This window comes from Bos indicus, chromosome 3 (genome assembly GCF_029378745.1).
Source record: "Bos indicus isolate NIAB-ARS_2022 breed Sahiwal x Tharparkar chromosome 3, NIAB-ARS_B.indTharparkar_mat_pri_1.0, whole genome shotgun sequence".
Taxonomy (NCBI): domain Eukaryota; kingdom Metazoa; phylum Chordata; class Mammalia; order Artiodactyla; family Bovidae; genus Bos; species Bos indicus.
Window position 1 is genome coordinate 6,955,672 of NC_091762.1, and position 72,089 is coordinate 7,027,760.

Below are 72,089 nucleotides of genomic sequence, written 5' to 3' on the forward strand. Positions count from 1 at the left end.
TCAGTCGCTCGCTCAGTCGTGTCCGACTCTTTGCGACCCCATGAATTGCAGTACACCAGGCCTCCCTGTCCATCACCGACTTCCGGAGTTCACTCAAACTCATGTCCATAGAGTCGGTGATGCCATCCAGCCATCTCATCCTCGGTCATCCCCTTCTCCTCCTGCCCCCAATCCCTCCCAGCAGCAGAGTCTTTTCCAATGAGTCAACTCTTCGCATGAGGTGGCCAAAGTACTGGACTTTCAGCTTTAGCATCATTCCTTCCAAAGAAATCCCAGGGTTTATCTCCTTCAGAATGGACTGGTTGGATCTCCTTGCAGTCCAAGGGACTCTCAAGAGTCTTCTCCAACACCACAGTTCAAAAGCATCAATTCTTCAGCGCTCAGCTTTCTTCACAGTCCAACTCTCACACCCGTACATGACCATTGGAAAAACCATAGCCTTGACTAGGCGGACCTTTATTGACAAAGTAATGTCTCTGCTTTTCAATATGCTATCTAGGTTGGTCATAACTTTTCTCTCAAGGAGTAAGCGTCTTTTAATTTCATGGCTGCAGTCACCATCTTAGTCTTTAATACAAAAGTTAAGAGAAGAAAATATTAAAGTCTATTTTTAAGTCATATTTACACACATATTTACCATTTCTGATACTCTTCATTTCTTTGCATGTATTCAAATTGCCTTCTGGCATCACAATGTCCTTTCAGCCTGTAGTATATCTTTTAGCATTTCTTAGAGGCAAGCCTACTAGGAATAAATTTCCTAACATTTTTTAAAATCTGGGAATATTTGTAATTTGCCTTCATTTTCCTTTGCCCTCATTTTGAAGGATAGTTTTCTAGAACATGAGATTCACTCATTTCTTTCTCATAAAATCTGCTGTTTTTACTGACAATGCCAGTGAATATGGATTTCTCACTTTCCAGCCCCTTCTTGCAGTGAAGCTGCTGGTTTTTACAGCCAGCCCCACCTTGGTAATACTATCAAGCTTGGGGAAGAGGAAACATTCCGAGGCAAGATTACCACAGACTCCCACTGCTTGTTCAGAAGTTCAGCAGTTCCTCACAAGTAAATACTTCCTGATTTGTTGTCTTTGGTCTTTTCCCAGACTCCTGAAACAATTATTTTTTGAAAATTTTGTCTAGTTTTACACTTGTTTCTTAAGAACATTTTCTGCTAGAAATACTGCTCTCTGGTTCTATATAGATTAGATATTCTCATAGAATTAACTCATAGAACAGCCATTGACTTAAGAATACTTTATAATTTGGGCTGCTCAGGGTAGTAGAGGTGATTTTCTGTACTATCATAGAAATTTATTGCTTTAGAATATCACATTATAACTTTTTTCTGCTGGAAGTACAGTTAGTTCCTTTTCATCAAAGAGACTTACATTCACTGAGCATATATACCAGGCCAATGGCATGATACATTCTCTAATGCTCTAGTTCTTTTCAAAATAATGATTGTGGGCTTTTTGTAATTGTAAATGTAACATACCCTTGTTTTTGAAAAATTGAACAGAAAAGAGTCCTCTCCCCAGAAATATTTTGTAATGATACCAACTAGAGAAAGACATATTTAATATCATCCCCTCTCCCCTTCTCTCCTTTCAATCTGTGTGTGTGTTTGTGTGTCTGTATTAACATTAGCTTCAGGAGATGGAAATAAATCTCCTATTGCTCTGAAGATCATAGCCCTCTTCCAAGGTTCTAAGATTTGTAAAAAGTCTTTTTTCTCATACCAGCTACTGGGGTAGAAGAGAAAGCTATAGCCCTCTGAATCTGAAGAGTGCCTAAGACATACATTTTGGTTATACAAAGATCAACAAAGATTCTGTTCTTTAAGGAGAAAACAGATGTTTAGCTCAAAAAAAAAAAAAAAAAACCTATGTTGCTCTTGATATGCAAAACTTTTCTTCCTTGTGGGTGCATATTTCATCCTTTAAGAATTTTTAAAATATAACATGGACTGACACCGATTTGCTCTCAAAAGCTATCATTGACAGTAGGATGGACGACCATCACGAGAAAACTTGGACTAGCAAAGAAAAGAATCTTAATTTGAGTCAGCGCCACCCTCCCTTTTTATAGGAAACAAAAAGTATTTATAGCCAGGCCTGCTAAGTCGCTTCAGTCGTGTCCAACTCTCTGTGACCCCATAGACGGCAGCCCACCAGGCTCCCACATCCCTGAGATTCTCCAGGTAAGAACACTGGAGTGGGTTGCCATTTCCTTCTCCAGTGCATTAAAGTGAAAAGTGAAAGTGAAGTCGCTCAGTCGTGTCCGACTCTTAGTGACCCCATGGACTACAGCCCACCAGGCTCCTCCATCCATGGGATTTTCCAGGCAAGAGTACTGGAGTGGGGTGCCATTGCCTTCTCCGATAGCCAGGCCTAGGAAAAAGCAAATCTTCAATAACTAAGGGGATGTTGGTTGAAAGGAGCAGCCAAGTCATCTTTAATGTTTTATCATGTTTCTTAAAGGGAAAAAATAAATGCTCTTGGTTAGTTTGAGCCTTACTCATTCATTCAGTTCAGTTCAGTTCAGTCGCTCAGTAGTGTCTGACTCTTTGCGACCCCATGAATCGCAGCACGCAAGGCCTCCCTGTCCATCAGCAACTCCTGAGTTCACTCAAGCTTGCATCCATCTAGTCTTTAAGTGAAGTCAATAGGAAATCATTGGTTACTCTCATTGATAGGGAAACAATTGGAACTGGAGCGTCCTCTTCACGCTCAGTCCAGAAAGAACAGCTGGTTCCTCTTATCCCAGGAGCTGACACAGTCTGAGTGGGAAGGAGTCATCATCACCATTTAACCAAAGCTGGGAGCATTTCCCTGAAATGCTAAGGAAGAGTCAGAGAAGAAAAAGTTCCTTCTTTGTTGAGGTCCTTTAATGGACCAGAACCTGGTGGTCTGAAGTCAAGGATAAGAAAGTAAAAGAGAGGGAGAAACAGGCTGATGATATTCCTTGGTTTACACAGAAAACCAATAAAGCTCTTGGCACAGAGCTTGCACTGCTTCATGTAGGCACTGGGCGCCCTCTCAAGGGGGTGAAGGCACAGTGCGCCTTCTCGAGAAGGTCTTAGAAGCCTGGGCAAGAAAGCTCAGTGGGCTTCTGCGCTCCAAAGAATTAGCCCAGGGGCGGGGGGGGGGGGGGGGGGGTGCGGAGAGAGACAGAGAGAGAAAGAGAGAGAAAGAGAAAGAAAGACAGACACGGGGACCTACGCTCTGATGGAGGAAAGGTGTTTTATTCAACATAGTGTGGGTATATATACTGTCTTACAAGGTAGCTATTTTCAGCAAAGATAAAAATCAAAAGTCCAGACTTACAAATTATCATAAGGCAATCCATATCAAAGAGAGATGTTTGTAAATAACCACTTTTACCGTATGGTTCATAAAAAGGAAGAGGGTCGTAAATAGTTACTTATCACCGTATGGAAAAACTAACGAAGGAAATGCATGCATTCCTTAGCCCCGGGAGCAGTTTGCCAACTCCTCTTAATTCCTGAATATTCAGGAATTAATAAGGGACAGAGGATTCATGACAGATCCAAAACAGGACACAAGAAGCCTCCTGTTAAATGCTTCCTGACACTTCTTCAGTAGGTGGGACTAGAATTCCCCAAGAGAATAGTAGCTGTGGGGTGATTCAATTGAGGGAGTTTGATGGCAGAGGATGAGAGAGAACAGAGAACTGAGGGAAGAAGGGGTGTGGAAGAAGACTGATCAGTCAGTGGGCATTCTGAAAACCCATTTGGTAGCCATGATGAGGATCTGCTCTTGACTCAGTTCTAAGGAAGCTGTTAGTCTAAGATACACGTTGTCACTGCACCAGAGTTCCTAACTATCTCAGTGGACCCAATATGTACAGCACCTGTACTGTAGGTTTTTAGCTTCCTGAGAGCAACGTATTTTTGATATCCAAACAAAATAATCCCAATTTCTTGTGTTTGGCTTCCCCACTGGCAGAAAATCAGGTGACCACTCAACTTTCTCTGTAGCTAAGGAGCCCAGTCCTGGCTATTCAAAGCAGTTTGGCTCCTTATTTCCACACACTAGTCTGTGAGTACTACCTTTACGCAGCCCAAATGCCCATAAGTTGCTCCCCCAAAGAAAAGCTGAATTCTCCCTGGAGCTATGAATTGCAACTTGTAAAATCATAATAGTTTTGCAATCTGTGATGGTCACCTCAAAACTCTGTTAAAATGATCAGGGATTCCCTGGTTTCTTGTTCAGAGCTTATATATAGTATCTTAATTATTCCATCTAATTTTTTTTTTAACATGGTAACTGTTTTATTACAAATAATATCTTTGGGTGGGAGAAATGCAACTTCATATATCATAGAACGGTTCTGTTATCCTGCAGGCTTGGCTGCTAACTCAGCATGGTCAGGCAGACCTGCCCTCTTCTGTAGATGGGCTATGAGCATTTGCTGGGCTGTTTTAACAAAGATCAGTTATCATACTTACCTTGATTAAGAACTTTGTTTTTCCATAAACAAGTTTCAAGTCTCTATGTTGCTGAGGAACTTTAGAAGGGCTGAATGGCAGTGTGGTGCAAGAATAATGAAAGGCCTGTGAAGTCGGGCAACCAGAAGGCTGAGACATGTTGTGGTCAGAGTCCATTTACATTCTCTGAGGTCACTCATTACTAGTGTGTGTGATTTTTGTTTTCTCTCAAAAAACTAGAAAATTAGTGTCCCAGATCATGTTTCTCAAAGAAATATCATAAGCAATGAATAAAGTATGGATTTTATCCAAGCACTGTAGTCTGCCTACACAGAGTGTAGGGATGTGGAGCATAGCTACAAAACTGTTCAGCCAACTGTGAAAAGCATAACTAAGGAGGGACTTAAGGCTGGAAATTCTGGCTACACTGGGGATAGACTGAATTAGGTCACAAAACTTTACTCTTGACACATCAAACCAACAGCTTAAGAAAAAAATTAGCCCATGCAGGGTTGCACCTACATTAACAGAAAAATATCTTTTGTAAATTATCAGGCAACCTACTACGTTTTTCATCCTGAAATAATAATCCTCTTTCAGCTAATCACACAGCTATAAGCAAAGTGAAATGCTCAAGATCTTTGGAAGGAAAAGAGAATACTAAAATCCAAAACAAAAATCTTGCTCCAATCTTCATTTTGACCTGCCTGACAGCAAGACTGTATTAATGAGGTTAACTTGATAATAATTTTATATGAAATAAAAATTTGATGGTTGCAGTATTTATTTTTTGCCCACAACATCAAAGAGTAAAGAATATATAGTTTATACTTACTTGTTTCCTAGGAAGGCTTAAGAACTTACAATAATAATAACAGTGATAACAGGGAAGAATGAAAAGGCCTTAATAATTATACTCTGGATCCATCATAGTTGACACATTTTCCAACAGTTTCAAGTAGAAATAAGTTTTCCAACTCCAAACTTGTTAGAAATAAAAAAGGATGGATTTGCAAAAAAAAAAAAAAAAAACAAACCTTCTATTTGGGATGTTTCTTACATCAAATGTGGTCAGGATTAACTGTGTACTAAACCAACAGGGTTGGAAAAATGGAGATAATACTGAAAGGAGAAAGCTGTGAGAAGTTCAACATGTTGCCTGATACGATTTGAGTAATTAGGATGATGATGAAAACAAAGCAAAAGGAAAGAAGAAACTCTTACTAGGGCATTGCATGTGAATTAGTTCATTTAGTCATCATAACAATTTTATGATGTAATTACAACCATTATCTGTTATAATGAGTTAACCAAGGCTTGGAGAGTTTAAGGACCTGCTTGTGTGCATGTCTGACTCTTTGGGACTCTATGGACTGTAGCCTCCCAGGCTCCTCTGTCATGGGTTTCTCCAGGCAAGGACACTGGAGTGGGTTGCCACTTCTTTTCCAGGGGATCTTCCTGACCCAGGGATCCAACTTGGGTCTTCTGCATTGCAGGCAGATTCTTTACCATCTGAGCTACCAGGGAAGCCCTAAGCAGCTGCTTAAGTCATAGTATTAATGTGTGATGGTCTCTCCAAGTCTAAAACTGTGATGGTGAATCATACAGTCCCTTATCACTGAAACTTACCAGTCTGTCTTCATTTCCAAGACACTTCCTTTGTCTGGTCTTTAAATGTCTAATTCCATCTCTGTGTGTCTTTCTCTCTGTCTCTCTCTCATACACTCACATGTATGGCATCAGATTATCTCTGTCTTTTATTGTAGTAATTTGGTCTTTGTAAGCAGACAAGTAGCCCTGATGTTCTATCCAAAAAGATACTGGGGAAAATATAGCATTGAAAAGAGCAGATACTAAAAAGAAAAAGAACCTTCTGTTCCTTTAACCCTTGGCCATTATGTCCAACTGCTAATACCAACCAGTGTTGCACCATCAATAGGCCTTGCCAGATAGATCTTCCCTATTCCTAAAGGTTAGCCAATTAGTTGATTTTCCTTTGGATTGGAAGAAAAAAAAATGATTATGTGCATAAATAGGTATATGAATAAGTTTATGGAAGCCATTTTGAGTGACAGAATTCCAATCTGCCCAAACCTTGAAAATGACACCAACTCACTACTTTGAAGCAGCCTAGGTCAGAGGCTACAGCTCCATGTTACCTATCATCAGAGCACCAACCTCCAAGTTCTCTTGGCTACAATCTAAACGTCAGATGCTGAGGTCCTTGATGACTATGCAGCAATGACAAGAAGAGACGATAAGCTGGGAACCATCTCTGAATCAAAGTGCTGGCCCCACTGCAGCTGTTCCATGTAGAAGGAACACATTTACAGTTTCACCCTTGCCATCATTCCATGTTCTTACCTGCTCATTTCTACAGGACCGTGAGTGAACCAAAGGGTAAATTTGGGAATAGGAAGGGGGGCATTCATAACTCATCTTTCCTTTGGCTCTGCACAAAGCACAGGTTTTCTGCAAATGTCAGCCATTTGGTAAGCTTAGTAGCAAATCCTCTGCACTTTCTGGGAGAGGCTGTCCCCGGATGCTAAGTCTAATTCAATCATATGGTATTAGAAGCTTGTTATAGTCATGCACCTGAACTGCATAAAGGTCAAGGAATGAATTTTAAATGACACTTAAGGTGTAGGATGGGCAGGACTTAACTGACTGCATATTGACAATGAGGGAGAAACTGGGTGGCTCCTGTTCCCGACATAGGTAACTGGGTGGATAGGCTATTACCAGGAAAGAGGACAATCAAGGCAGGTTTCCCCCCCCCCCCACCCCACCCCGCCACACAGCATGCAGGATTTTAGTTCCCTGACCAGGGATCAGACCCACGCCCCCTGCATGGAGTGCCAACCACGGGACCACCAGGGAAGTCCGTTTTTTATTTTTTTCCAAGTTAAGTTTTGAGATACCTCCTCGGCTAATGAGCAACTGTCCCTTTTACAAAGGCTGCTCCCTGCCAAAGGAAGAGTCACAACAGTCTGCACAGTGGAGGCCAGCCATCTGGTCATATCTTGTTGGTCTAGAATGGACACTTAAAAATACTGTGCCAAACAGATCATCTTTCTGATGGCTTGGGATCAGATCTATAGAAGGACAAAGTTTTCAAATCGTGGCTGGAATTTTAATTGTGCTGTGGGCAACCATATCCAGAGAGAAAACAGCAGTAGTAGTAGCAGGAAGAAGAGGAAGAGAGACACGACCAAGGCAGGCACACCCCCAAACTAGCAGAGAGTAAGAAAATAACCTGAGAGAGTACTGGCAGCGTCCCATTTTTGGTCCTTGTGTCTAAGACCTGGCTATATTGCTACCCATGTATTTCATAACCTCAGCTGTGTCCTTACATTTTTTGTCTCTTCTCTATTCAATTCAGCTCTATTTTATGCATCATGTAGGGATAAAGATCACATACTGGGTTTTGGACATACAAAATCTGAAGTATCCAAGTGCAAACATCTGTAGGATATTTGATGTATTAGTCTGGTGTGCAATAAAGGAGGGAAATGGCTGGGATGAAATACGTATTTAATAAATACATGTTTGGCATATAGGTTGAGGTTGAGTGAGAATGGCTATGGTCACTTAGATCATGGGAAAGGAGCTAAATACAATCATCTTAAAAGAGGATTAAAGCGCTATTAAAGTGCTGCACTCAATATGCCAGAAAATTTGGAAAACTCAGCAGTGGCCACAAGACTGGAAAAGGTCAGTTTTTATCCCAATGAAAGGCAATGCCAAAGAATATTCAAACTACCAGACAATAGTGCTCATTTAACACACTAGCAAGGTAATGCTCAAAATCCTTCAAGCTAGACGGAGGAGCCTGGTGGGCTGCAGTCCATGGGGTCATTAAGAGTCGGACACGACTGAGCGACTGAGCGACTTCACTTTTCACTTTCATGCATTGGAGAAGGAAATGGCAACCCACTCCAGTGTTCTTGCCTGGAGAATCCCAGAGATGGGGAAGCCCGGTGGGCTGCTGTCTCTGGGGTCGCACAGAGTCGGACACGACTGAAGCGACTTAGCAGCAACAGCAGCAGGCTGCAACAGTACATGAATCAAGAACTTTCAGATGTATGAACTGGATTTAGAAAAGGCAGAGGAATCAGAGATCAAATTGCCAACATCCACTGGATCACAGAAAAAGCAAGGGAATTCCAAAGAAACATCTGCTTCATTGACTATGCTAAAGCCTTTGACTGTGTAGATCACAACAAATTGGAAAATTCTTAAAAGAGATGGGCAGAGAAATCTTCTTTAAACAGGTTGAATAAATTGACTAGAAAAATTTAAAAAAAGAGAGAGAGAGAGATGGAACACCAGACTACCTTACCTGTCTCCTGAGAAACCTGTATGCAGATCAAGAAGCAACAGTTAGAACTAGACATGGAACAACAGACTGGTTCAAAAATGGGAAAGGAGTATGTCAAGGCTGTATACTGTCACCCTGCTTGTAACTTATCATGATGCGAAATGCTGGGTGGGAAGATTCACAAGCTGGAATCAAGGTTGCCAGGAGAACTATCAACCTCAGGTATGCAGATGATACCACTCTAATGGCAGAAAGTGAAGAGAAACTAAAGAGCCTCTTGATGAAAGAGGAGAGTGAAAAAGTTGGCTTAAAATCCAACATTCAAAAAACAAAGATCATGGCATCCATGATCTTCAAAAAACGAAGATCATGGCATCCAGTCACATCACTTCATGGTAAACAGATGGGGAAAAACTGGAAATAGTGACAGATTTTATTTTCTGTGGATGTTGACTACAGCCAGAAAATTAAAAACTCTTGCTTTCTGAAGAAAAGCTATGACATACCTAGACAGTATATTGAAAAAGAGAGACATCACTTTGCTGACAAAGTTCTGTATCGTCAAAGCTATGTTTTTTCCAGTAGTCATGTATGGATGTGAGAGTTGGACCATAAAGGCTGAGCACCAAAGAAATTGATGCTTTTGAACTGTGGTGCTGGAGAAGACTCTTGAGAGTCTCTTGGACAGCAAGGAGATCAAATCAGTCAATCCTAAAGGAAATCAACCCTGAATATTCACTGGAAGGACTGATGCTGAAGCTGAAGCTCCAATACTTTGGCCACCTGATGCAAGACCCAACTCATTGGAAAAGACCCTGATGCTGGAAAAGATTGAGGGCGAGAGGTGAAAGCGGCAACAGAGGATGAGATGGTGGATGGTATCACCAACTCAACGGACAGGAGTCTGAGCAAACTCCGGGAGACAAGTGAAGGACAGGGAAGCCTGGCGTGCTGCAGTCCATGGGGTCACAAAGAGCTGGACACGACTGAGCAACTGAACAACAGGAACTGAACACAAGACACCGATTCTGGAGGAAAGTCAAAGACCTGCGATTTCTGAGGGCGTGAAAAACATCCTTTGGTTTCTGTGGTTAAAAACAGAATCTTCCCTAACTTTTCAAATTATTAAGTATGATTAAAGTCTAGAAACATAATTAATCTAATAATATTGTAAATGATGAGTAATGGCATACAGTGTTAGAAAGAAACTTCTACATGCAAAATTGACATAGTAGCATTTATTTCAGACGAGCAAGAATGTTCATGCAATTTTCCATCTTCTTTCAGGAAAACCCAGCTACTAGTGGACAACTTTGATCCCCTGTCACCTAATTCACAGAATACAAAAGTCAGGATGCAGTACAACTGATTTCACTAAAGAGTTTGGGAAGGATTTCTCCAGTTAGCTACAAATGATGACCAGAATGCCTCATGGAGTCAAAACTTTACCACACCTAGTAAATTAGCAGGGCCTCTGGGATATTGTCTGGTATGATTCCCAAACATGTGTTAAGCATTATTTGTCATGGAACTTTGTGCAATAAAAGTTTATCTTTTTTATTAAAGATCACTAAGACATCTGTCAATTAAGATGGTTCCTTGGATCTTACTTGTTCCCTCCTTTTCCTTTTAAAGTCATATACTCCATTAAAATATTTTTTTAAAGTTTAGTCCCTGAAGCATATGCCATTTTCAGCATGCCAATTCTTCTGCCCCAAAAATGACAAGAAAGAAACATATTTTAATTCTTCCAGGTTTTCTTTGACCATGGAATTTATGTCATTGGAAATAGAATGTAAAAAAATCTACTTGCTTGTATATTAAATTTAAGAGGTGGAGGGCTTCCCTTGTGGCTCAGTGGTAAAGAATCTGCCTGCCAATGCAGGAGACACAGAGTTGATCCCTGTTCTGGGAAGATCCCGGAATTCCCTAGTAGCTCAGCTGGTAAAGAATCCACCTGCAATGCAGGAAACCCCTGTTTGATTCCCGGGTCAGGAAGATCTACTGGAGAAGGGATAAGCTACCCACTCAAGTATTCTTGGGCTTCCCAAGTGGCTCAGCTGGTAAAGAATCTGCCCACAATGCAGGAGACCTGGGTTCGATCCTTGGGTTGGGAAGATCCCCTGGAGAAGGGACTGTCTACCCACTCCAGTATTCTGGCCTGGAAAATTCCATAGACTATATAGCCAATGGCTGACAAAGAGTCAGACAGGATTGAGCAACTTTCACTTTCTGGGAAGATCCCACAGGCCACAGAACAACTAATAAGCCCATGTGCCACAACTACTGAGCCTGTGCTCCAGAGCCAGGGAGCACCAATTAAAGAATCTATGTGCCACAGCTACTGAAGTCTGCATGCCCTACAGTCTGTGCTCCACAACGAGAAGCCACTGCAATGAGAAGCCTGCATACCACAGCTAGAGAGCAGCCCCTGCTCACTGTAACCAGAGAAAAGCCCACAGAACAATAAAATCCCAGCACAGCCAAAAACAAATGAATAAAATTTTTTAAAAATTAAAAGGCATAGTCTTGAAAATAGTTAATTTTCTGTAGGATATTTACTATTTTGTCAGACATAGTCTTACTATAGTTCTACTTTCCCTGTGGATTGAGAAATCCACAAGATAAAATATACAGTACAGGCAATACAGTTTCCCCTAAAAACACACATTTTTAAATTTTTTAATTTTTTGGCCATGCTACATACCTTATGGGATCTTGATTTCCTGACTAGGGACTTAACCCATACCATGGCAGTGAAAGCAGTGAGTCCTAACCACCGGACCACCAAGGAATTGCTGGAAAACACATTTTAAATGAAGCGTTAGCATTTATTACAAGAAAAGGGACAGATTTAAATATAAATCTAAGCTAGTGTTTTGCAAACTATTCTGCAGGACACTAACATCCCACAAATTCTCAATAGGCATTTTTAAACATAGAAGAATTTTGATTGGGTCTTGCTGCTGCTAAGTCGCGTCAGTCGTGTCCGACTCTGTGTGAACCCATAGACGGCAGTCCAACAGGCTCCTCTGTCCCTGGGATTCTCCAGCAAAGAACACTGGAGTGGGTTGCCATTTCCTTCTCCAATCATGAAGTGAAAAGTGAAAGTGAGGTCGCTCAGTCGTGTCCAACTCTTAGTGACCCCATGGACTGCAGCCCACCAGGTTCCTCCATCCATGGGATTTTCCAGCCAAGAGTACTGGAGTGGGGTGCCATTGCCTTCTCCGTGATTGGGTCTTAGGGAGGAGAAAAAAAAAGGTTATAAAAGATATTGAGACAGTTGAGACAAACTGAATATAGACTGTGTATTGAATATTGCTGTATCAATGCTAAATTCCAAGTGTGTGATAAAGCTTTCATGGTTGTCGAAAGGTTGGGCAGACTTAGCTTCCACTGCAGGTCCAGATGCATGACGACAGTGGTCCCTGTGCCAACCTTAGCACTTCTCCACCAATAGACCTGCACTTGTATGCACGGTACCTGTCCCCAAATATAGGAAAAAGCATGGAATGTATAAAAAGATGGGTAGTTTAGTATAGACAAAGCATAAACAGAGAGAGGGAGGAAATGCAGCACGATTTGTAGAAGCCAGATTGTGAAAAATCTTATGTGCCAATCCAAGGGAATTAGATATTATTTTGAAGGCAAATAGGCAGAAAAAGAGATAGGAAATAATGTGAAGAATTTTTGAAGTACAGAGTAGCATGATCAGGTTTATTTCTAAGAATTAAAACTGTCAACATTGCAAAGTAGAGGCTGGAGAGCATGAGACTGAAGATGAGGATCTTGTTAGAAGATAAAGTAAGGAGATCAAGGACTAAAATAAGTAGCATCAGAGAAAATGGAAAAGGGAAGATGGACCAGAGAGGAATTGTTGAGCTGCCTAGAAGGCAATCCAGCATAGTGGTGTTAAGAGCACTATTTTAGAGCCAGGCATTCATTTACCTACTGTATAACCATCAGCAGTAAATCATCTAAATGAGCATTCCACACCCCGCCCCCCACAATGAAGTGAATACCAGTTATCTTCTTCACCGGCTTGTGATTAAGGATTAAATGTGGGGTAAAAAATGATAATGTACAAAAAAGTGTCAGCACGGTGCCAGGCACAAAAGAAGTTCGGTTAGTTAATATTATTACTGCAGTAATCAGGGAGAAGAAGGGATTGACAATGATTCCCAATTAGCTACAATTTGGTCTGGCTTTTCAATCATACAGCCCACACCCTTTGTTCAGACCAGTGCTTCTCAAAGTATGGTCTCCAGAGTACCAGCAGCCGTATAACCCAACAACTTGGTAGAAATGCAAATTCTCAAACCCAGCGAAAACTACAGTTATAAACTCTAGAGCTTAGGGTCCAGCACTCTACATTTTAACAAGCCCTCCCTGGTGACTCTGTTATACACGGAGTGTGAGAATTACTCATTTAAATACTCCTTTTCTCTAGTCTGAGCTCTTAAAACAGTCTCTTAGGGTATCCTTCTCGGCAGTCTCTTTCCCTTGAATTAATCACACAGAACAGCCAGGTTTTTTTCCTAAAAAACATGCCACACCAGGATATGATTACCATCTGTAAGTCACAGTAAATGTTGGGCAAACTTATTTATCCTATTTGGGCTTTAGTTTTCATAAACGTAAAAGGGAACGTTAAACATGACATAATCTAAAATAGTACCATCATCTAGGAGATGCTCCACACTGATGGTTGAACCTACGATCTCACTCTGTTGTCAGAAATTAAGTCACTTGATTAAAGCCATCCAACTTGATAAAAGATTCAAGATTAGAACACAAGTTTCTCAATTATGAATTCTGGTTCTTTTCATGAGATAAGGCTGTTTCTACATAATCAAAAACATTTATTCCAAAATAAAAAATTACATTTTGGTATTGTCAGTTTATGCACTATTTTCAAAAGTGAGAAATTATATTCTTTAGAAATGAATGAAAGAAGCTACATGAAAAGTTTTCAATGGTAGCTCTCAGTAAAAATTAAATCATAAAATAAGTATACTTACCTGTTATCTAAACTTGAATATTTATACTAAACACAGAAATAGTTGAAATATAAAAAGCAATTCATTTGTTTTTAAGCTTTATTTTATCACCCTTATCAAACAAACACACATCAAAAAGCATATCAACAGTGCATCTTATGGTAAGTCAGTTTACAACAAAACTGAACAAGGCAATCGTGTTTACAGATAAAGTTTTCAGCAAAAAAACTATATGCAATTCAGTTAATTGAAATGCTGTGTCCATACATTTTTAGCATATAGGAAAGTGGAAAATAAAAGTTCTTTGCTACTCAGCAAGAAAAAACATTTTTAAAAGACTTGAATAGAAATCAGAAATATAGAGATTTGAGAAAAGAATTTCTTGGTACTGATACACATCTACATTTATAGTCCCACTCAGTTATTTTTTTTTTTAATCACAAAAATATAAGACATCACCGAGAACAGAGAACCATAGTGCCAAGAAATGCCAAGAAATACCACTGAAACAACTGGTAGAAATGTTACAGACAGCTGTTGTGTACTGTAATATTCTTGTAGTTCTGAGGTGAAGGTAAACCAACAGGAGAGAATACTCCTTATAACTGGCTTTGGTTTAAGTGATCGTTCACATTTTTCTAACCATACCTTCTAAGCAAGAACACAGCTATTACATGTTATTGAGGGAAAACAGTAGTAGGTTTTAATATTCACAACCAACCACTCCAGTGCCGATACAGGAAGCCATAAATTCTCAAAATCTATTGATTGTAACTGGATTTCAAAGAGTGAACAAAAGAACAAAGATGGAGTCCTTTGGGGGGAAAAATCTGTTCTACCCCAGATTTGACACTGTTTGGAGGATATAAAGGAATGTTAAATTATTTAAGATTTTTTTTCAAAAAAAAAAAAAAAAAAGAATGAAGGAGTTAAATTCTGCTGGAAAGAGATATGACAGCTTTACACTCTGCAAAGTAAATATTCCACAGAGATGCATCTTAACTTTTTCTTTACTGTACTTAACACTACTTACTTCCATAAGGTGCTACAACACTGCAGCTAGTGCATACTAATGCCACCCACTGTACCCCATGTGCAAAGGGAAACAGAGATGGCTAGTCCCCAGTTGCTTTCTGATCCTTGATTTGCGTAAGTGTTGATGTATACCAAATACACAAAAGATAGAGTCTCATTTAAATATTTAGTTTTAAAAATTTGACCAAACTGAATATGGATATTTAATCTGGTCTCATACACTCTTAAAATAATTTTTTGGGCAAACAATGATGAGGAATGTATAGAAAAGGCAATGTTTCTATGTTACAGGTACCAAAGTTGGATTTTTAAAAATAAATATCATTTTTAGGTCATAAACTATATGAACAATTAATAACACCTTAAAAAGGAAGCCATTTTCTTCCCCTCATCTCTTTGTTTATATTACTTTTCTCTTCTTTACTCTTAAATCTGGGAGATTTTTGACAACCCATGCTAATAAAATAGCTATAGATAATTCAAAAAACTGAAAAGATTTTGAGTCCATAAATGCATGATTTTGGATGTGTGATACAGAACACCTCACTACATTTTCTTTTACACACTCACTATCCTGACATCATGAATACTATTAAGGAGACAGCTTAGAAAGGGAAGGGAATTCCAACTGGGACAGAACCGACTACATATAATTCTCTTGCTGACAATCAAGAGTTTATGATAAGAAATAGCTCTGATGTTATTACCTAAGAGTTTTGCAAATAGGAATAAAAATTCTGACAACTCCAGTTTGGGGTTTTTTCCTTCAGAGTGTGACTTATTTTCATCATACAAAGTAGTATAACAAAATAAGCTCTTTTACTTCACAACAAGGATCAACAGTCACATGGATCAATAGTCACATAAGGCAAGACGATACAGAATGCTCTGTTCTCTCTGATCACAAAGCTAATCATAAAACATACATGACTTTCAAAAAAGCCCTCGGTTTCCTTTAGGATGCCGAATAACTTGCAATCATTTGATAAATTTCCCATGAATTCTGGCACTGATAGTGCCACAAACATAAGTGCCATGATTATGACAACTCTCTGAAAAGCACAAATAAAGCAAATAAAACATTAATCCTTCTAAATAGTAAACAGTAATGGACAACAAAAGTGCTGAGTTGTAGGAAAATGAATACAAACTTCACATCAGGAGAACAAAGGTTATGTAAACCATGTATCTCATATCCTGAAGATCACCTTCATGACCACCCATAAACGATTTCCTAAATGCTCTCTGGTTTACAGGTACTTCTTTTACAGCCCATTTCTCCTATAAAAGCCCAAAATTGCAGCAAAAAGGTAAAACTGTATGCCTTCTTAAATGTCCATAAGTGCTTGTCAATCACATGTCACTGTGTTAATCTACTGGTCATTCACTGTGTGAATTAAAACATTTTTCACTGTGTTATCCAGTGAAAAACACTGGATAACAAACATGACATATCCTGTGGTGTCAGAGAAGACGCTAACCTAAAACAAAACAAAATCTCTAAAATTTTGGGTACTTCAAAAACTAAAACCATACTCCTCTATCACTAAGAAAATGTAACTTATCCAAATATACCACAAGAGGCTCAGATGAATTCCATTTCACAGAGATTCAACATTCTTTTATTCATTGAGAAAGCTAGAAAGGGATCCTAACCTGAAAAGGCTAACATTTCAAAAGTAAAGGTGATTTATTGAGCACCTTAAGAAATGGAAATTCTTTTGAGCTGTGACCAAAGTTTGGTCTGTATTGTGACCACAATTAACAAGAAATTAATTTTATCAGAGAGCTAGAGTAGTAAGATTTGAAGAAGGAACGTAGTATTAAAAATGGAACTACATCCAAGGAAGGATTAGATTCTGCTAGACAACTGTGACTTTCCATTATACGTAATACTGGGGGAAAAAACCCAAATATGAACAGTTTTACACATACAAAAAAAAAAAAGGCAAACCAAGGATGTGTTGGAGTTTTATACTACATGACTCAAACTAAAAGCTATTCCAAGGAAAAGGCAAAGGAGCAGTAACTACTATCATCTGGGAAGGTTTCACCCAAATGAGTTTTAATATTTTCCAGGAAACACAAGGCACTTGCTTAAATCTTTGAGTGTCTACACATCCACCAGACTAAAAGTCATGATGCGAGTCCATCTGTACCCTAACCTGAATAAAGCCACCTAGCACGTACCCTTGCATGAAAGGCCAGGTAAAACATGTGGTTACTGAGTGTCTCCCCCACCCCCACCCAGTAACTATGTCAGTATAATTACCATCAGCTACTATGGTGCTGATTTTCATTAAATTATAAAAAATAAAATGTCACGCTGCCAAGTATAACTAATAGCAGAAATTATGTAAGCTAGGCCTAATTTTATATGGTTAGGATAAAAGCCTAAGAAAATGATGCCAAAATGTCAGTTACCTGCATTTGAGAAATAACTCAAATGAGTCATAACACAGCATCTGAGTATTGTAACTCTGGCTACAATTTATTCCAGAAAGGTAACTGACTCCCTTACCAGCATGAAGCCCAGTGAACTAAGACAGAAACAAACTTTAGCCCATAGTTTCTCTTCTACTTCCTTTACACGGCAGCACTCTTTCTGGCAACATTCCTTATAATAAATTTGCAGGTACAAGTAACATGATTCTAGAAGAGAAGTTAAATAATAATTCAGATTTTTTTTAAAGGCTAATTTAACATAGCTCAGCACTCTTTTATTTAGCAGCCAGAGTACCTTTAAAAAGAAGGCAATACCTGTTTCAATGAAAACAGGGAGAAGGATGAGAAAAACTGTATTTATGGTTTTGTTCTAAAAGCAGCCATAGCAGTGGCTCGAGGCATAGCAGAGACATTTTTTTCCTAAAGATGTGCTATACTGATGGCCACAAAACAAGGAAGACATCCAGTAATAATAAATGCAATCAATCTCTTATTGCAAGAGGCTCATTTTGTTATTATGCCTTTAAATTGCAGCAAATAGTTTCTTTTGGCTAGTGCTATCTTTTACTGAGGCATCCAACCCCATTTATTCTTCTCTAAATACAGCATTAAAGTTTCGAAAGTGGCCAACTAGCCACCTCCTCCAAATATGTTTCCAAAGAACCAAAGATTTCCTACAGAATAATCAATTTACATGCCTTTTCTGGGACAAAAACGTACCAGGACAACATCATGGGACAATAAAGAAGAAACCTGAAGGCAAGAGGGAAGGAAGGAAGTACAGATATTAATTTAGGGAAAGAAAAATTACCTGAGATAAAATTTTCCCAAACTGGTAGGGGTTAAGTGAACACGAACCTTTGTTATGTTTACCCTACCTCTCCAAAAGAAATTTTTTTAAAACTTCAAGAAATCAAAATCTCTGTGTATGTATTTCATCCTAAAGGATGATGAAAACTGCATCTTTTAATATTTGGTTCAGGTTTTAAAAAGTTAGCAAGATTAAACTTCTTATAATATTAGAAGAGGGAGGAAAAATCTGCAAATGTCATCTTTGGTAGTAATGGGCTAAGAGCTATAAAATAACAATTTAAATCAAAGGAGGCATCTTTTTTCAATTTTGTGGCTCAAATATAAAACATTTAATTCAATGCATGATTACTTAGGCTCATCAGTTATTTTCCTCAGCACACTTAAAATCTAGTTAGCATCTTCTGTAATAGAATTCTACAGTGTTAAACACTACATATACTCATGATGAATACATCAACAATAAGACGATCAAAGAATGCTGTGAAATTCAGCATCAAGATGTTAGCAGCACACTGCATCATTAAGCTTAGAAGCCTACCTGCAGTTTATTTGTAAGGACTTTTCTTTTTGGTGCGGTGGGGAAGGGAAATGAGAAAGGTGTACGTGCTAACCAGAATACTTGCCCTGAAAAGAGCTCATTTGCACTGTGCTCATCAGTCTGTACGGAAGGACCTGGTGCTTTTAATCACCACAGAAGCTGCACCCACACAAACATTTATGTTTTAGGAAAGCTCAGGTCTCCATAATACTCTCTCCAATTTTCACCTGAAACCAAACCAGCTAATAAACCTCTGAAAGGGCCAAAATGAAAAACAATAGCTCTTCCTGCTCAGGGCACATATTAGAAGCTACTTATACAATTTTCCCTCGGGCACCAGGCCACAAGGTCTTTTGGCAAGTCATTATTTATCCTCCTTATACCAAATTTGGCTTCATAATAAATATTAAAGAGAGTTCTGAAGAATTAGGTAACTATGATTAACTAAAATATCAAATAGTAACTGTGTGAACAGGGTAAAATAATTCATCCTCTAAGACGTCAATTCTTAACTGGGCTCTCAATAACCTGCATGGCACCCACAGGGAAAACCATATGAGGAGCCTTCCAGCAGGGCAAGATAGAAAAGTGTTTTCCTTAGGAAAATAAATAAATAAATAAAATTTTCATTTAGTTACGAAAACAAAAAATTCATAACCTGTATATAACTTTTTTTGTATAATCAGTGCTTTATAAAGATTTCCTAAGATTTAAATCTCTGAAGACAATCTACTGTAAAGTGAGAGGAATCCATAATTATAATTCCTAAGAGCATGTAATCAACCTGTACCCATGAACTCATGAATACTAGTAGCCTCTACCTGGGGTCACGTTAGATTGCTATAAATCTTTTTAAGAATTCTTCATGAGTTTTTCTTTCTTTCTACTTCCACCTTATTATAGCTACACCTTTCTTAACTTCCTTGCAGTCAAAAGTCAGACCACCTGACCAGCTAGGATGCTTTCCTCTAACTTCTCTTCAGCTAAGGATAGACAAAGAATGGAGGAAGAGGAAAAGAAGGTGTGGGACAGAGATGAGAGAAAAAGGAAGAATAAAGAATCCTTGATTATGCACCCTTCACCTATTGTTTTTTCTTTTCCCTTCACTGAACAACTAATTCTTTCTTTTTAATCAATATAAATTTTCCATCATAGTAGGCAGAACTCTATCTTGAGAAATCTTACAATGATCCTAGCAGAGTCAGTACAAAACAGATGAGCTAATACAGGGTCGAAATCAGACCCTGAAAGATGGGGCAATCTATGTATACCAAAACTCTTACAAGAGTTTTCTCACTTTAAGAGAGTTTCAATGTAATCCAGTCTAGACTTGTGTGTTCTGGGCCTCTCAGGAATGGACTATTTTCTCATTTCATTGTTTCAGACACACCAACTCCCAAAAAACCTGTATCCTAAATCTTACAGACATTAAACAGGTAGGGAAGAAATGGGCATAGACTGTATTAACCCACAAGATTCACACTATAAAGAATGCTACTCAAATATTCTCTAACCTTTCATACCTGCACACTCACTCGAGCATACATACTAGACATAAAAATTGTGCAAGATCAAGCATCAGCTTTCTATTTTAAAAGCCTTAATTAAAAAAAAATATATAGATAGGCTCACCGCAGTTTCTTTAAAGGAATATTCAGTACTACAGTACTCCTTTAAAAAAAATCATAACTCAGTGTTAAGAACACAGTAGGGAACTGCTGCTTGACAATTACTTAGAATTACCGAGAGCATCCAGTGCCAACTACGGATATCAATAAGGAAGAACCACCTAACAACATAAAGGAATAATCTGTAGGTGATGTCACCAACGCTAACAAATTTGTTAATATTCCTATGACAGGATAGTATTCATCCCTGCTTCATGATCACATGAAAAAGTATCTTTTTAAGTTACATACTGAAGAGCAGCACTTGCCCTACTGCACAAATAAAAGATGCCCACATGGATGCTCTAAAACCCCTCAATGAATAGCTAAAAGGGCTTGTCCTAAGCAGTGCCTAATGTCTGCAACCCAGTCACTGCTTGAGCAATGGCTGCACATTAGCAGGATTGAATAAAGATACAAAGTATTCCCTTAAAATGGTAAGGGGGGGTACTCCTGCATTCAGATGTAGAATAACCCAGGAGATGGAAGAGGAGAAACAGGAAACAGTCCTCAGGTTACTGATTAAAGCAAAGTTTGATACAGATATCCCCTCTTGTAGGCACTCAGTGGGTAAAATGTAGCCACAACAAACTTTCCATCAAACATCCTTCCAGTCAGTAATTTCTGAGCAGCTTTGGAATCACCAGCATTGGCATACTCAACAAAGACCTGTAAGAGAATAGAGAAAACAAAGTAACTTCATTTTCATCAAAACTGTTTCAGAACAGTGCTTCTCCAACTTCCTGTGTGTGTGTGTGTGTGTGTGTGTGTGTATGTGTGTGTTGTGTGTCTCCCAACTTCCTGTGTGTGTGTGTGTGTGTGTGTGTGTGTGTGTGTTGTGTGTCTCATAACTATAGTAAGGAAGAAATTTAAAACTAGGTAATTTCCTTTCCTGCTGCTGCTGCTAAGTCGCTTCAGTCGTGTCTGACTCTGTGTGACCCCAGAGACGGCAGCCCACCAACATGGAGTGGGTTGCCATTTCCTTCTCCAGTGCATGAAAGTGAAGAGAGAAAGTCAAGTCGCTCAGTCGTGTCCGACTCTTAGCGACCCCATGGACTGCAGCCTACCAGGCTCCTCCGTCCATGGGATTTTCCAGGCAAGAGTACTGGAGTGGGGTGCCACTACCTCCTCCGAGGTAGCTGAAATACCTTCCTTTATTAGTCTAATTTAATTTATTGTGACAATCTAAAGCAACAGTTACAAGCAAGTACAATGACTTGCTCAGTTACTGTGTAAGTATGTGAACCAGGAAAGAACTGCCTCTCCCACCTCAGTTGGATGCCTCCTTTGTTACGTCAATATTCTTCAAACTGAGATGCGAGCATCCTAGGACGCTCAGAGATTTTCAAAGTGGAGGCAAGAACAGACAGACATCAATCTCCAGATTCTTAACTTTCATTTGTACATTTTCCTAAAATTGGATCTACCTGTAAGTTCAGGCAGGTTATCCCTTTTCATTTCCCCTCTCTTAGGAGCCCTTTTCCTAGCTGAAAAATCAAAGTATTTCCAAATCGCATAAAAACTTCCAGTATATAAAAAGAAACAACTTTAAATCCAATACTTTTTCTTTTTTTAATGAACTCTGCCTGCATTGGTAAACAAAGTTTCATGCCTTGCCTATGACTGGTCACGCAAATATTTCTGTTAAGGATGAAGTGTGACAAGGAGACCTAGGACATTCTGGCTTATGATGGGATTTTCCGAATTCATTAATATTGTAAAATGGACATGTAGAACTGATTCTGCTTCTTCCGTTCTATGCATTACTCTTAAAGACAAAGTTTGAGACCATCCAGTGCTAAAAATTGATGCTCATTTTACTCATCTTAGATATAGTTGATATTTTATATCTCCTTTTCTTCCAAAAACCAATGTGTTTAGCTATAGTTTCTAGCAATAAATACTTAAATATAAAAGGAAGATTAGATGATGTCCAATGAGAATATGAAGCTCTTTCTGATTTTTTAAACTGATCAGTAATTACTCCAAAATCTACTGACCAAAGTTCAATAAATGAGTAGACATGCACTTATAGAAGAAATACAATGCTTCCTATCTTACTCCTTGCTTCATAGATAACCTACAGTTTTACACATTCTATCACTGTAAACTAAATAAAGAGGAAACACATTTTATAACTTATTTTGTAATTAATTACAGTAGAGTTCTATCATTTTAATCTTGACTACTGTTTATAATTGTAAGAATTTTTCTATTTTCCAGTATTTTTTGAATATTCCTTAAAAAATTAACATGATTGAACTGAAAAATTCATGCTGACTTTACCAACTAGGCAACATCTTCAATAACTGAAAGAAGTTAAATCTGTGATTTTAAGAATTTATCAAAAGTTACATTCACTCTCCACTTAGAAGCTTATTTCTTTTGTTGATAAAGCAGCTTATTTTTTCTGCTCAGTCGTGTCAGTTCAGTTCAGTTGCTCAGTCGTGTCGAACTCTGTGACCCCGTTGACTGCAGCACGCCAGGCTTCCCTGTCCAGGATCACCAACTCCCAGAGCTTACTCAAACTCCTGTCCATCAAGTCAATGATGCCGTCCAACCATCTCATCCTCTGTTGCCCCCTTCTCCTCCTGCCTTCAATCTTTCCCAGCATCAGGGTCTTTTCCAATGAGTCAGTTCTTCACATCAGGTGGCCAAAATATTGGGAATATCACTTTCAGCACCAGTCCTTCCAAGGAATATTCAGGACTGATTTCCTTTAGGGTGGACTGGTTGGATCTCCTTGCAGTCCAAGAGACTCTTAAGAGTCTTCTCCAACACCACAGTTCAAAAGCATCAGTTCTTCAGCACTGATAAAGCCAGTGTCTTTTTGCTTATGAAAGTAAAAGTGAAAGTTGCTCAGCCATGCTGGACTCTGCGATCCCATGGAATGTGTAGGGGTGAATTTTCTGGTCCAGAATACTGGAGTGGGTAGTCATTCCCTTCTCCGGGGGATCTTACCAACCAAGGGATGGAACCCAGGTCCCCTGCACTGCAGGCGGGTTCTGTACCAGCTGAGCCTCCAGGGAAGCCCAAAGCTACACTGATGGCAGAGACGGTCTGGCCCAGTGACCTTCGGTTACAGGCCCAGCCGCTTCAGCTGCACCACGCTGCTGTTACTCTTTTCAGTCAAACTTATTTTTTTCATCACCCGGGTTCAATCCCTAGGTCAGCAAGATCTCCTGGAGAAAGAAATGGCAACCCACTCCAATATTCTTGCCTGGGAAATTCCATGGACGGAGGAGCCTGGTAGGCTACAAGATGGACACTTTTGCCCTGAAAAGACTCTTCCTGTTTTTCTATTTTGCCACTCAGATTGAGTCCGATCATGTTAATTCTTAATTCAAAATCTTCCAATACCTTTCCTTCTCGTTCCTTGATCTGTCCTATACTCCCATACTTCCTTGATCTAATCTCCCATTATACTCCATTCTTCTCATTTTGCATAGCCACACTGCCCTTCTCAAACCTACCAGGAATACTCAGGGCCTTGAAATTTGCTGTTCTCTTTGCTAGAATTCTCTTCCTTACCTCCTCCAAATTTTGTCTCAAGTGTAATCCATTATGTTCTTCCTCACCTGCTTATTTAAAACTGCCATCCACCCCTCCACAGCACTCTTTATATCTCTACTCCAATCTCTTTTTCTCCATAGCACTTATCATTATACATTCTTTTGTCTGCTTCATTCACTGTTGTATCCTACCTGTTATGCTCAATAAATACTGGTTGAATAAATAAACAGCAAGGATGCAGTTATTAGTATGCTCCTGACAATGAATGAGGTAAATGCTGTTATCACTAGACTGGCAATAATAACTTTTCATTAAGACGAGAGTGAAATTTCTTTCACTTTTTTTCAGTTGCCAAGAATTTTCCTAATATTTAACCATGAAAGACAAAATCCACAACCAGAGGTGATTTCACCAGGGGACATTTGGCACTGTCTAGAGACATTTCCGGTGTCACAACTGAGAAGGAGTGTGGAAAGAGGCTAATCCAGTGAGCAGAGGCCAAGGACGATGTTACACATCCTGTAACACACATGACAGCTCCCCAAACAAAGAATTACCGAGCTCAAATGTCAGTGATGTTAAGATTAAGAAACAGAATCAAACAATATTCTATTTTCGGGGGGGGGGGGGGGGGAACCTACAGATAAAAGAAAGACTTAATTTAGGATCACAGAGTTTTCTTCAGAAACTGTGATCATACTTTTAGCCTATACATTCTATAGATTAAAAAACTAAGGTTCCTCATAAAACAAGCCAAGTTGAAACTTGAACTCAGCTTTCAGGATTCTCAGTCCAGTACATTTTCCTTGTTTAAATTATCACTGATAATTCTATTACAATCAGAACCTAACCTAAATGGTTCTCCTACTGTACTTAATTAGAAAAAACTGGGCCAAATATTTCTGTAGCTGACCCTGACCTAAATTAGCATATGATTCAGCTGGCTGTATACAATGGCTTAAAAAGTAGATTAACAACTTAAAAAAATTTTTTTTAACTGATAAAAAGTACATGCATATTATAGAACTTTTGGAAAAAGAAAGAAGTACAAAAAAGTAAAAACCGTGATAATGCAAATTCTTAATTCCTAGCAACATTTTGTATGTATCTTTCTTTAAAATTAAAACATTTTGTACAGGATTTTAATAACCACTGAATCATTTTCAAATTATGAAAAATATTCACTTACTTGTCCTCTGCCAGGATTTTCTTTTGGAACAAGCAGAGATACCACTGGTCCATATTTTTGACATTCTTCTTTTACATCTTCTACAACATCTGGTTATTAATAAATACAGAAGTAATCACTTTGATGTAATTTGCGAGCATTCATTATTTTCAGATTTTAAATTCAAGAATACACAACTAGGTAATGAAATCATTTTCTGTAACTTTTAAAATTATGCTTAAGTTAAGAATAATATAAATGTAATGCATTTAATAATTTTTTTATATTTTAAATGTTTTAGTTAATACATTCAAATAATTTGAAATCCAAAAGAAAAGTCTTCTTGCAACTTTCCAAAATGTCATTCTGTTCCCCTCCCTGAAGACAATAAGCGTTATTAGCTTCTTCTGTAACCTTCCATAAACTTTATAAGCTTACACAAGCAAACATAATCATATATGCTTTAAATAAAAAGTTCCAATCTTTTTTAAAACTACATTTTTAGACCTTTCAATATCATTACACAAAATTTTCTCATTTATTTTTATGGTGATTTAATATTTCATTCTATAAATTCTCTAATGTGTCCTACTGATGAATAATTAAACTATTCTGAAACTGCTTGCCATTATAAACAATACTGTAACAGATAAACTTGTATATACATCTCATTTCACTTGTGTACTTCTAAATTAACTTTTTGGAAATGGAACTGCTAGGTCAAAATTCATATGAATTTGTAATTGCTAGAGTTACCAATTGGCTTTTCATATAGGTTCCAGTGACATATGAGAATATGTTTTCCTATACCTTACCCACATCTTCACTGTCAATGTGACAAGTGACAAAGATATCAGAGTACAGTATTAATATTTCAACAAATGAGAATGAAATATGTGTGTGAGATATATTGTACATTCTTTCATATAAATTGTGTCCTTTATCCACTATCTATTGGCTTGCGTTACAGGGGTTCTTTCTGTGGTAAGAACTGTAAATATTTTGTCTACGGCGGTTCACGTCACGGTAAAATTTGCTGAATCAGTATGTTGAATTCTGTGCACACTAGTGCACACTGTGCCTTCTCCACTCCAAGAATATGTGTATTTTAATCTCCTATGATTTTTTAGCTAATTTTTTTTCCTTTACTCTCTCCTGCCTGCCTGCCCTTTTTCCTTCCCTCCCCACCCTCTTCCTACTTCCTTGTTTTAATACTCTAATATATACAAAACTTGCAATTCATTTTGGTCTCAGTGGAAGGTTCAAATCTAACTTCTTCCCCGCTGCCATCAAGATTACAAAACAGCTGTCCTCACATGATTTCCAGCAAGGCAAGCTTACCCAAAACTAGTGTAATCTGAAGCTGACCTTGCTAATCAGAACTGACAAAGGTATTTAATGCTACTAAAAAGTCTGTTGCACTTTAGTTCATGTAAGACTCTTAAATATTAAGACTTAATAGCATGAACTGCAAGGAGATCCAACCAATCCATTCTGAAGGAGATCAGCCCCGGGATTTCTCTGGAAGGAATGATGCTGAAGCTGAAACTCCAGTACTTTGGCCACCTCATGCGAAGAGTTGACTCACTGGCAAAGACTCTGATGCTGGGAGGGATTGGGGGCAGGAGGAGAAGGGGACGACAGAGGATGAGATGGCTGGATGGCATCACTGACTCGATGGACGTGAGTCTGAGTGAACTCTGGGAGTTGGTGATGGACAGGGAGGCCTGGCCTGCTGCGATTCATGGGGTCGCAAAGAGTCGGACATGACTGAGTGACTGAACTGAACTGAAGCATTTAAATGTTTAAATGCCATTAAATGTTAAAATTAACATGTCAGCATTTAAATGCTTAATGTATTTAGAAGTAGCAAAAAAGGTGTTACACAGCAAGATACACAGGAAAGAACAGATACAGTCTACCCTAAGGTTTACTCAAGAAAGTTCACACTTGAATTTTACAGCAATCAAAATGATCAGGAGACACTTAAATACAGTAGGTAGACACTTAAAAGACTTAATAATTTGAAATAGATGTCAAGAGATTATTTAGAACTACTGTAAATGACCTAATTAAAACAATGCTGTTGTTGTTTAACTGCTAAGCTGTATCCAACTCTTTTGCAACCCCATGGACTGCAGCCCGCCAGGCTCCTCTGTCCATGGGACTTCCCAGGCAAGAATACTGGAGTGGGTTGCCATTTCCTTCTCCAGGGAATCTTCCCAGCGTAGGAACTGAACCCAAATTGCGCATGGGTGGTTCAGCGGTAGAATTCTCACCTGTCATGAGGGAGGCCCAGGTTCATTTCCTGGCCCATGCAGCCGCGGTGACCCTTTTTTGGGCTTCCCTTGTGGCTCAGCTGGTAAAGAATCTGCCTGCAATGCGGGAGACCTGGGCTTGATCCCTGGGGTGGGAAGATCCCCTGGAGAAGGGAAAGGCTACCCACTCCAGTATTCTTGCCTGGAAAATCCCATGGATGGAGGAGCCTGGTAGGCTACAGTCCCTAGGGTCACAAAGAGTCAGACACGACTGAGTGACTTCACTTTACTTCACCCACTCCAGTAGTCCGACCTGGAGAATTCCATGGACTATACAGTCCATGGGGTTGCAAAGAGTCAGACATGACTGAGTGACTTTCACTTCACTCCTGCATTACAGGGGGATTCTTTACAACTGAGCTACCTGGGAATTCCAAAACAATAATGAGGGTAAGAATATTATTTCAAATAAAAAGACATCCTAAAAAGTATAGATTGGAGATTCCTACAACTGTCACAGATTCAAAGAAATTAAGTTTGTTTCATTTGTTAGGTAACTATATTAAGCTGAGGGACATAAAATGATTTACCCTTACAAGAAACAGTGTGGTAAAACTAGCTCCATCAGTAATGGTTTAATTTTCCACAAAGAAAATGTTCAGTGCTAAGCAACTGCTATTTCTGAACTTCCCAAGTGGGGGAAGTGGTAAGAATGCACCCGCCAATGCAGGAGACACAGAAGACCTAGGAGACCTGGCTTCAATCTTTGGGGAAGATCCCCTGGAAGAGGAGATGGCTACCCACTCCAGTATTCTTGCCTGGAGAATCCCATGGACAGAGGAGCCTGGAGGGCTGCACTCCACAGAGTTGCAAAGAGTCAGACTGAAGCGACTTAGCATGCACACAATTGATATTTCTAAGTTTGGTCCTGCTTTTTAGTCCATTCACCACTCTGCTTCCAGAATGCTCTTATTAAACCCAAGTTTGACTATAACACTCTCCTAGTTTAAATTTTTAACAGCTCTTTATTGCATTTTACAATGGACAAATATTTATTGAATACTTATCAGAAGCCAGTAACTATTCTACCCCTGATACAAAGTTCTTTTGTGTAATTTACATTCCAGTGTTACTATCTCTGGGATTAAAGTCCAAATTCTCAAACGTATCAAACAAGTCTATTAGATACCTGTATTCTGGCTACCTTTTTAGCTTTAACTGACTGTTAAATATCCTAAGATACAGCCATTCCAAACAATTTACTGTTCTCTGAATATGCCACATTTTCTCTCATCTCTGTGTCTCTGAGCTACTTTTAGCTCAACCCCTCAACTTTTAGTCAAGCAACTTCAATTACTAACAGAACTCAGATATTATATGTCTGTAGAGATGTCTATTCATGCATCACTCAGACTGAGTTAAATAGCCCTCCTCTCTGCTCAGTACTTTACCATAACCTTCAGATTTATATAAGTAATCATTTACATACTTGTAGTTGTTTATAGAACTGTCTCCCCTATTACACTAAAGACAGGAAATAAATCCACAGTGGCAAGTGCATACTCAGTAAATATGTTTTGAGTCAATGAATTGTTAAAAGCAAAATAAATAAATAAGAGCTAAAAAGAAGTGAAAGCGTAGCGCAGATTAGCACAGACAGAAAGAAAGAAGTTGCTGGGAAAGATAATCTTCTTTCTTTATTTAGTAAAGGTTTATCAGATGTAAAAGAGTTGAAAGAGCCTTAGGAACTGTTCCAGTCTGCTGGGACTGCTGTAACAAAATGCCACACACTGAGTGGCTTCAACAACAGTCATTTGTTTCTCACAGTTCTGAAGGCTGGAATTCAAACATCAAGGTGCAGGCAGATTTGCTGCCTGGGTGTGGACAGCTGCCTTCCTGCTGGATACCCACATGGGCAAAGACAGAAAGAGGAGAAAGAGAAAGACTGCTCTCCTGTCTATTCTGTTTTAAAGGCTGCTAGTAACCCACTCCAGTATTCTTGCCTGGAGAATCCCATGGACAGAGGAGCCTGGGCGGCTACAGTCCAAGGGGTCACAGAGTCAGACACGACTGAGCAACTTCACTCACTCACTCAGTTCCATTAGAAGGGCCCCAGCTTCATGACCTAATCTAACCCTATTACCTCCTAAAGTCTCCAACTCTATCACACTGGGGCTTAGAGCTTTCTCATAGGAAACTGGTGGGGGACACATTAAATATACAGCAGGAGTCAAAAGTAAGTGTACTTTAGAGATCATATAGTTCAATATCCTCACTATATAAACTAGCAAAATATGAGAATGCTATGAAACGGTATGTCTATTCTACACAGGAAAGACACATTAAAATAAAATTTAGGAAGCCCTGACCTTCATATTCTTCTTCATTCTCAAGATAATCATCGTCCAGCACATTCAGCAGTCTTAGCACTGGCGTAGGAAGCATCACCAAATCTTCAATATGAGGGGCTGTTAAATTCATTACAACATGGTTAAATGCAAACTCCCCCAATAAACTGATGAATATTAGACAAAGGAGCTTGGGAATATAAATTAGTTCTGATATCTTATTTGATTATAAAATAACCAAGAAAAAATAAAGATGTATACAACTTACCAAAAGGAATGCTAAAGAATGGGCTGCACAATGCCATTTCAGCAGGAATTCTTCTGCTTGGATCATCATGAAGCATGCTAAAACACAAAAATAGGTATCTTTACATCAAATCTTTTGAAAATATAACCAATAAAGAAAATAAAAACGTCTAAATATTCACCACAACATTAATTATATTAGCATGACTTTCTGAATCATTCAACTACAAAAAATATTAATGCCATTTATGAGTAAACAGCTCAGTAAATTATTATACATACCTAAGACATACTACTATATTTTAATGTAAAATGTTTTTGATTAATAAACAACATAGGAAAATGATCCACATTCTGTAACACTAACTGAAAAAAAGCTAGACATAGATTTACGGTAATTGAATTAAAAAAAAAAAAAGAGGTGAGATGACTTTTGTCTTATTAAAGCCTCCTAATAATAAAGCAACTTGATAGCAAAATAAAAACAATCTATGGACAACATCTCTAACAAAAGTAAGTATCCTCACTAGACAACAAAATCCGAGTGGCTAGGGACAAACCATCAACAGCAGTAAGACTTGCACCATATGGGCATCTATGAAGACGGAACTTCTTCCGTTGTTTGTTTCTTTCTCTGAGAAACAACAGTTAGTCTGATGACCCAGAGAAAAAATAATCCCCCAAAACAGGTATTCACTAGAAAGCACAAAAAACCAATTTGAGAAAAGCAGTTTAAACTCAACTAGGGGTTGCACATTACAAATGAATACAAGGGGTCCTCTGTAAGATTTGAGGGGGCTGAAGTAATCTAGACACTGCTGCTGCTGCTGCTGCTAAGTTGCTTCAGTCATGTCCGACTCTGTGCGACCCCATAGACGGCAGCCCACCAGGCTCCCCCGTCCCTGGGATTCTCTAGGCAAGAATACTGGAGTGGGTTGCCATTTCCTTCTCCAATGCATTATAATCTCTCAAAACCAATCGGCTGAAGCTCCCGTCTAAGGCAGAGTCCTTCCTGCAGAGAAAAGAAATCTTGGGACAAGAACCCATATTGATGGGGTAAATGAAAATTGAGAGAGAAAGAGACAAAGACATCAGGAAAAAGCAAGGAAAGGGAAGAGCCAAGAGGACTGCAAGGAAAAAAAAAAAAACCACTACACAAAACAACAGAAGAAGGAGCTATGTATAGTTAGAAAAGCTACGGCTGCTGCTGCTAAGTCACTTCAGTCGTGTCCAACTGCGTGTGACTCCATGGACTGCAGCCCACCAGGCTCCCCCGTCCCTGAGATTTTCCAGGTAAGAACACTGGAGTGGGTTGCCATTTCCTTCTCCAATGCATGAAAGTGAAAAGTGAAAGTGAAGTCGCTCAGTCGTGTCCGACCCTTAGCGACCCCATGGACTGCAGCCCACCAGGCTCCTCCATCCATGGGATTTTCCAGGCAAGAGTACTGGAGTGGGGTGCCATTGCCTTCTCCGAGTTAGAAAAGCTACACCTTCCTAAATTTAGGAAAATGAATTTCCCATAAAAATGAGCCACAAAGTATTATAACAAAGTTACTAGACAAGGAAAGAAGACTGCAAAATAACCTGCCCTCAGACAACAAATGCATGCAAGAAAGACATGACCACAACACACAGGAACACCATAACCAACCATCTGAAAATGAGGCCAAGGCATTTTTTACAGATACAAGATATTAAAGAGTAACATAAATCAAAATTAGAAAATATCAAAAATCAGGTAACTAAAAGAATTAGGAATAAAAGGAAAAAAATCATTACATAAACTAAGCTTAAGCTAGAAGTAACATAACGATGAATAAAAACAAAAGATGATGTCCAGAAAGGAGAAAAAATTGTTAAATCAAAAAGAAATGACAAAACAAATAAAAAACTATTCAAGAGAGTGATAATACTGAATAGTCAGAGAAAATCTATTAATAATGCATATAGAATGGGAGTGTTTGAAGGAAAAAAAAAGCAAAGTAATGGAACAAACACTAAGAATTGTAACTTAAGAATACTTTCATAGAACAAACAAAAAGATCTAAAACTACATATTTCCTGAGAATTCAGACCCAAAGCAATCAAAATCTATTATTCTGGTAAAATCACTAGACTTTTAACAAAAACATGAAATCCTCGCAGCATTTACACCAAAAGACCAAATTACTTAAAAACAAAGTGTCATCAGCACTCTGCTTTCAACAGCAACACTATTTGCTACAAGAAAATGGACTACAGTTGACCCCTGAACAACTTCAGGTTAGGAGTACACCCTTTCCCCAGCTGAAAATCCATTTAACTTAGAGCTGGCCCTCCATATCCAGTTTCTCTGTATCCACAGTTCTGCACCGCAGATTCAACCAACTGCACATCATGTAGTAACAAAATCTGTGTATAAATGGACTCATGTAGTTCAAACCCATGCTATTCAAGGATCAACTGTAATATGTTTAAAATGTTCAAGAAAAATGTCTGCCAAGGATTTTTATACTCAGATAAACAGAGGCTTAGAGGGTAAAGCGTCCGCTGCAATGCGGGAGACCCGGGTTCAATTCAATTCTTGAGTCAGGAAGATCCCCTAGAGAAGGAAATGGCACCCCACTCCAGTACTCTTGCCTGGAAAATCCCATGGACAGAGGAGCCTGGGAGGCTGCAGTCCATGGGGTCGCAGAGAGTCGGACACGACTGAGCGACTTCAGTAAACAGACTTTCAAGTGTAATAACACAGTTTAACTATTATTAACAAGCACGAACTCAGAGAATATTAATCCTACAATCAAAAGAACAAGCTTAAGTACACTAAAATGATTAGAATACAAGGACCAGTGATGAACATTAAATATCTAGTTACACACAGAACTAAGACTAAATCAGAGTGTTTGAAAAATAAAGAGTGCATAGCATGTAATAGCCGTATAATCTGACAACACGGTTATAACTATTTTTCAAATGGGAGAATAGGAAGAGCATATGCAAAACCAACTGTTTTCAGTAATCATACTATAGCACTATTATTGAGACTGTTTTAGTGTAATGTGGAATAAAGCAAATGAGTAACAACGAAATATTCTAATCTGGCATTCTCTTTGTCCTTAAGAACCAGAATTCTTGACATAAAAGCAAAGAGGTATAAAACAGAAGTAAAAACGCTGTGGTACTGAACTTAAATGAGAAATGTCAGTGCGAACTCCACCCACTTAACAGGCCTAGAATCAATCACCCCCCCAACAGCAATGTGTATTCTTAATACCCAGACTATGGTTTTGAGAGCTTGTTTGGGCTTCCCTGGTGGCTGAGCTGGTAAAGAATCCACCTGCAATGTGGGAGACCTGAGTTCGATCCCTGGGTTGGGACGATCCCCTGGAGAAGGGAATGGCTACCCACTCCAATATTCTGGCCTGGAGAATTCCACGGACTGTACAGTCCATGGGGTCGCAAAGACTCAGACACGATTGAGTGCCTTTTACTTGGAGGTTCTAGCAGAGAGCACAGCTACTCATATACCCTTGACCAAAGACTGGTTCTCTTCTATCGGGGATGGTCATCCACTTCGACCCAGCGCACAGCTTCGGGAGGGCCGTACATGGAGCTGTGCGGGAGGGAGGAGACACCTGCCCAGTCAGCCAGTTTAGCTGAACAGGGTGACAGACGTCACAACCAGATGGCCTCACATCCCAGACTGCGGGAAACACTACTTCCTACTAAAAGAAACCAGGCTTCTTAGAGAAATGGCTACTTCTAAGTCTGGAGCAGGAAATGTATACTTTGAACTGGAAACATCTTCTCATACCAGATAGTGATGAAGCTATTAAAGATAGCAAGGTATGCCAAAGCTAACCTGCAGAGCCTCACATTCATCAAAGATGAGATAATTTCAGTTTCAATTAGGATAAGAACTGCAACGGACTGAACTACACCAAATATATTTAGATTCATTAGTTAATACTGATATTTTGACCTTTCAAAAAGGAAATGATCCACTTTGAAAGATGATAAGGAACCAATTCATTATGAAAACAAGCTAATTAAGAGAACCAAGCGTTTATTTCATCTTTAGTTAACTAAACGAGGAGACTAAGAACATCACTGTTCTACAATCCCTAACAAAGTAATGGATCTAGGCATTGAGTATTAACAGCTGTTAACACATCAAATGGAGATAGCCACCTTATGTGCTAACCTAAAAAAACACAGTACCATATATACAACCACCAATTTACAGAAAATAGGGCAATATGTTAAACCATACTACAATAACACCATCTGTAAAATTCAGACTGTGGACAACTATACTGAGTCAGCAATCCAGGCTGTTCAACAAATAAACAAGGGAAAAGGAGGGTAGGAGATGGAAAGGGACCTTTTAAAGTAAATGAAACTTAAAAGTGTTCTTAACAGAAGAGCAACATTAAACTATAGTATTTAGGGATGCACACTTAGGTAACAGAACTATAATAAAAACAAGGAAGTAATAACCATGAAATCAGGGCAGCGGTTCTTTAAGGAGGAAGAAGGGGCTTGCAATTGGGATGGAGTACACAGAGGACTTCTAGAGTGGCTGGTAAAGTTCTATTTCTCAACCTAAATGGTAGATATAAAAATATTCCTAAGTATTCACTAAGCTATGCATTTTTTTTCAGTATTTATGTTTTAGTCTAAAAAAAGAAAGGTCTGAATGATTTGCATGCATACACAACAAAATACGAAGGAAAATACTGAAAAGAAATAGAGCAAAGTGCTAACACTAGAAAATGAGCTTATAATTACTCATCACAATTTTTTATAGCTTCCAAATCTAGTATTAGTTGCAGAAAGAAAAAGAATAAAGTTATCATTAAAAACAAAAAAAACTCTCAAGCTAAATGACAAAGTCAATGCTAAAACTGAGACTTCTAAGTCTATCTTAGAATCCATGATATAATTTGACTTCTATCCTAGAATCTATAATGTAATTTTACACTGCCTCTTTTCAATGTAAAATGCAACATGCAATATCTAGTATCAGCTACAAGCAGCTGCTTAAAACTACTGTAATTTGTAAAACATACACACAGACACACAAATATGTACACATAAAACTGGTGAGATCTGAGTTCCATGTACTGTAATATCCATTTCCCAGTCTTGACATTGTACTCAAGATTTTTAAGATGTTACCACTAAGGGGAATGGGTGAAAGCGAAACACTCTATCTGTCCCCAAAGTTTTCAATGGTAATTATTTAAAGTATAATATATAATTACTTTACATGAAACATTATTTTGGCGTTCCAAAGTAAACTTGGTCTTTAGTTAGTAAAGACTCTTTAAACACCTATTCTCCATTTTCAGAACTGGCAGCGTTACAGAAGGCCCAACATACAGTGACTCGTCATCTATCTTCCACTGAGCAGCGTAAGAGCCTGATACCTGGTACTAGCCATGAAAAAAAGAACACTCTTTTGAAAATAAATTTACTACAATGACTTGACTACTTTGTTTCTTACTAGAAACCAGTCTGTATAGAATATCTAAAGATTTTTAATTCTAAGGAAGCAAAACCTGTACATGACTAAGCAAACCAGAAAATAATATAAATCCTTTCAGGAAAAAAAGCAAGTTTAAAGTACATGTAATGTACCTTTTGATAAGGTCTCTTAGGTGATAGGCTGGAATTGCGGCATTCACCACTGCTTTACTGGCAAATATGTGATCAATAATAGCAGAACTATTTGCCTAAAAAGACAGAAAAGTCCTTCTTTGGTTATCCAGTTCAGTCCTTATTTGTTGAGTACTAGGCACACAGCACTGAACAGTTTGATAAGTTAAATATAACAGAAAACACTCTCTTCTAAAAGATTATTATCTTTACGAAGGAGATTGCATACATTATTATAAAACTTCTAGAGAAGAGGAATTTTTTCTCTATTCTCAGTATCTAACACTGTGTGAACATTTACTAGGTGAATGAATAAAGAAACAAATACCAAGCAACCACACAGAAACGTAATTTAACGCAAACTGAGAAAATAAACGTGTGCTAGGTGAGTCAGAGTGTCCTCATAATGAGTCCTCAATTGGTTTTCAGATGGAATAAAATCAACTATCAAGGAGAAACCAGGGCAGAATTTTAAAATTGCACTTGTCACATTATTCATACCTTAAATCCTTGTGGAACATTACATTTTCTCCAGGAGTACTATGGAAGTGTGTACATGAGTCAAAACACTCAATTTATCATCATCACCAAATATCAATACTTACCACAGGCCACACACGATGCTAAGAATTAGATATCATTTCAACACTCTTATCATCATTTTACTGAAAGCAAACCACAGTTTAGTAAACCTAAATAAGTAACTTAGAGGTGAAGGGAAGATATAAACCCTAGAGATTTAACTTCAGAGCCTAAGCTCATATTTGGTAATTGTGCCTCCACAGAAAGTGATAAAATACAGAATGATATTTTTATCTAGGGGGCAAATAGTGGGGACTGCTTTAATACACATCAGCCTCTAAATTTCACCAAAAAAGAAAAAAAATTAAATGCCTAAGTTAATAATTAACTAGATCACTGAATGTGATCTAATTCTAACTGGCCCTGTCCTAAGCAGAAAAAGTCCAAAGAATTCAAAGTGAGTCAAGCCTAATGCAGGAAATTGATGTGTTTATCTGTATAAGCACTAGAGAAAGTACCCCCAAAGTACACTGGACTGTGTGCAGGTACTAATGACAAAGAGTGATACTGGTTTTACTCCAATAGCAGCATTTTTTTTTTGCCAAATGTAAGGTACAACTACTAGCCTATTAAAGTATTCCTTCCAAGAACTGTTTCAACAGACCTAGATGACTAGGGGTTTAAGAGAAATAAAACTCTGTAGCAGCCACACACTAAGTATTATATGCTCAAAAAAATACTTGCTTATCAAAATCAGTAATTCCTAAACACTGTATTGCTTTTCAAACACCTAGTCTAAAAGAGACTGATACCACCACAACATTCAAGCCGCAATACATTTGAAAAAATTCTTAACTCACAAATATGCACAAAGTAAATTCCTATGTCAGTTGGAACTTACAACCCATGTTCCCAAGCAAACAATGTTATAAGCAACAGTCACTTTCTCAGGACAGTTCACATATAGAGCACAAATAGGAAGCAGCGTGGAACTGTGGACAGAACACTGAACTTCTGACTACGAGGGGCAGAACATCCAGTTGTATGACCTTGAGCTACTGGTTTTACATATTCGTGCCCCCAGGTTTTCACATGTAAATAACCAATATCCATTCCAACAATCCTCACAGAATACTACTGTATTAGTAATATTTTAGAATGTAATACAATTACTTTACTAAACAAACCACTTTTGCTTCCTCAGGAAAAGGCATTCATTCAAACACTTTATTAAGCACTTACAACATGCCAGGCCTCAGCTAAAAACGGTGGGCATGCAATGCTCCCTAGCGCATCTGTAGCTATGGGACTGAGGAGTAAGTAGCATTAAAGGTAGTAAGGGGAATATGGAGGCGATAAAGCAATCAGAGACCTCAACGAAAATCATTATAAATTGAGTACTCTTACACTGGGATTAAGGACCTGAAAGCAAAACACAGGTTCAGTTTACCTTCCATTCCTGAGATCTGACTGTATGTTTCAATTTCATTCCTGAGAACATTTCCAGTAAAATGATTCCTAGGCTCCACAGATCAACAGCTGAGGTACATTCTGTATCACTCTGCAGGCCAGCCTGGGCCAAGCAATTCTGCAGTTCTGCTTCCGGAGCCCGATACCCGTCTGTCTGAATATACTTTACATCCTAAAGAAAATGAGTAAGTATTATAACCAATCAAAAACTGCCCACCTTCCAGCCATCTCTACAGTGTATTTACCTCTCAGAATGTGTGATAAGCCAATGTCACACTAAATGCCAGAATTTTTAGTCCTTGGCGATCATAATTCTTTCGTTCATTAACTGGATAGTTCTCAAAGGCAAGCTGCACACTTTCCATACAACTGCTCGTTTCTTTAGATACTCTCTTGCCTATGAGGCACTGCTGAAAAATAAGGACACTCTGCAAAGAGCAGATAAACTATGGAGAATGGGCCATTTGCCAGAACTGTCATGTGAGTTCTTCCATTAGAGTCCCAAGACTGAAGACATCAGTAACAGTAATTCAACAATTAACCAAACGCTCAAAGAAAAACAGTGTTCTGTGTAAAGTACTTTTAAAAATTTCAGAGCCGTCTTGTATTAGCTCTCCCTACCTGACTCAAACACGCATATTAGACACTCAGTCGTGTCTGCCTCTTTGCAACCCCATGGACTGCAGCCTGCCAGCCTCCCCTGTGCATGGAATTCTCCAGACAAGAATACTGAAGTGGGCAGCCATTCCCTTCTCCAGGGGATCTTCCTGACCCAGGAATTGAACCTGGGTCTTCTGCATTGCAGGCAGGTGCTTTACCATCTGAGCCATCAGGGAAGCCCCAAATATCTGTTAAGTCTCTACTAAATCACCTCTGTTATTTAAAAATATTTGTTTTAGACCATTGAGGGGCTCGGGAGAGAAAGTATGTCTTACCTGATTGCCTTCTTTGAAGCTGAGTCCAAAGTCAATGAGTTTAAAACATTCATTCTCGGCACTCCACAATATGTTACGTGGCTTGAGGTCTGCATGGACATAACCCTCATGATGAAGAAAAGCAAGGGCCTCTAGAACATCTCTGGCACAGTGCTGTATCATCCACATGGAACAACCCTGGTGACTGGAATATAAAAGCAATTCCGAAACACTGACATCCAGGAGTTCAAGCAACAGACAGCGTGATGGCACATTTGGAGAGAAGTGGATTGTGAAGACTCCATACAAAGTCACTAGAAAAGAAATTAATTACAATAGTTTAAAAACCAGACTCAGAATGAGTGACTATTAAAGTAGATAAATATCGGGGGGAGTCTAGAGAAGGGTAACTTTAATGAACAAGCCGCTATGATTTATTTTTCTCGTGAGTAAGATTTTTGGGCAACTCAGTTATTTTAACAAAATAAGATGAGATGACCTTCAGCAGCAAATTACTACTAAAAGATATTAAATATGACACAATAATTCAAACTGTTTCCCAAGCACTCAGTGATGGGTGAATATGCACTTAGGGTGCCAAGCAAAACTGATCAGAAGAAAAATCCAAATACTAAGTACTCTTAACCTAAATGTCACAACACGGAAAATCGAAACTGAAAATCCTTTCCTGATTCAGAATAGCGCTCTATTATCTAAATATTAAAAGGAGAGATTAAGACATTCAAGATGACATTTTAACAATCTTGTAGAGATTCATCAAGTCCTTAGGCCAAAAAAATTCCCTCCTAAATAGCCAGGTTATATACACCATTTGGCAACCCTTGAAAAAGAAAAGGGAAAAAAAAGCAACACTAGTATTAAGACATTCTTCTTTAAATGGTAGTATTAAAGAGGTCACTCTTTAAATTAAATATGGATCATGTCTGCCGGGAAGTAAGACATTTATAAAGCCATAACTAATTACAAGCTCTCTGTTGGTATAATAAGAATGAAAACTGTTTTCGTAGATCAATCACCAGTAATCATTATATATCTTACATTCTAAATATCTGAATGATGAAACATGGTCTTACCTGGCTAAAAGTATAAAGTTCACATGTATAATTTTCACACTTCCATACGAACACCTATGTAAAATTTAGGAGTCATTTCTCCCAAACCCATACCAAATATGTATCAAGAACAACCTATACGAGTTATTAGTATTGACGTCACAAGTACGAGAAATATTTCCCATTTTTCACTGGTGTGCAAAGATTCAAAAATTTCCGTACAAGAGATGACAATCTACTAAAGATACACCTCCTTTCACTTGAGAAGACAATTCTCTGTGCAACATTCTCTAATGAGAACTGAAGCAAAACAGAATTTACTGAGCATCTACTACGAGCAAAGCAGACAATCTTCCCCGTACTGCAGAGTGAAAGGGGGATGGGAAACGGCCTTGTACCCGGTGATGAGTACAGGACAAGACCCACTTCTCCAGCCTAAAAGACGGAAGACGGAACGCCAGGCTGAGAGACAGCACGCTAAAACTGGGACCTGGGCAAAACAAGAAGGGAGACAGCGGCAATTACCGATGTTCCTGTGACCCTGCAACTGCTCCAGCGCCGCCCTCTCTTTGCGGAAACCATACTCGGCGGCCGAGGCCGCAGCCCCGGTGGTTCCTGGCGGTAGGAACTGCTTCAGCGCTCCTGGGGGCGAGCCGGGTGTGCCGCAGCAGCGCACCCGATACACCGAGGCCGAGGAGCCGCTACCCAGGCGGCTCTGTACCTGCCACAGCCGCCCGAAGGCTTCCAGAAACCGCGGCGGCTCCGCGCCCCACGCGCAGCCGGATCCCGCCATCGGTGCGGACTGAGGGGGCTGACACGGAGCTGACTCGACGCCCGGGGCAGGCCGGCAGGGCCTGCGGTCACATCCCCGCCTGCCGGACCAGCGGCTCCGCAGGGACGGGCCTGCAGCCGCCTCACTGACTGCCGGGACCTCACGCCGCCATGACACCGGAAACCGTCTCCTGGGGCGGGGTGGGGAGGGAGGTCCCAGAAGCCGGAAATAGGGGAAGAGCCAATCCTGCCGGCCGAAGGAGGCGGGCCTAGCGGGGGCAGGCTTCCTACTGGCTCAGACTGTAAAGCATCTGCTTACCTGGGATGCAGGAGACCTGAGTTCGATCCCTGCGTCGGGAAGATCCCTTGGCGAAGAAAATGGCAAACCACCCCAGTACTCTTGCCTGGAAAATCCCATGGACAGAGGAGTCTAGTAGGCTACAGTCCATTGGGTCGCAAAGAGTCGGACACGACTGAGCGACTTCACTTTCACTAAGAAGAAATGCAGGAAAGCTTGCTTTTGATAGGGACAGAGTAAAGGGATAAAGGAGGTGATTAAATAGTGACTCTCACTAGGGGATTGTAAGTAGAAAAAAATACGGGTTCAGTTCAGTTCAGTCACTCAGTCGTGACCGACTCTTTGCGACCCCATGAATCGCAGCAGTCCAGGCCTCCCTGTCCATCACCAACTCCCGGAGTTCACTCAAACTCATGTCCGTCGAGTCAGTGATGCCATCCAGCCATCTCATCCTCTGTCGTCCCCTTCTCCTCCTGTCCCCAATCCCTCCCAGCATCAGAGTCTTTTCCAATGAGTCAACTCTTCGCATGAGGTGGCCAAAGTACTGGAGTTTCAGCTTTAGCATCATTCCCTCCAAAGAAATCCCAGGGCTGATCTCCTTCAGAATGGACTGGTTGGATCTCCTTGCAGGCCAAGGGACTCTCAAGAGTCTTCTCCAACACCACAGTTCAAAAACATCAATTCTTCGGTGTTCAGCCTTCTTCACAGTCCAACTCTCACATCCATACATGACCACAGGAAAAACCATAGCCTTGACTAGACGGAATTAAAGATTATCCAAAAAAACAGGTTTGCTTAGTCACAAAGCAAGCAGGCTTGCTTAGCAACAAAACCATGCAACAGAAGCGTGAGACGTGCCCCCAAGCAATAAAACAATGGTGGCATGAGACCCACATCCTGCCCAATGAGCTCAGTAAGTTAATGATCTATAGGCTATGCTCTCTGAACACATGAAAAACACTAATTTGTGGACCTAACTTGACCATGTAGGGACAAGAAAACCCCCCTGCTGAACCTGGAGGAGAAGCTGCTGATAGAAGCATGACATCTACTCAAGAATGAACAAGAAGTTCTCCCCATCCCTGCTTTTCCTTTCATTATAAAGCTGTAGTGTAGTAAGTTCTTGGGGCGAAGCATTTCTCGCCTGTCTGCTTCTAAGCCTTACAAGCGTCCTGTTCTAATAAATCACTTCTTATCTCTCACCTTGCCTCTCACTGAATTCTTGAGACATAAATGACTGTGTTACCAGAACTCTTTGGAGCCCTGGAAATGACACCAAATGGTTTTACCTTCTCTTTCTGCTCTCCATTGTGTGAGGGCACAACAAGAAGTTGGCAGTTTGTAAACCAAGAAGAGAGTTTCATTAAGAACCAGACTATGCTGGTATCCTGATCTTAGACTTCCAGCTCCCAGAATCATGAGAATATAAATTGTTATTTAAGCCACCCAGTCTCAGATAATTTGTTATAGCAGCTTTAGCTAAGGCACAGTGATTATCATAAACTTTGGGCCACCCAAGTATTCCTGTAATAGAACCCATTTCTTCCGGTATTTCAGGAGACTGTTCTCATTGCCTTGTTCTATACCTAAGGTAGGTGGACCATTTTGGTGGTCTGTCATGACATTTACCATCTTTTCAATACCCACATCCTCTCTAATGTCAGAAGCATCTCTAGAAGGAGCTGAGCCAGGGCCTTTGACTGGTGCTTTTCCTGTGGGTCTGGAGACCACACCCTGGCTTCAGAGTCAGACTTAATTTCAATCTACCATTTAACTGTCTATGCAACTCTAAGTAAACTAACCGAACTCTCTTAGACATAGTTTCTTTGGCTAATTTGAAGACAGGATGAAATATCTGCCTTGCTTTACCATCTGAGCCAGCAGGGAAATCCATCTGCCTTGCTATAATTAAATAAAATAACAAATGTAGATTATCTCATGGAGTAGTTGACACACAGTAGGTGGGATCTCAGTAAGATTTGCTTATTTTTATAATTCTACACTTGGACTTAGAGTGACCACTAGAACCTTTCTCATCATGACTCCTCCTCAGTGGACTGCAAAGTTCCTACAGATGACTTTGTTTCTTGACTCTACCTCTAAATATTTCCTCTATGTATTCTGTCCCCTTGTGGTATCTAAAGGACCTGAATCACACTTCTTTTCCTGTCAAGGTTACTGCCCCTCAGATGGAGGAGGATAATGTGATGCAGGATTCATTCTGCAGATACTTTTTGGAAAGTCGTTGTGAGCCAGCTATGACAGGGAATACCGTCACCTCCAAAAGTTTGAAATCTTAATGTCCTGGAGGCTACTGGTGACTCACATGATCTGGGAGAAACTTAAATTTAGAGGGTGCATTGGTGCCCTCTGTTGTTACAATGGAGAAATTACAGCCTCTGAGGCCCTAGAGCTTTGTCACAAAAATTGCAGAAATAGTCTCCCAAACTCAGAGTAAAACAGAGATACAGAGTTTTTTGTTTTGTTTTGTTTTGTTTTGTTTTATCCCCCCAGGTTGTAAAACAGGTGGCTGAGAGGGACAACTGATTCACCCACTGGGTCTGATCCCAGGAGCGCTGTCCTTGGCCAAATGGCACAGAGAGCTAGGCAGGTTCACTGATGCTGGAGCTGCAGCAACAGAGCCCAAGGAGGGGTAGAATGACTTGGGGAAAAAAACTAATCTGTGATCAAAAAGGAGAGATTTTTTTGAGAAAATATGGAAACTAAACTTTATAGAGGACTTATCATGAGCTGTTACATCATGAGGGCTCTTTGATAAACAATAGCTCTTCAAAACTGTACAGAATTACTGCTTCCTATCTGCAACCCTATATCACCCTTTGCAGTTATCTTCTCAAAGGAAGCATGGCAAAACTTAACAGACATGGTTTTTCCTTCAAACTACTTTGGGATCGAAAATCCAAAAGAATAAACTGAAGGGATATAAAAGGAGAGAGAGTAACTCAGCTATGCCTATGGTTAGGTATGCCTTTTCCAACTGTCATTCTTGTCAGGATAAAACACAGTACTATGCTTGAAAAGAGCTTGAAAGCTATAAAACATGGTATTATCATTATTTTCCCTTAGAGATGAAGGCAGCAAAAGTGGAGAAGTCACAAATAGAAGATCATATAAGTCTCCAACCAACATTTGTATGAAAAGTCGGTGCTTAATAATACAGGTGGGTCTAAATAACAGAGACACTTATTCCTCAAGCATTAATGAAAATCAATCTAGTCTTGGTCTTAAGACCAAGAGAGATAGAATATTCTAGAGAGAGGACTGTGAGCCCAAATCCAGAAAGGCAGAAAAGCCAGGCAGCTTGAAACCATTCATTCATTTATTCCTGACTTCAATAAATATTTATAAAGAACTACTACAATTTCTGGGCAAAGAACTCAGAGTTTGGTGAAGGAAACAGATAAGATTAAAGAAAAATAAACACGAGTGATGAACTATGCTTAGAGCATAAGAAAAAGCTCATTATTTAAGACTGGAGAAAGTTGAGATAATGATTGTGAGAAAGTGATATAGTAAACTGAAAAATGCAGATGACCCCAGCTTTCCCATTAAGGTGGTGTGATACCATCATCCCAAGAGGGAAGGGAAGAGGTGGCAATTGAAAGAGAAAATAATTTCAGTGAAATGTACTGAGAAGGAGGGTGGCACTAAACTTCTCGAGATTCAAAAGTAGGTTTAAATGCAATGGTACATAGTTGTCCTGCAGTGATCAGAGCAGGGCAGAGGAATTGGCTCCAGGTAGATACCAAATTCATGGATACTCAAGTACCTTACATAAAATTCTATACCCCAGAGGACCCTCCGTATTGCAGATTCCCCATTCTTAGATTCAACCAAACCCAGAGAAGACTGAAAACCCTGAATATGAAACTGTGAATATGGAGGGTAGAGTGTATTTTGAAATTAGGTTTGAGACTGGACTTTAGATAATGTTTAGGAGGCAGTTCTGCATTATATACGCTGTTGAGGAAAAGGCCAAGTAAGAGGTGGGGGTATGCCTCAATGTCACTCTTGTCAACTGGCCCCAGCAACTAATTGTCTTGAAAAAAAATTTTGGCCTGGGAATGCCAAATCAACACTTTACTAATATTTCAAGCTTTATATATTTAAAACTGTAGTTCTGATCTTTCTCCCCAGTCAGCTCCCAAACCCTGGAGTTATCCTTTGATTTTTATCTTTCTCCCATCTTCAAAATACCCATGGAATGCTCCAAGCCAGAGTCCTGGAGTGGGTGACCATTTCCTTCTTCAGGGGATCCTCCCAACGCAGGGATTGAACCCAGGTCTCCTGCATTGCAGGCGGATTCCTTACCAGCTGAGCCACAAGGGAAGCCCAAGGACACTGCAGTGGGTAGCCCATCCCTTCTCCAGTGCATCTTCCCAACCCAGGAACTGAACCAGGGTCTCCTGCATTGCAGGTGAATTCTTTACCAACTGAGCTACCAAGCAAATCCCTTCAAAATATACTCAACCACTTTTTTTAAAAGCCAACTTCTAATTACCAGCCTGGTCTAAGCTTCCATCACTTCTTGCCTAGATTATTGAAATAACCTACTGACTGGTCTTCCTGCTTCCACTCTTGTCTTCCTCTAGTATCCTCTCAACACTCTCAGGCCATTCATTTCTCTATCTTCCTTTCCTCCCTTTCTCTCCCAGCTCCAACTCTTACAAGAGCCATCTTTGCAGACAGTGACATTTATGTGATGCAGATTTCTGGTGGGAGTGTTAAGCAGTGAAAAGAGAATCAGCTAAACCAAGGAAAATCAAAGGCCTTGATGATCCAGAAATTTCATGAACAGTTACATATAATTAAGAATTGTCTCTAGATTCAAAAGTACTGTGTTTATATTCTTGATCCTGAAATAATGAAAATCATAAAAGAGAGATAAACCATCACTTGTCACTGTTTTACTTAGTATTACAAATTGCCTTAATTACTAATTCCACTGAGCTGCATTATTATTGCTTCAAGTGCTAACAGTTTTCCTCTAAAATTTTAAGACTTTACTTATGAATTATTATCCTGGTTCTTACAGTTTGAGCAAATTTCATTAAACTTTTTATCTCATGGGTTCATATCTGATATTAAGCTGCTGATCCTTGCTAAATTACCATGTCTGTATATGGGTACTATATATTTTAATGTTATATCTTTTAATATAATTTTATATCATATTTATTCTTTGGGAGAGAAATGGATGCAGAGTGAGAGTTAGCAGTTTGAAGTTTCTTTATTTCTTCCCCCGCCCCTTGGTTAATCTGGAACCGTATTATAACATGAAACACATTGATGAGATATTGGCAAAGAAATCTAATTGGTGTCTAGTGGGAAAAGATAGATTCTATTCTATTAATATCTACACCCATCTCTTCCCTGATAGCTCAGTTGGTAAAGAATCCACCTGCAATGTAGGAGACCCTTGTTGATTTCCTGGGCCAGGAAGACCTGTTGGAGAAGGGATAGGCTACCAACTAATATTCTTGGGCTTCCCTTGTAGCTCAGCTGGTAAAGAATCTGCCTGCAACGCAGGAGTCCTGGGTTCAATCCCTGGGTTGGGACCCCTGGGTTGGGACACGACTGAGTGACTTTCACTTCACTGCACAACTATCTCAATCCTAACAAGTCAATTCAGTTCAGTTCAGTCACTCAGTCATGTCCGACTCTGCGACCCCATGAATCGCAGCATGCCAGGCCTCCCTGTCTATCACCATCTCCCGGAGTTCACTCAAACTCGATGTCCATCGAGTTGGTGATGCCATCCAGCTACCTCATCCTCTGTCGTCCCCTTCTCCTCCTGTCCCCAATCCCTCCCAGCATCAGAGTCTTTTCCAATGAGTCAACCCTTCGCATGAGGTGGCCAAAGTACTGGAGTTTCAGCTTTAGCATCATTCCTTCCAAAGAACACTCAGGGCTGATCTCCTTCAGAATGGACTGGTTGGATCTCCTTGCAGTCCAAGGGACTCTCAAGAGTCTTCTCCAACACCACAGTTCAAACACATCAATTCTTTGGCGCTCAGCTTTCTTCACAGTCCAACTCTCACATCCATACATGACCACTGGAAAAACCATAGCCTTGACTAGACGGACCTTTGTTGGCAAAGTAATGTCTCTGCTTTTCAATATGCTATCTAGGTTGGTCATAACTTTTCTTCCAAGGAGTAAGTACCTTTTAATTTTATGGCTGCAGTCACCATCTGCAGTGATTTTGGAGCCCAAAAACATAAAGTCTGACACTGTTTCCACTGTTTCCCCATCTATTTCCCATGAAGTGATGGGACCGGATGCCACGATCTTCGTTTTCTGAATGTTGAGCTTTAAGCCAACTTTTTCACTCTCCACTTTCACTTTCATCAAGAGGTTTTTGAGTTCCTCTTCTCTTTCTGCCATAAGGGTGGTGTCATCTGCATATCTGAGGTTATTGATATTTCTCCCAGCAATCTTGATCCCAGCTTGTGTTTCTTCCAGTCCAGCGTTTCTCATGATGTACTCTGCATATAAGTTAAATAAGCAGGATGATAATATACAGCCTTGACATACTCCTTTTCCTATTTGGAAGCAGTCTGTTGTTCCATGTCCAGTTCTAACTGTTGCTTCCTGACCTGCATATAGGTTTCTCAAGAGGCAGGTCAGGTGGTCTAGTATTCTCATCTCTTTCAGAATTTCCCACGGTTTATCATGATCCACACAGTCAAAGGCTTTGGCATAGTCAATAAAGCAGAAATAGATGTTTTTCTGGAACTCTCTTGCTTTTTCGATGATCCAGCAGATGTTAGCAATTTGATCTCTGGTTCCTCTGCCTTTTCTAAATCCAGCTTGAACATCTGGAAGTTCATGGTTCATGTATTGCTGAAGCCTGGCTTGGAGAATTTTGAGCATTACTTTACTAGCGTGTGAGATGAGTGCAACTGTGCGGTAGTTTGAGCATTCTTTGGCATTGCCTTTCTTTGGGAATTTCTTTCCATATCCAAGGTAAGAGATACCCACGTCCAAGGAAAGATTGCCCATGTCCAAGGTAAGAGAAACCCAAATAACACAGTAGATGTTGCAAGAGGGCATCAGAGGCAAACACACTGAAACCATAATCACAGAAAACTAGTCAATCTAACACTAGGACCACAGCCTTGTCTAACTCAATGAAACTAAGCTATGCCCTGTGGGGCCACCCAAGATGGCCAGGTCATGGTGGACAGGTCTGATAGAATGTGGTCCACTGGAGAGGGGAATGGCAAACCACTTCAGTATTCTTGCCTTGAGAACCCCATGAACAGTATGAAAAGGCAAAATGATAGGCTACTGAAAGAGGAACTCCCCAGGTCAGTAGGTGCCCAATATGCTACTGGAGATCAGTGGAGAAATAACTCCAGAAAGAATGAAGGGATGGAGCCAAAGCAAAAACAATACCCAGCTGTGGATGCGACTGGTGATAGAAGCAAGGTCTGATGCTGTATAGAGCAATATTGCATAGGAACCTGGAATGTCAGGTCCATGAATCAAGGCAAATTGGAAGCGGTCAAACAAGAGATGGCAAGAGTGAATGTCAACATTCTAGGAATCAGCGAACTCAAATGGACTGGAATGGGTGAATTTGACTCAGATGACCATTATATCTACTACTGCGGGCAGGAATCCCTTAGAAGAAATGGAGTGGCCATCATGGTCAACAAAAGAGTCTGAAATGCAGTACTTGGATGCAATCTCAAAAATGACAGAATGATCTCTGTTCGTTTCCAAGGCAAACCATTCAATATCACAGTAATCCAAGTCTAAGCCCCAACCAGTAATGTGAAGAAGCTGAAGTTGAATGGTTCTATGAAGACCTACAAGACCTTTTAGAACTAACACCCAAAAAAGATGTCCTTTTCATTATAGGGGACTGGAATGCAAAAGTAGGAAGTCAAGAAACACCTGAAGTAACAGGCAAATTTGGCCTTGGAATACGGAAGGAAGCAGGGCAAAGACTAATACAGTTTTGCCAAGAAAATGCACTGGTCATAGCAAACACCCTCTTCCAACAACACAAGAGAAGACTCCACACATGGATATCACCAGATGGTCAACACCGAAATCAGATTGATTATATTCTTTGCAGCCAAAGACAGAGAAGCTCTATACAGTCAGCGAAAGCAAGACTGGGAGCTGACTGTGGCTCAGATCATGAGCTCCTTATTGCCAAATTCAGACTGAAATTGAAGAAAGTAGGGAAAACCACTAGACCATTCAGGTATGACCTAAATCAAATCCCTTATGATTATACAGTGGAAGTAAGAAATAGATTTAAGGGACTAGATCTAATAGATAGAGTGCCTGATGAACTATGTACGGAGGCTCGTGACATTGTACAGGAGACAGGGATCAAGACCATCCCCATGGAAAAGAAATGCAAAAAAGCGAAATGGCTGTCTGGGGAGGCCTTACAAATAGCTGTGAAAAGAAGAGAAGCGAAAAGCAAAGGAGAAAAGGAAAGATATACGCATCTGAATGCAGGGTTCCAAAGAACAGCAAGAAGAGATAAGCAAGCCTTCCTCAGTGGTCAGTGCAAAGAAATAGAGGAAAACAGCAGAATGGGAAAGACTAAAGATCTCTTCAAGAAAATTAGAGATACCAAGGGAACATTTCATGCAAAGATGGGCTCGATAAAGGACAGAAATGGTATGCACCTAACAGAAGCAGAAGATATTAAGAAGAGGTGGCGAGAATACACAGAAGAACTGTACAAAAAAGCTCTTCATGACCCAGATAATCATGATGGTATGATCACTCACCTCAAGCCAGACATCCTGGAATGTGAAGTCAGGTGGGCCTTAGAAAGCATCACTACGAACAAAGCTAGTGGAGGTGATGGAATTCCAGTTGAGCTATTTCAAATCCTGAAACATGATGCTGTGAAAGTGCTGCACTCAATATGCCAGCAAATTTGGAAAACTCAGCAGTGGGCCACAGGACTGGAAAAGGTCAGTTTTCATTCCAATCCCAAAGAAAGGCAATGCCAAAGAATGCTCAAACTACTGCATAATTGCTGTTCCTAAGAAGGAACAGCAACAATTCTTCAATGTGGTAAGGATGGGTGAAGAACAAGGAGAACATTTTCCTTTTCCCCAAAGTGAATCTTGCTCCTTTCTTACTAAAGTGTTCAACCTCTCTCCACATGGTAGCAGGGCATGATGCTCAGTCCATTACATAGGGCATTAACAGAGCCTACCTTAGAAATTCAGAAAGGAAAACACTAAACTTTTCTAGTTGGAGGATGTGGGGTTGGAGGAAGTGTAGATTTAGCAGATTCTTAAAAATAAAAATTCATAAATTAGCAAATGAAATTTCTCAAGAAGATAGTGTCTCTAATACATTTAGTATACATTATCTAAAGTCTCTGTCCTGCAAATATGTAGCAAGCCTCAGCAGAATTCCCGGTTGGGTAATACCATTTCTTTGTAGATGATATATTAAGACATCCAGGATGATGGTTGAAAGCATAAGCTTTGGAGTTGAATTGTCTGGCTCCTAACCCTGGATTCACTACTTTGCCATCACGTGTGTAATCTCAGTCAAGTGACTTCTCCTGACTAAACTTTCAATTCTTCAACTGTAAAACATCATTTGGTTACTATGGAGACTAAAAGAAATACTGTGTTTAAAGTGGTTGCCACAGAAAAAGCACTCAGTAGGTGTTAGCTATTTGTCTCTGGAGTTTGACTTATTTACCACGTGACCCCTCAGAATGCCTTGGAGAATCAGATTGAAGAACTCAAACTGCCTTACTGGTTGGGGACCTACAGATGGTGCTATGACCTCATCTGCTGTATTTTTAGGATAGTGGTAAGCATTGACCAGGAACCCCTCAGCAAGATCCAGTGAGTAAGGATGCGAGCCAGAGCAGCAGATGGAGTAGAAGGCAGGAAACCGAACTGATGCAGTGGAAAATTCTTCTCTTTTATCTTTGAATCCCATCTTGGACAGTTTTCTCTGAAATTTAGCCCATGTGTTTTATTGAATGAGTAGACTTGATGCCTCCAAACTCCTCTCCTCCCCAAGTGATCATGAACCCAAGACATTACCCTTAAAACTATCCTCTTTTTAATGCTAGTGGTAAATAATCCGCCTATCAATGCAGGAGATGCAGGTTCAATCCCCGGGTCAGGAAGATCCCCTGGAGAAGGAAATGGCAACCCACTCCAGTGTTCTTGCCTGTAAAGTTCCATGGACAGAGGAGCCTACAAGCTACAGTCCATGGGATTGCAAAGAGTTGGACATGACTGAGTGCAAACACACACACACACACACACACACACACACAATGATTTTAACTCGATACATTGGCCCTGTCAGAAAACTGTGTTCTCCAACAGATTTTTCAAGACATGAAATCTTCATTAGTTGCTGAATGCGTGCATGCCAAGTCCCTTCAGTCATGTCCAACTCTTTGCAACCCTATGGACAGTAGCCTGCCAGGTTTCTCTGTCCGTGGGATTCTCCAGGCAGGAATACTACTTGGTTGCCATAGCCACTTTCCACACCTTTACCAAAAGCAAGAATTATTTTTAGTCTTCTGGTTGTTGTTACTACCAAGACTAGACAAAATTCAATGACAGGGGCTTGCCTGGTGGCTCAGTGGTAAAGAATCTGCCTGCCAATGCAGGAGACACATGTTCCATCCCTGGTCAGGAAGATCCCACATGCCCTGGAGCAACTAAGCCCGTATGCCACAGCTACCAAGCCTGTGCTCTAGAGTCAGGGAGCTGCAGTACAGAGCCTATGTGACACAACTGACGAATGAAGCCCGGGCATCTGTATACAGCCTGTGCTCCACAACAGGAGAAGCCACCTCAGTGAGAAGCCTGTGCACGGAAACTACAGAGTAGCCCCCACTTGCCTCAAATAGAGAAAAGCCTGCACAGCATCGAAGACCCAGCACGGCCAAAAATAAATAAATAAAACTATTAAAAATTTCAAAGACAAAAATGATTTTAGTGAATTTTAAAGATTGGTAAAACTGATGATTCTGAAACGAACATCATATAGAATGTTCATATAGAATGAAACAAACATCATATAGAATTCAGTTAGGCAACTTTCTATAAGTTTTTACTTTTATATCAAAACACCTTAAACTTTTAGACATAGGGTTTTCGCATCTAAGATTTTCTGTATTAGTCTTCTGTGTAAAGAGAAAACCTAAGGGAAGATATTTTCTGTATGTGTATTAACTTTGTACCTGTAGTATTGGAGACTAATGATATAATACACCTATACATAAATTAGGCAAAGGATCATGAATATCAAAAATGGGATGAGAGAAATATGCTAGTGAATCAGCTAGTGAATCAGCTTCTTATTAAAGAAGAAAATATAAAGTGGGAGAGTCATGTGAGTTACGAGTCAGTCAGTTCAGGCTTCACTAGAAACCCCTTGGTGAAACTATTGAACAGTAGTGGATCATAGAGCGCTAATGGTCAGTGTAGACTAGAATGATTCTTTTGGAACTCAGTGCTCCCTAGCTTTTCTATTTCACACGCAAAAAATATCTCAAGCCATCAGGTATTTAAAATATCATCTTATTACTTGAAAGATGAAAGTGAAAAATTTAAGCTATTGTAGCTGTATCATTTGCAACATCATATGGCTTTAAAAGCTTGAAAATGACATTCCCATAAAGCCATCAACTTAAACTGTTGATGAAAAGTACAATCTACTTAATACGGTTTTCACTGATCAGAATAGAAATACATTAAGAGGATGGGAAATGTATTCGGTTGAGGAACAATTACACTCCATATGTTCAGTTAGAAAGTTTATAAAGATATAATTATGTGATGATATATGCTTGGAAATATTCCCCATGCTCTGTTAACAGAAATAGAACATCCTAAGTAGAACACTTGGGAGATAGATGTCTTAGTTAGCAGGAAGATGCAATGTGCCTGTTATCAATTTATTGCCTTTGATACAAATCCATCTTTTTTGACCTGCTTTGGGATACTATGACCATTTCTCCATTGCCATCTGTCTCTGCTAATAATACTGAGGGCACTTGGACGACCCTACCAGAGGAGGGGGCTTCTTGCCCTGCTTCTGGAGTGCTTTGTTTTCCACCTCCATTGTGGCTGCAAGTGACATGAGAGAGGCCTGACAGAAGCACCGTACAGTCAGTTTGTCCAGCGAGTTTCTCTTTTTCCCTGTAGACTAAGCTGCGGTGGATACTGACCAGGTTCTTGGCCTCCCCCAGTTCATTTCAGTTCACTTCAGTGCAGTTGCTCAGTCATGTCCAACTTTTTGCGACCATGGACAGCAGCAAGTCAGGCTTGCCTGTCCATCACCAACTCCCAGAGCTTGCTCAAACTCATGTCCATCAAGTCGGTGATACCATCCAACCACCTTATGCTCTGTCATCCCCTTCTCCTCCCACATCCCATCTTTCCCAGCATCAGGGTCTTTTCCAATGAGTCAGTTCTTCGCATCAGGTGGCCAAAGTATTGGAGCTTCAGCTTCAGTGTCAGTCCTCCCAATGAATTTTCAGGACTGATTTCCTTTAGAATTGACTGGTTTGATCTCCTTGGAGTCCAAGGGACTCTCAAGAGTCTTCTCCAACACCACAGTTCAAAAGCATCAATTCTTCAGCGCTCAGCTTTCTTTATGATCCAACTCTCACATCCATACATGACTACTGGAAAAACCATAGCTTTGTCTAGATGGACCTTTGTTGGCAAAGTAATGCCTCTGCTTTTTTATATGCTGTCTAGGTTGGTCATAGCTTTTCTTCCAAGGAGCAAGCATCTTTTAATTTCTTGGCTGTAGTCACCATCTGCAGTGATTTTGGAGCCCAACAAAATAGTCTATCACTGTTTCCATTCTTTCCCCATCTATTTCCCATGAAGTGATGGGACCAGATGCCATGATCTTCATTTTTTGAATGTTGAGTTTCACGTTCATCAAGAGGGTCTTTAGTTCTTCTTCATTTTCTGCCATAAGGGTGGTGTCATCTGCATATCTGAGGTTATTGATATTTCTCCCGGAAATCTTGATTCCAGCTTGTGCTTCATCCAGCCTGGCATTTTGAATGATGTACTCTTCATATAAGTTAAATAAGCAGGCTGACAATATACAGCCTTGATGTACTCCTTTCCCAATTTGGAACCAGTCCATTGTTCCATGTCAATAGAAATTGACTAGAGGCCAGACAAGAAATCCAGGCAGGGCTTTATTGGGATTCCTGCTGCAACAGAGGGAGAGTGAAACAGAGAACATTTTCCCTTGCTTGCTCACTCCCCAGGGGATGGAGGGGGCGAGCTTGTTCTTTATATGGGGTGAGGGTAAGGGTTTGTCTGGATGTCGACCCTGCTTTTACTCCCAACCCCATACTTTTGCTCTGGACTCTTCAAAAGTGACAGTTGGGTTTTTCAGTCTGTTTGTGTCTTTTGCTCAGAATTTGTCCCAACTGTGCATGCACAGTTATTTTTAGTCCCACATGGTTTCTTTGTATTTTGTTGCTGGAGGAGAGGTGTGTCCAGGTGCAAACATTGCAGCACAGTGGCAAAGGGTCCCAATCCCCAGCCTGTCCCATGGCCACACTCTCTCCCACAGGATCTGAACCTCAGCCTTGTGTGGTGGGTACCCTCTTCTAAAGTCTTTGCTTCTTCTTTGGACACTCTTTCTCTCAACCCTGGAGGTGGAAGCTGCTCCTTCTGTTTCCGCTTCTTGTGCTCCTTTGTGTCCTCTCTTAGCCCTTTTAGTTAACTGCTTTTTACCACAAAAATTCTTATATTAAATTTTGCCTGCTCAAATTACTAGTGTGGTGTCTGACCCCTAACTGGATCCTGATTAATAAATGAGATAGGAAGCGGAGTCCAATTGACTGTTGAGGCCAGCTTTTCTCAATCTACTTACCCTGGAAAAAAACCCGGAAATAATTTTCAGGTCCCAAGGAAGCCTATATTATCAAGAAGGTGTAGATAATAATGGTCAATGTTCTGTTTAGAAAAAAATGATGATTTTCTGCAGATTTACTTATTTTGATCCACCTACTACTGTATTTTTTAATGTGGTTCTCCCTCCCTACAAAGAATCACAACTCTATTGCAAATCATTAGTATAGATAGAGAAAACTTTCCTAATTTTCCAAAGTTTTCCCTCTGTTACCTTGACCTTTTACTTTATCCAACGAGGCCTAAAAGTCTTATAATAAATTCCTACTGTGTGAGATACTAATGAGATATACTATGTGGACTATTTCCTAGGGAAGAGTAATTTTCTCCTATTCAAAACTAAAAATTACTTTTTAGCTAGACTTTCTTGGAAAATTTTGGAATTAAGTTTAACTTATCTTTTTTGAAATCAATCTTTCTTTCTTTTCATAATTTTTTAAAATTCATAAGGAAACAATGAATTTTTGTTGGATAACTGACTTAAACTGAATAAGACTTAATTTTTCTTAAGGTAGGCTTAGGTCATTTAAATTAAATAACAGCTATATATTTATCTTAATTAATGCTATCTACATGACATTTTAACACTTATTGAATAGTTAATCTATTAAAATCATAAGCCAAACAATCTGAATAAAAATCTAGTTAAGATACATATTTATACAAGAATTAAAAAATATTTTCTTGCTGTTTGCTGTGATCCATCTCAAATATAAATGCAGCAGTAACAAAATTAATATATATATATGATTTTTTGTTTTAAAGCATTATTTTAGAAACTACAAGTGCAGAAAAACTTTCTTTAAAAAATTTTTTTAAGTTGAAGTATAGTTGATTAAAAATGTCGTGCTAGTTTCAAGCATAAAATTTAATGTGTAATCTGTGCTAGATTTTTTTTTTGCTACACAAATATTTAATTCTCAGTTGAACTTGGAATGAATTTCATTTTCATTTCATTAAAATCCATTTAAATGGATTTCATTTGAATTTCATTTTAAAATGAAATAAGATCATTTTTTGATCTGTGGTGACCTAAATTGAAAGGAAATCTAAAATGAGTGGATACATGTATACAAAAAAAGATTCAATTTGCTATGCAGCAGAAACGAACACAACACTGTAAGGCAACAATACTTCAATAAAAATTTATTTAAAAAATTAAATGAAATAAGAACATTTTTGTCTGTCCTCTTGATGCTTGGTATACCAGAAAAAATATTCTTACCCATGTAAATAGTTGAATACTGCAGCAAAATGTTTATTGTTTTTTTTTCTTTCTTTTTATTCTTTTGCATTCTTTTTTTTTTTTTTTTTTTTACTTTACAATATTGTATTGATTTTGCCATACATTGACATGAATCTGCCACGGGTTTACATGTGTTCCTCATCCTGAGCCCCTCTCTCATCTCCATCCCCATCCCATCCCTCTGGGTCATCCCAAGGCACCAGCCCAGAGCACCCTGTATCATGCATCGAACATGGACTGGAAATTCGTTTCATATATGATGATATACATGTTTCAATGCCATTATCCCAAATCATTCCACCCTCGCCCTCTCCTACAGAGTCCAAAGGACTATTCTATACATCTGTGTCTCTTTTGCTGCCTCGCAAACAGAGTTATCATTACCATCTTTCTAAATTCCATAAGGAGATCCAACCAGTCCATTCTGAAGGAGATCAGCCCTGGGATTTCTTTGGAAAAAATGATGCTAAAGCTGAAACTCCAGTACTTTGGCCACCTCATGCGAAGAGTTGACTCATTGGAAAAGACTCTGATGCTGGGAGGGATTGGGGGCAGGAGGAGAAGGGGACGACAGAGGATGAGATGGCTGGATGGCATCACTGACTCGATGGATGTGAGTCTGAGTGAACTCGGAGAGTTGGTGAGGGACAGGGAGGCCTGGCGTGCTGCGATTCATGGGGTCGCAAAGAGTCGGACACGACTGAGCGACTGATCTGATCTGATACTGTATTGGTGTTTTTCTTTCTGGTTTACTTCACTCTGTATAATAGGCTCCAGTTTCATCCACCTCATTAGAACTGATTCAAATGTATTCTTTTTAATGGCTAATATTCCATTGTGTATATGTACCACAGCTTTCTTATCCATTCGTCTGCTGATGGACATCTAGGTTGCTTCCATGTCTTGGTTATTATAAACAGTGCTGCAATGAACATTGGGGTACACGTGTGTCTTTCAATTCTGGTTTCTTCAGTGTGTAAGCCCAGCAGTGGGATTGCTGGGTGATATGGCAGTTCTATTTCCAGTTTTTTAAGGAATCTCCACACTGTTCTCCATATTGGCTGTACTACTTTGCATTCCTACCAACAGTGTAAGAGGGTTCCCTTTTCTCCACACCCTCTCCAGCATTTATTGCTTATAGACTTTTGGATAGCAGTCATTCTGACTGGCGTGAAAAGGTACCTCATTGTGGTTTTGATTTGCATTTCTCTGACAATGAGTGATGTTGAGCATCTTTTCATATGTTTGTTAGCAATCTGTATGTCTTCTTTGGAGAAATGTCTGTTTAGTTCTTTGGCCCATTTTTTGATTGGGTCATTTATTTTTCTGGAATTGAGCTACAGGAGTTTCTTGTATATTTTTGAGATTAATTATTTGTCCATTGCTTCGTTTGCTACTATTTTCTCCTATTCTGAAGGCTGTCTTTTCACCTTGCTTATAGTTTCTTTTGTTGTGCAAAAGCTTTTAATTTTAATTAGGTCCCATTTGTTTATTTTTGCTTTTATTTCCAATATTCTGGGAAGTGGGTCATATAGGATCCTGCTGTGATTTATGTCATAGAGTGTTTTGCCTATGTTTTCCTCTAGGAGTTTTATAGTTTCTGGTCTTATGATTAGATCTTTAATCCATTTTGAGTTTACTTTTGTGTATGTTGGACTTCCCTGGTGGCTCAGACGGTAAAGCGTCTGTCTACAATGCAGGAGAACTGGGTTCCATCGCTGGGTTGGGAAGATCCGTTGGAGAAGGAAATGGCAATCCACTCCAGTACTATTGCCTGGAAAATCCCATGGACAGAGGAGCCTGGTAGGCTACAGTCCATGGGGTCGCAAAGAGTTGGACACGACTGAGCGACTTCACTTTCCTTTCACTTATGGTGTTAGAAGGTAATCTAGTTTCATTCTTCTACAAGTGGTTGATCAGTTTTCCCAGCATCACTTGTTAAAGAGATTGTCTTTTCTCCATTGTACATCCTTGCCTCCTTTGTCAAAGATAAGGTGTCCATAGGTGCGTGGATTTATCTCTGGGCTTTCTATTTTGTTCCATTGATCTATATTTCTGTCTTTGTGCCAGTACCATACTCTCTAGATGACTGTGGCTTTGTAGTAGAGACTGAAGTCAGGCAGGTTGATTCCTCCAGTTCCATTCTTCTTTCTCAAGATTGTTTTGGCTCTTCGAGATTTTTTGTATTTCCATACAAATTGTGAAATTATTTGTTCTAGTTCTCTGAAAAATACCATTGGTAGCTTGATAGGGATTGCACTGAATCTATACTCATTTTCACTATATTGATTCTTCCGATCCATGAACATGGTATATTTCTCCATCTATTTGTGTCCTCTTTGATTTCTTTCATCAGTGTTTTATAGTTTTCTATATATAGGTCTTTTGTTTCTTTAGGTAGATATATTCCTAAGTATTTTATTCTTTTCATTGCAATGGAAAATGGAATTGTTTCCTTAATTTCTCTTTCTATTTTTTCATTGTTAGTGTATAAGAATGCAAGGGATTTCAGTGTGTTAATTTTATATCCTGCAACTTTACTATATTCATTGATTAGCTCTAGTAATTTTCTGGTGGAGTCTTTAGGGTTTTCTATGTAGAGGATCATGTCATCTGCAAACAGTGAGAGTTTTACTTCTTCTTTTCCAGTCTGGATTCCTTTTATTTCTTTTTCTTCTCTGATTGCTGTGGCTGAAACTTCCAAAACTATGTTGAATAGTAGTGGTGAGAGTGGGCACCCTTGTCTTGTTCCTGACTTTACGGGAAATGCTTTCAATTTTTCACCATTGAGGATAATGTTTGCTGTGGGTTTGTCATATATAGCTTTTCTTATGTTGAGGTATGTTCCTTCTATTCCTGCTTTCTGGAGGGTTTTTATCATAAATGGATGTTGAATTTTGTCAAAGGCTTTCTCTGCATCTATTCAGATAATCATATGGTTTTTATCTTTCAATTTGTTAATGTGCTGTATTACATTGATTGATTTGCGGATATTGAAGAATCCTTGCATCCCTGGGATAAAGCCCACTTAGTCATGATGTATGATCTTTTTAGTATGTTTTTGTATTCTGTTTGCTAGAATTTTGTTAAGGATTTTTGCACGTATGTTCATCAGTGACATTGGCCTGTAATTTTCCTTTTTTGTGGCATCGTTGTCAGGTTTTGGTATTAGGGTGATGGTGGCCTCATAGAATGAGTTTGGAAGTTTACCTTCCTCTGCAATTTTCTGGAAGAGTTTGAGTAGGATAGGTGTTAGCTCTTCTCTGAATTTTTGGTAGAGTTCAGCTGTGAAGCCGTCTGGTCCTGGGCTTTTGTTTGTTGGAAGATTTCTGATTACAGTTTCCATTTCTGTGCTTGTGATGGGTCTGTTAAGATTTTCTATTTCTTTCAGGTTCAGTTTTGGAAAATTGTACTTTTCTAAGAATTTGCCCATTGCTTCCACGTTGTCCATTTTATTTGCATATGGTTCCTGATAGTAGTCTCTTATGATCCTTTGTATTTCTGTGTTGTCTGTTGTGATCTCTGCATTTTCATTTCTAATTTCGTTGATTTGATTCTTCTCTCTTTGTTTCTTGATGAGTCTGGCTAATGGTTTGTCAATTTTATTTATCTTCTCAAAGAACCAGCTTTTAGCTTTGTTGAGTTTTGCTATGGTCTCTTTTGTTTCTTTTGCATTTATTTCCTCCTTTATTTTTAAGATTTCTTTCCTTCTACTAACCCTGGGGTTCTTCATTTCTTCCTTTTCTAGTTGCTGTAGGTGTAGAGTTAGGTTATTTATTTGACTTTTTCCTTGTTTCTTGAGGTAAGCCTGTATTGCTATGAACCTTCCCATTAGCACTGCTTTTACAGTGTCCCATAGGTTTTGGGTTGTTGTGTTTTCATTTTCATTTGTTTCTATGCATATTTTGATTTCTTTTTGATTTCTTCTGTGATTTGTTGGTTATTCAGCAGCGTGTTTTTCAGCCTCCATGTGTTCAAATTTTAAATAGTTTTTCTGCTGTAATTGACATCTAATCTTACTGCATTGTGGTCAGAAAATATGCTTGGAATGATTTCAGTTTTTTTGAATTTACCAAGGCTAGATTTCTGGCCCAGGATGTGATCTATCCTGGAGAAGGTTCCATGTGCACTTGAGAAAAAGGTGAAATTCATTGTTTTGGGGTGAAATGTCCTATAGATATAAACTCGTCTATTGTATTGTTTAAAGTTTGTGTTTCCTTGTTAAATTTTCTGTTTAGCTGATCTATCCATAGCTGTGAGTGGGGTATTAAAGTCTCCCACTATTACTGTGTTATTGTTAATTTCCCCTTTCATACTTGTTAGCATTTGTCTTACATATTGTGGTGCTCCTATGTTGGGTGCATATATAATTGTTATATCTTCTTCTTGGATTGATCCTTTGATCATTATGTAGTGTCCTTCTTTGTCTCTTCTCACAGCCTTTGTTTTAAAGTCTATTTTATTTGACATGAGTATTGCTACTCCTTGGAGAAGACCCTGGAACCCCACTCCAGTACTCTTGCCTGGAAACTCCCATGGACAGAGGAGCCTGGTGGGCTACGGTCCATGGGGTCGCTAGGAGTCGGACACGACTGAGCAACTTCATTTTCACTTTTCACTTTTATGCATTGGAGAAGGAAATGGTAACCCACTCCAGTGTTCTTGCCTGGAGAATCCCAGGGACGGAGGAGCCTGGTGGGCTACAGTCCATGGGGTCGCTAGGAGTGGGACATGATTGAGCAACTTCATTTTCAGTTTTCACTTTTATGCATTGGAGAAGGAAATGGTAACCCACTCCAGTGTTCTTGCCTGGAGAATCCCAGGGACGGTGGAGCCTGGTGGGCTGCCGTCTATGGGGTCACACAGAGTCGGACATGACTGAAGTGACTTAGCATTGCTAGTCCTGCTTTCTTTTGGTCTCCATTTGCATGGAATATCTTTTTCTAGACCTTCACTTTCAGTCTGTATGTGTCCCTTGTTTCGAGGTGGGTCTCTTGTAGACAACATATATAGGGGGTCTTGTTTTTGTATCCATTCAGCCAGTCTTTGTCTTTTGGTTGAGGTATTCAACCCATTGACATTTAAGGTAATTATTGATAAGTATGATCCCATTGCTACTTACTTTATCATTTTGGGTTCAAGTTTATATACCCTTTCTGTGTTTCCTGTCTAAAGAAATCCTTTAGCATTTGTTGAAGAGCTGGTTTGCTGGTGCTGAATTCTCTCAGCTTTTGCTTGTCTGTAAAGCTTTTGATTTCTTCTTCATATTTGAATGAGATCCTTGCTGGGTACAGTAATCTTGGCTGTAGGTTATTTTCTTTCACCACTTTAAGTATGTCTTGCCATTCCCTCTGGCTTGAAGAGTTTCTATTGAAAGACCAGTGGTTATCCTTATGGGAATCCCCTTGTGTGTTATTTGTTGTTTTTCCCCTGCTGCTTTTAATATTGTTCTTTGTGTTTGACCTTGTTAATTTGATTAATATGTGTCTTGGGATATTTTGCCTTGGGTTTATCCTGTTTGGGACTCTCTGGGTTACTTGGACTTGGTTTATTATTTCCTTCCCCATTTTAGGGAAGTATTCAACTATTATCTCCTCAAGCATTTTCTCATGGTCTTTTTTTTTTTTTTTTTTTTCCTTCTTGGTTTATTATTTCCTTCCCCATTTTAGGGAAGTATTCAACTATTATCTCCTCAAGCATTTTCTCATGGTCTTTTTTTTTTTTTTTTCTTCTTGGTTTATTATTTCCTTCCCCATTTTAGGGAAGTATTCAACTATTATCTCCTCAAGCATTTTCTCATGGTCTTTTTTTTTTCTTCTTCTTCTGGGACCCCTATGATTTGAATGTTGGGGTGTTTAACATTGTCCCAGAGGTCTCTGAGGTTGTCCTCATTTCTTTTAATTCTTTTTTCTTTTTTCCTCTCTGCTTCATTTATTTTTACCATTCTATCTTCTATCTCACTTATCCTATCTTCTGCCTCTGTTATTCTCCTATTGGTTCCCTCCAGAGTGTTTTTTATCTCATTTATTGCATTATTCATTATTGATTGACTCTTTTTTTATTTCTTCTAGGTCCTTGTTAAACCTTTCTTGCATCTTCTCGATCCTGGTCTCCAGGCTATTTATCTGTAACTCCAATTTGTTTTCAAGGTTTTGTATCATTTTTACTATCATTATTCAGAATTCTTTATCAGGTAGATTCCCTATTTCTTCCTTGTTTAGTTTGGTGGGCATTTATCCTGTTCCTTTGCCTGCTGGGTACTTCTCTGCCTTTTCATCTTGTTTAGATTGCTGTGTTTGGGGTGGCCTTTCTGTATTCTGGCAGTTTGTGGTTCCTCTTTATTGTGGAGGTTGCTTGCTATGGGTGGGGTTGTACGGGTGGCTTGTCAAGGTTTCCTAGTTGGGGAAGCTTGCGTCAGTGTTCTGGTGGGTGGAGCTGGATTTCTTCTCTCTGGAGTGCAATGAAGTGTCCAGTAATGTTTTGAGATGTCAATGGGTGTGGTGTGACTTTGGGCAGCCTGTATATTGAAGCTCAGGTCTATGTTCCTGTGTTGCTGGAGAATTTGTATGGTATGTCTTGCTCGGGAACTTGTTGGCCCTTGGATGGTGCTTGGTTTCAGTGTAGGTATGGAGGCATTTGATGAGCTCCTATTGATTAATGTTCCCTGGAGTCAGGAGTTCTCTAGTGTTCTCAGGATTTGGACTTAAGCCTCCTGCCTCTGGTTTTCAGTCTTATTCTTACAGTAGCCTCAAGACTTCTCCATCTATACAGCATCAATGATAAAACATCTAGGTTAATGATGAAAAGCTCCTCCACAGTGAGAAACACCTGGAGAGGTTCACAGAATTACATGGAGAAGAGAAGAGGGAGGAGGGAGATAGAGGTAATCAGGAGGAGAAGAGGGGGAATCAAAAGAGGTGAGAACAAGCTAGCCAATAATCACTTCCCTATGTGCTCTCCACAGTCTGGATCCCTCAGAAATGTTCACGGATTTATACAGAGAAGAGAAGAGGGAGGAAGGAGACAGAGGTGGCCAGCAGGATAAAGGGGGAATCAAAAGGAGAGAGACAGATCCAGCCAGTAATCAGTTCCCTAAGTGTTCTCCACTTCTCCGTTGGAGAAGGCAATGGCTACCCACTCCAGTACTCTTGCCTGGAAAATCCCATGGACAGAGGAGCCTGGTGGGCTGCAGTCCATGGAGTCGCAAAGAGTCGGACACAACTGAGTGACTTCACTTTCACTTTTCCCTTTCATGCATTGGATAAGGAAATGGTAACCCACTCCAGTGTTCTTGCCTGGAGAGTCCCAGGGATGGCGGAGCCTGGTGGGCTGCCGTCTATGGGGTTGCACAGAGTTGGACACGACTGAAGTGACTTAGCAGCAGCAAGTGTTCACAGCCTGGAACACACAAAGAGATTCACAGAGTTGGGTAGAGAAGAGAAGGGGGAGGGAGGAGATAGAGATGACCTGGTGAAGAAAAAGGCGAGTCCAAAGGAGGAGAGAGCAGTCAAGCCAGTAATCTCACTCCCAAGTAAAAATGGGTAGGTACTGAAGATTGGGTTTGTAAAGGTACAAAGTTGATAACAAATATCAAAAAGCAAAGATAAAAAATCTAGAGGTTAGATTCTCAAAAATACAATATTAAAAAAAGTCACAAAAATTAAAAATTATATATATGAAGTTTGCTTTATAATAGGGTTTTTTGGCAAGGTAATAGTAGGTTGTGAAAATGAAAATTAAAGGAGTAATAGGGGACTTAAATTTTTTTTTTAATTTAAAAAATGATAATAGTAAAATATATCTAGGACTTTCTCTGGAGCTGTTGTGGACAGTGTGGGGTCAGTTCATTTCCAGATAGTTCCTTGGTCCACCTTGTACTTCTCAAGGTCTATAGGCCCCTTCCTATGTAGTCAGTGCTAACTGCAGGGTTTTAATCTATTGCACCTGTCACTTCCAAAGTGGCTCCCTCTGTTTATTTTGGCTTCTTCTGTTTGCTGGTCTCTTCAGTGTCTAATTTCTGCCCTGACACAAGGGGGGTGGTGGTGGTCACTTTTTTTAGGCTCACTTGTTCAGTCGTGCTGTGGGGAGGGAGAAACACTGCAAACATATATCACTGGCATGTCCTCACAGTGATTCAGCCACACTGGGTTTGCCTCTGCTCACAGCGAGTGTGCTTGCCCAGTCTACACTACTCAGGCTCTAGGTTGCTCTGCCGGGAGCTGTCTGATGCTGGCTCTGGGTTGTATGCACTCCCCAGGTCTAAGCCGCTCAGGTTCAGGTTCTCAGGTACTCCACAAAAGTGCAGACTTTGTTGGGCCTGCGTTTTGTGCCTGTCCCAGGTCCGAGTAGCTCAGGTGAGGTGCTTGGCGAGCACAGTCATCCCCAGTTGAAAGCTGCAACTTATCGCCTCCCCCATCCCTGCCACTTGGTTTTCTGGATGTACAACAGGCATGCCTTCTCAGGTGTGCCATATGTCTCTTCTTGGGAGCTGATCTCTGGCTGCGACCCTCTCGGTGGATGTGGACCATCCAGAATCCCAAGAAGTCTTGGTTAGCAATGAAGCCTGCTTGCAGTTTGGTAGAGGATGCCTCTCTGGGGCCACAATTGCCTCCTTCTGGCTCTGGCTGCCCTCGCCTGCCTATCTCTGATGGGGGATGGGCCGGTCCACAGCCGGTTAGCTCTGCTCAGTCCTTTGTTCTGTGAGCAGGCCTGGTGATGTCTTGCTGCTGCTACTGCTGCTAAGTTGCTTCAGTCGTGTCCGATTCTGTGCAACCCCAGAGATGGCAGCCCACTAGGCTTCCCCACCCCTGGGATTCTCTAGGCAAGAACACTGGAGTGGGTGGTGTCTTAGGTTAGGGCTTTTTGAGGGATAGCTATCCCACAGTCTGGGTTGCTATCACAAGCTAGGTCCCTCAGATTGCCCTCAGGGCATTCAGGCCCAGTCCTTACCCTAAGCAGTGCAGCCCGCGCATCCCTGTCCAGCCCCCACTTGCTAGTGGGGGATGCAAGCATCTGGGCTGCTGCTCCGCTGGGAGTTGCTGTTAGGCACATAATCTGTGGGTTTTAATTATTTATTTATTTTTCCTCCTGGTTTTTTTGCCCTCTGAGATTCCAAGGCTTGCCACAGACCCACCAGAGAGAGTGTTTCCTGGTGTTTGGAAACTTCTCTCTTTTTTAAGACTCCCTTCCCGGGACGGATCTCCATCCCTACCTCTTTTGTCTCTCTTTTTATATTTTATATTTTGTCCTACCTCCTTTCGAAGACAATGGGCTGCCTTTCTGGGTGCCTGATGTCCTCCGCCAGCATTTAGAAGTTGTTTTGTGGAATTTGCTTGGCGTTCAAATGTTCTTTTGATGAATTTGTGGGGGAGAAAGTGGTCTCCCCATCCTATTCCTCTGCCATCTTAGGATCGCCCCTTTCTTTCCTTTTAAAATTTGGCTGGGCCGGGTCTTAGTTGCAGCATGTGGGATCTTTGGTTGCAGCTTGTGAACACTTAATTGTGGCATGTGATATCTAGTTCCCTGACCAGGGATCAAACCCAGGCTCCCTGCATCAGGAGCTTGAAGTCTCAGCCACTGGACTACCAGGGAATTCCATCATTGTTTTTCTATGAATGGCAGGATACCCTTATTTTGCCAAAATCCAAAACTTGTCTAGGGGCAAGACAGTACATCTCATCTTTGGTGTGTGATCAAATTGTAGATCATGAATTTCTTTCTCTTCTATCGTAGCCAAGCACAGAACATTCGGGGGGGGGGGGGGGAAGTTTCCTCACCCAGTCATCCATTTGGATTGGAAGCAGGAAAAAAAAAAAAAAAAAACTGTTCAGTTTTGTTCTCTGTTATTTCCAGGTCATTTTTAGTAAGACTCAAAACTTGCTGGTTTCTTCTAATCCAAAGCAGCGGTGAAACATGTTTGAAATTTCGCTTTACAATGTGATTTTTTCAAAGACTCAAGTTTCCTTTTAAATACAAGATCTTGTATTTACAAATTTGTATTTATAAATACAAATCTTGTCACTTAAGTTCAGACATTTTCTTCAGGGGCTTACAGAGACTTATTCAGCTTGTTCATGGGATCAAAAATGTCTGCCTAGAATGCTGGTTTCTGTAGCTATTCTTCATCTTCAAAGTACCCAGCAAAATCTGGCCTTCTAGTTTCTTGAAAGCAGTCCTGCAATTCACCTTTCAGTTCAAACCCCTGTTAAGAAGTCTTCCTTTGCCAGTCACCAGATATCTGTGGGTAGCAGGACACTTGTGTTCTTTGTCCAGTTTTTTTTTTTTCATAGACGTTTAAACATTTTTGAATGAATAGGTCTCTGTTTAATAAAGTTAAGCATTTTTTGTAGCATCACCATAAGTTTTTTAAATCATTTCCCAGAGTTTTTCAATAGCACCTCTCTTTGAAGAAGTCAGTCTGCTGTGATAATATCAGGATTTTTTTTTAATAACTCATGGTGAAACCTCTCATGGAACCAGCCATTAATGGAACATTGTTATTTATACTTGCACCCAGGATAACCATCTTTTCTAGAAACGAAGACACTCAACATTTCCTGCGTTTTTCTTGCTTTGCTCTACCCTTTGCCACAGAAAAGGTTTTTTTTAATATTATCATCATTAAAAAATCTTACAAATGCTACAGAATATTTACTTCTGAGGTCTGTTAACTCATCAACCTGGGTAGAGAAATTCTGCTTCTTCAGTTTTTTATACAAAGCCTCTTCAGTATCATGTGACTTGTCATTGCTGTGTTGATTTATTGTACTTTTGAGAGTGGAACATTCTCAGTGTCTCATATTACATGCAGTAGACTAAACAATGCCCCCCAAAGATAACCCTGGAAACTGTGAATGTTAACTCTGCTCTGTCTTTACATCACCTTCTTCTCTATGTCAACTGCCCTTCTCATCTCCCTCTTATAAGAACATGTGACTGCATCATCATACAATACGAGATAATATCCTCATCTTAAAACCATTCGCCACATCTGCAAAGACCATTTCTTCCAAACAAAGTAACATTCACAGGTTCTGGGGAACAGAAATGGACTTGGCTATAGGAGTCATCGTGAGCCTACCAAAATGGACTAGGACAACTTCAAATACCAGCCCATGTAAAAGCCATTGATAATCAGCCTTCACTGTATAAATGGACTTCTTTTATGTCTTTTATTTTATCAGTGCAGTGAAATTCTTCAAATGACTGTCATTTCATCATTAACCTCAACAGAACTTTTCACAGCCTAGGTCTAAACTTTTTCTCTTTCATCTTATGACTCATCTTTGAAAATCATCACAGGTGATCATTGGTCATGTAAAATATAATTATTAATATAAAATGGAAAGGTATAAAAACATAACCAAATGAGAAGATTGCAAGGAATGTGAAGACTTTACAATACAATTTAAAATTTACATACAACAAATAATCCATGTTCTGCAATGTTTACAATAATAGCAAAGCTACATGAACAGCTGAGTTGTGGCACACCAAATTTCCTTCTTTAGAATAAAAATTTCCCTGGGATTTTCCGTTACACTAGGTAAGTTTACCCACCACTTTTAAGGCAGCTGGTGGCTTGGTGGCTTACAAGAGGAGGCTTGGGGAGACAAATGGAAAAAAGAGACCGATATCATCAGCCTATAATCACCCTATCCATGCAGTACAGTGCTCAGCAATTGTCACATTGAAAACTGAGAATGTGCTAACTTAACGAACATGGTCCTACTGTGTGTCACACAGTGGGGCTAAAGACCTCTGAATGAAATTGCTAGCAGGGCTGTTGGGTCACCATCCCCCACTGTAAGCACTAGCACTGAGCAGCACATAACATATAAAAATGGTAAGTTTTCATTCACCATTTCTCACTGAACTCACATGTGAAGTTTCCATGGAACCTGACTGTAAACTCTGATTTAGATATTTTGTGACCACAAGAGTGAAGTAAGCCAAGAACATCTGCTTTTTATTTTTCTTTCTTTAAAATACTTATGGGGGCGGTCCTAAGATGGCGGAGGAATAGGACGGGGCGACCACTTTCTCTCCCACAAATTCATCAAAAGAACATTTGAACGCCAAGCAAATTCCACAAAAACAACTTCTGAACGCTGGCAGAGGACATCAGGCACCCAGAAAGGCAGCCCATCGTCTTCAAAAGGAAGTAGGACAAAATATAAAAGATAAAAAGAGAGACAAAAGAGTTAGGGATGGAGACCTATCCAGGAACGGGAGAAGTTTCCAAACACCAGGGAATCCCCTCACCGGAGGGTCTATGGGGAGTTTTGGAATCTCAGAGGGCGACATAACCGAGAGGAAAAATAAATAACCCACAGATTTCGGGCCTAATGGCAACTCCCAGAGAAGTAGCCCAGAGACTTTCATCCACCACCAGCAAGTCGGGGCTGAACAGGGAGGCACAGGCTGCATTGCTTAGGGTAAGGACCGGCCCTGAACACCCTGAGGGCAATCTGAGGGAACTAACATGAGATAGCAACCGAAACTGTGGGAGAGCCAGAGAGAGAGAGAGAGAGAGAGAGAGAGAGAGAGAGAGAGAGAGAGAACTATCCCATAAAAAGCCCTAACCTAAGGCTCTTAAACCTAACTGCAGGCGGCTCACAGAACAAAGGGCTGAGAGAATACCAGAGGAGAGCTAGCCATCTTTGGACGGGCCCATCCCCCGCTGGAGGCAGGGAGGCAGGCGGGTGGCAGCCAGAGCCAGAAAGGGACAATCTCGGCCCCAGAGACGGCATGCTCTACCAAACTTCATGCAGCCTCCCAGTTGCTAACCAAGACTTCCTGGGACTCTGGATGGTTGACATCCGCCGAGGGTCGCAGTCAGAGATCAGCTCCCCAGAAGAGACACACAGCACGCCTGAGACGAACCGAGTGGCTGGGATGGAGGCGGCGATAAGATGCACCCCCTACCTGGGGAAAGTGCGCTCATGAAGCACCTAGTCACCTGAGCTGCTCAGACCTGGGAAGGGCACAAAACGCAGGCCCAACCGAGTCTGTGCCTTTGTGGAGTACCCGAGAACCTGAACCTGAGTGGCTTAGACCTGGGAAGTACACACAACCCAGGGCCCACTTTAGACAGTTCCTCTCCAGAGCAAACCAGAGCCTGAGCAGTGTAGACTGGGAAAGCACGCACGCCATAAGCAGGGGCAAACCCAGTGTGGCCCAGACACTGCGAGCACTCACCACACACGCCAGTGATATTTGTTTGCAGTGTTCCTCCCTCCCCACAGCACGACTGAACAAGTGAGCCTAAACAAGAGACCACCTCCGCCTCCTTGTGTCAGGGCGGAAATTAGACACTGAAGAGACCTGCAAACAGAAGAAGCCGAATAAACAGAGGGAACCGCTTTGGAAGTGACAGGTGCAACAGATTAAAACCCTGTAGTTAGCACTGGCTACGTTGAAAGGGGCCTATAGATCTTGAGAAGTATAAGCTGGAACAAGGAACTATCTGAAACTGAACTGACCCCACACTGGTCACAACAGCTCCAGAGAAAGTCCTAGATATATTTTTACTATTATCGTTTTTTAAACTTTTAAAATATATATATATATATATATATATATATATATATATATACATACTTTTATAACCTACAGAAACATTACTTTGCCAACAAAGGTCCGTCTAGTCAATGCTATGGTTTTTCCAGTGGTCATGTATGGATGTGAGAGTTGGACAGTGAAGAAAGCTGAGCGTCAAACACCAAAGAATTGATGCTTTTGAACTGTGGTGTTGGAGAAGACTCTTGAGAGTCCCTTGGACTGCAAGGAGATCCAACCAGTCCATCCTAAAGGAGATCAGTCCTGGGTGTTCATTGGAAGGACTGATGCTGAAGCTGAAATTTCAATATTTAGGCCACCTCATGCGAAGCGTTAACTCATTGGAAAAGACCCTGATGCTGGGAGGGATTGAGGGCAGGAAGAGAAGGGGACGACAGAGGATGAGATGGCTGGATGGCATCACCGACTCAGTGGACATGAGTTTGGGTAAACTCCAGGACTGGTGATGGATAGGGAGGCCTGGCATGCTGTGATTCATGGAGTCGCAAAGAGTTGGACATGACTGAGTGACTGAACTGAACTGATTATCTTGCAAAAAAGCCCCCTATTTTAAAGAAAACTTCATATATATATTTTTTAATTTTTGTGATTTTTTTAATATTGTATTTTTGAGAGTCTAACCTCTACTCTAGATTTTTAATCCTTGCTTTTTGGTATTTTTTAAATCAATTTTGTACCTTTAAGAATCCAATCTTCAGTACCCATTTTTACATAGGAGTGTGATTACTGCCTAATTACTCTCTCCCCTTTTTGACTCTCCTTTTTCTCCCCCAGGTCACCTCTATCTCCTCCCACCTCCTTCTCTTCTCTACAAAACTCTGTGAATCTCTTTGTGTGTTCCAGGCTGTGGAGAACACTTAGGAACTGGTTACTGGCTATTTCTGTCTCTCTCCTTTTGATTCCCTCTTTTCTCCTCCTGATCACCTCTATCTCCTTCCTCCCTCTTCTCTTCTCTATATAACTCTTGAAGCTCTCTGAGGGCTCCAGACTGTGGAGAGTGCATAGGGAATTGATTAGTGGCTAGACTGCTTTCTCCCCTTTTGATTCCCCCTCTTCTCCTGGTTACACCTATCTCCCTCCTCCCACTTCTCTTCTCCATGTAACTCTGTGAAGCTCTCAGGGTGTCCCTCACTGTGGAGAATCTTTTCACCATTAACCTAGATGTTTTATCATCAGTGCAGTATGGATGGAGAAGTCTTGAGGCTACTGTAAGAATAAGACTGAAAACCAGAGGCAGGAGGCTTAAGTCCAAACCTGAAAACACCAGAAAACTCCTGACACCAGGGAACGTTAATCGATAGAAGCTCATCCAAAAGCCTTCACCTACACTGAAATCAAGCACCATCCAAGAGCTAACAAGTTCCAGAGCAAGACATGTCATACAAATTCTCCAGCAACACAGGAACATAGCCCTGAGCTTCAATATACAGGCTGCCCAAATTCACACCAAACCCATAGACATCTCAAAACTCATTACTGGACACTTCATTGCACTCCAGAGAGAAGAAATCCAGCTACACCCACCAGAACACTGACGCAAGCTTCCCCAACTAGGAAACCTTGACAAGCCACTTGTCCAACCCCACTCACAGCAAGCAACCTCCACAATAAAGAGGAACCACAAACTGCCAGAATACAGAAAGGCCACCCCAAACACAGTAATCTAAACAAGATGAAAAGGCAGAGAAATACCCAGCAGGCAAAGGAACAGGATAAATGCCCACCAAACTAAACAAGGAAGAAATAGGGAATCCACCTGATAAAGAATTCCAAATAATGATAGTGAAAATGATACAAAACCTTGAAAACAAATTGGAGTTACAGATAAATAGCCTGGAGACAAGGATTGAGAAGATGAAAGAAAGGTTTAACAAGGACCTAGAAGAAATAAAAAAGTCAATAAATAATAAATAATGCAATAAATGAGATAAAAAACACTCTGGAGGGAACCAACAGGAGAATAACGGAGGCAGAAGATAGGATAAGTGAGATAGAAAATAGAATGGTAGAAATAAATGAAGCAAAATAAAAATAAAAAAAAAAGAAAGAAATGAAGCAGAGAGGAAAAAAGAAAAAAGATTTAAAAGAAACGAGGAGAACCTCAGAGACCTGTGGGACAATGTTAAACACCCCAACATTCAAATCATAGGGGTCCCAGAAGAAGAAGACCAAAAAAAAAAAAAAGAGAGAGAGAGAAAATACTTGAGGAGATAATAGTTGAAAACTTCCCTAAAATGGGGAAGGAAATAGTCACCCAAGTCCAAGAAACCCAGAGAGTCCCAAACAGGATAAACCCAAGGCAAACACCCCAAGATACATATTAATCAAATTAACAAAGGTCAAACACAAAGAACCATATTAAAAGCAGCAGGGGAAAAACAACAAATAACACACAAGGGGATTCCCATAAGGATAACCACTGATCTTTCAATAGAAACTCTTCAGGCCAGAAGGGAATGGCAAGACATACTTAAAGTGATGAAAGAGAAAACCTGAAAACCAGATTACTGTACCCAGCAAGGATCTCATTCAAATATGAAGGAGAAATCAAAGGCTTTACAGACAAGCAAAAGCTGAGAGAATTCAGCACCAGCAAACCAGCTCTTCAACAAATGCTAAAGGACCTTCTCTAGACAGGAAACACAGAAAGGGTGTATAAACTCAAACCCAAAGTGATAAAGTAAATGGCAATGGGATCATACTTATCAATAATTACCTTAAGTGCATAATTACCTTAAGTGCAAATGGGTTGAATGCCCCAACCAAAAGACAAAGACTGGCTGAATGGATACAAAAACAAGACCCCTATATATGTTGTCTACAAGAGACCCA

General features: G+C 40.0%; 1 protein-coding gene and 2 non-coding genes across 3 annotated transcripts; 1 reads left to right on the top strand and 2 right to left on the bottom strand.

Annotated features, from left to right (window-relative positions):
• Positions 1-13,855: 13,855 nt before the first annotated feature.
• On the bottom strand, positions 13,856-40,390 carry UHMK1 (U2AF homology motif kinase 1). The gene is made up of 8 exons (XM_019986958.2): positions 39,950-40,390; positions 38,373-38,665; positions 37,418-37,609; positions 35,428-35,522; positions 29,828-29,904; positions 29,581-29,679; positions 24,975-25,063; positions 13,856-20,941 (listed from the first exon to the last, which is right to left on the bottom strand). The coding sequence occupies exons 1-8, from the start codon at positions 40,215-40,217 to the stop codon at positions 20,795-20,797; spliced, it is 1,260 nt and encodes a 419-aa protein (XP_019842517.2). The 5' UTR covers positions 40,218-40,390; the 3' UTR covers positions 13,856-20,794.
• Positions 27,203-27,273, top strand: TRNAD-GUC (transfer RNA aspartic acid (anticodon GUC)). The gene has a single exon. It is a non-coding gene; the product is annotated as a tRNA-Asp (tRNA).
• Positions 38,201-38,273, bottom strand: TRNAC-GCA (transfer RNA cysteine (anticodon GCA)). Its single transcript has one exon. It is a non-coding gene; the product is annotated as a tRNA-Cys (tRNA).
• Positions 40,391-72,089: the final 31,699 nt, after the last annotated feature.

What these genes read in the sequence shown, in the direction of transcription:
- UHMK1 (XM_019986958.2), bottom strand. Translation starts at nt 40,217, where the DNA reads ATGGCGGGATCCGGCTGCGCGTGGGGCGCGGAGCCGCCGCGGTTTCTG. An exon ending in CTAAGAGACCTTATCAAAAG is followed by an intron (nt 29,905 to 35,427) that starts GTACATTACATG and finishes TTTGTGTTTTAG; the next exon opens with CATGCTTCATGATGATCCAA. An exon ending in GAATGAAGAAGAATATGAAG is followed by an intron (nt 25,064 to 29,580) that starts GTCAGGGCTTCC and finishes ATTAATAACCAG; the next exon opens with ATGTTGTAGAAGATGTAAAA.